Source organism: Papaver somniferum, chromosome 1, assembly GCF_003573695.1.
Source record: "Papaver somniferum cultivar HN1 chromosome 1, ASM357369v1, whole genome shotgun sequence".
NCBI classification, from domain to species: domain Eukaryota; kingdom Viridiplantae; phylum Streptophyta; class Magnoliopsida; order Ranunculales; family Papaveraceae; genus Papaver; species Papaver somniferum.
Genome location: NC_039358.1, coordinates 109,163,008 through 109,235,096, shown reverse-complemented (window position 1 = coordinate 109,235,096; position 72,089 = coordinate 109,163,008). Strand labels below are relative to the sequence as shown.

At 38.2% G+C, this 72,089-nt stretch overlaps 3 protein-coding genes across 7 annotated transcripts; 1 reads left to right on the top strand and 2 right to left on the bottom strand.

The window, feature by feature from the left end:
- The first annotated feature begins 28,860 nt into the window (after positions 1 to 28,860).
- Positions 28,861 to 33,876, top strand: LOC113296097 (BEL1-like homeodomain protein 4). 4 transcript variants are annotated; one of them, XM_026544450.1, is made up of 5 exons: positions 28,861 to 29,133; positions 29,414 to 31,028; positions 31,490 to 31,893; positions 32,438 to 32,498; positions 33,061 to 33,876. In XM_026544450.1, exons 2-5 carry the CDS (start codon positions 29,541 to 29,543, stop codon positions 33,700 to 33,702), a joined length of 2,595 nt encoding a protein of 864 aa, XP_026400235.1. In that variant the 5' UTR covers positions 28,861 to 29,133; positions 29,414 to 29,540; the 3' UTR covers positions 33,703 to 33,876. The 4 variants fall into 4 exon arrangements, with proteins under 4 accessions (XP_026400235.1, XP_026400224.1, XP_026400229.1 ...); XM_026544439.1 differs by having other exon boundaries at positions 28,861 to 29,192; XM_026544444.1 differs by having other exon boundaries at positions 28,861 to 29,192; positions 29,378 to 31,028.
- A 220-nt stretch (positions 33,877 to 34,096) lies between these two features.
- On the bottom strand, positions 34,097 to 38,184 carry LOC113331841 (type IV inositol polyphosphate 5-phosphatase 11). 2 transcript variants are annotated; one of them, XM_026578494.1, is made up of 7 exons: positions 37,951 to 38,184; positions 37,653 to 37,869; positions 37,319 to 37,538; positions 36,953 to 37,081; positions 35,179 to 35,366; positions 34,920 to 35,057; positions 34,097 to 34,813 (listed from the first exon to the last, which is right to left on the bottom strand). In XM_026578494.1, the coding sequence occupies exons 1-7, from the start codon at positions 38,001 to 38,003 to the stop codon at positions 34,640 to 34,642; spliced, it is 1,119 nt and encodes a 372-aa protein (XP_026434279.1). In that variant the 5' UTR covers positions 38,004 to 38,184; the 3' UTR covers positions 34,097 to 34,639. The 2 variants fall into 2 exon arrangements, with proteins under 2 accessions (XP_026434279.1, XP_026434281.1); XM_026578496.1 differs by having other exon boundaries at positions 34,661 to 34,808.
- Positions 38,185 to 39,920: 1,736 nt separating this feature from the next.
- On the bottom strand, positions 39,921 to 43,416 carry LOC113296091 (BTB/POZ domain-containing protein At3g50780-like). Its single transcript, XM_026544430.1, has 2 exons — positions 41,982 to 43,416; positions 39,921 to 41,215 (listed from the first exon to the last, which is right to left on the bottom strand). The coding sequence occupies exons 1-2, from the start codon at positions 42,618 to 42,620 to the stop codon at positions 40,238 to 40,240; spliced, it is 1,617 nt and encodes a 538-aa protein (XP_026400215.1). The 5' UTR covers positions 42,621 to 43,416; the 3' UTR covers positions 39,921 to 40,237.
- Between the last annotated feature and the right edge of the window lie 28,673 nt (positions 43,417 to 72,089).

The following is a 72,089-nucleotide window of genomic DNA, read 5'->3' as shown; positions in this document are numbered from 1 at the left end:
TAATCAAGGGGGAGGAGAGGAACCAACTGAAAAACAAGGAGGAAATGATGATGACAATGATGACGGTGAAGAAGATAGGGAAGATGGAGATAAGGATAGAGATAATGATGAATCATAGGATGACTTGGATGAAGAGGAAGACGAAGAGGAAGAGGAACAAGTAGAAATAGTGGGAAAGAGACTTAGAAAGACGCCTAAAAAGCCTTGTGCTAGATATTCATACATTCCGGATGACAATTTGTGTTTGCCGCCAAAGAATCCAACTTATGGTACTCCAAGAGATGGAGGGGCGGTATTGGTGGGCTACAAAAACTCATGGGCTGCCAACATCTTTGCGACAAAGGTATGGTTCAATCTTAACCATCAAGATTTCTCATTCATTTTATTATATTTTGACATATATTGTTCTTTTCTATATATATTAGTATATAAGATATGATGTTGTTTTTGTAGGATCATAATAATGTTGTTCGTGTTTTGAAACGTCAAAAGAACAAGATATGGAATATAGATAATGAGTGTGATGAGGTCCGCTTGGCGGTATTTGATTGTGTGCTATGGAACGGGATACAACATGCGCACCAAAAATTTGATGTTGTCACTGTTACTGCATTTGCCGAGAGGGCTTATCCAGAGACGGATACCTTTCATCTAACTTTTGGTGAGATGGAAATAACTCCGAATGATTGTTTTAGAATCACAGCCCTACCAATTACGGGAACAAGTGTTCGAGATGGCTACGATCCCTCGATGAGTTATGAACTTCTTGAAAAGCTAGTCGAAAAGTGTCTAGGATGCAGCGATAAAAAGGCACAATGTGAGTTTAGACGAGCTAACAAAGAGCCTAAGGAAGGTGATGAGTATAATGAGTTTGAGGAAGACCGCACGTACAAGAAGAAGTTGAAAAAGATCAAGCTCAAAACCTTGTATGATGAGTTTTCAGGGACGAAAGATTTGGTTGCTCAAGGAAAGTTGGTGATGACAAAGGAGAAGATTAAGCACCATGTGACTGCTTATTTGTTATATCAACTAGGAACCATTTTCTTCCCGGACAGTTCAGGTCATGTGGTAAATGCTCATTACCTCCAGCTATTGGACCCCCTGAATGAGGTGAACAACTACTGTTGGGGCGTTGTGGTTCTTTCATTCGTTAAAGCGGAACTCAGAAAAGATTCGAGGCTCAAGAGTCTATATTTTAGAGGCTTATACACCCTTGTTCAGGTAACCCGTTAAATTATTGTTTGTGTGTTTCAATATATAAGTGAATGAATGTGTATTGTTACTAATCATATTTTGCGAATGTATTATTTGTGGCTTCTTCTCATAGGTTTGGGTGTACGACCACTTTCCTAAACTGAAATTGTCTCATGCTCACACTCCTTGGCTTTATGGGAAGCCTACATCGGGTAACTATGAATTTTTGAACTCACAGGAAAAGGGTAAGGAGAAAAAGGTGTTGGAGTTGGGGGAGACATTAGATAAGTTAACAGTAGATAATACTCTTCTTCGGTGAGAGACCAAGTCAATGCCTCCCATTCCCCGGACAAGGCAACCCATTTAGCGTAATTTATGGTGTATTGTTTATCGAATTCCTCTTTTGCATCCGCTTGTTCATCTTCCGGTAGCGTACTAATCTCTTCCAATCCTTTCGTATTAGGTGGACAAAGTTGAGGCTTGTACCTATTCATCACATTGCACCATATATGAAATGTACAAAGCATATTATGTGACAATGGGAAGACTTTCTCTATTGCGTTCATCAATGCTACTTCATTGTCCGTCACGATAACCCCGGGGATATCATCATCTCGGTATATCGCCTTCATTTGTTGTAGCACCCAAGTGTAACTTGGTTCTTGCTCGTCCTTTAGAAAACAAAAAGCAACGGTAAACGGTGACTTCGTCGACGTACGACCAACAATGTTCAACAATGGCATCTCGTATTTGTTTGTCTTGTAAGTGCAATCCATTATGAGAACTTCATGGAATGATTGAGCCAATTGAACACTCTTCGGATGAGCAATGAAGAGATGAGTAATTTCTTCTTCCGGACCTACCTTCTTTTGAACCGCGTAGCCTTTCTCTTGATCCAAAAAAAAAACAATTGTTGCATTACTTGTCTATCCTTCCATTCATTCCTTTGAATTGTCTTAATTGAATTGTAAATGGTGGACAAAGATGATACGTTATCCGGGTTATCTTCCTTTAATAAGCGAAGCATAACGGTAAGTGGAATACTCATTTTCCTATACTTAGCAATTTTTTCCATTTCTTGAGGAGTGAGCCTTGCGGCCATTGCATGTCCTTCAAGATCTTCCGGGCGAGGGTGGTTATGACAACCTACAACCTTATCCATAGCTAGAAACCATTTACTCGTTAATTTTCTCTTGCTAAATACTAACTTGAACGGGAATTTAATTTTCTTTGAGAATGTTGTGTTCTTCCTCGTCGTCTTTCCTTTATACACATAACCCTTCCTCTTGTGACTAACATCGGGATCTCCACTTCTCTCACAAACCATTTCAAAACGAGTTTGGCTTTCTTGTCCATTCAAAACTAAGACACACTTGACTCTCTTAGCATGTTCTCTATCCCAATTCTTCGCATCAATAGGTAAGTCAAATACTAACTCATTAGCATAGTGATGAGATGTATCTTCGTACAACATACCAACCGGAGAAGGTTGATCATGCATTGGTATAGGTTGGCATTCCATCTACAAGAAATATAACAACATCAATTAGAATTGCATTAGAGTTCGGTTACATAAAAAATTTATCGCAAAAACCGAACTCTAAGTTCGGTTCATAAGGCAAAGTTGAAATGTAACCGAACTAAACACTGTAACTTTTGATTTTTTTTTTGAGTTCGGTTGTTTACGCTTTTGTTTCAAGTTTGCGAAACAACCGAACTTAATACATTTAGTATACTCTTATATTATGTCAAGTTCGGTTAGCTAGTTCGTAAACATGCAGTTTGCGAAACAACCGAACTTTGTACACAAATTTAACTCTTATTTGTACGTAAGTTCGGTTAGTAGAACCAACCGGACTTTGTACACCAAGTTAGATCTAATTTTTACGTAGAGTTCGGTTTGTTAATTTCTTACGAACCAACCGAACATAATGCTGGTAATCCTAGAAACTTCCATTAACGGTGAGTTCGGTAACCTGCGTGTTTGGACCAAGTAACCGAACTGCACTTTCAGCCGAGTTCGGTTGCTTGTTCATCACGCGATGGAACCGAACTACACATTCAGGAGAGTTCGGTTACATCTTCTTCACAGAAGGTAACCGAATCGTCCCAAATCCAGTTGAAAATTTTAGATTTTTAGGAAAGTTTTGAGCAATTCAACATACATTATCCAAGTTTGGAGCATACCTGGACACCCAAATACTCTTCCTCCGGTTGTGGTTGATGAAATCCATCATATTCATCTTGAGATTGAGTTTGGGGAAGAATAAAATCACCATCTAAGAAATAACTCATATCCGGATCATTGTGAAGATTAACAAATATTCTAGGAGAGGATGGAGATGAAGAATCGGATGAGTCTTCATCACTTGAATACCCAAAGTTAGTGAATTGGATTTTTTTTTTATTTTCCATATTTTTCTCCTTCATCTTCTCTAACTTTACTCTCTCAATAATTCTACTCATCTAATAAAACACCCATCTTTTAATTTAATCTCACTAATTAATTTTAACTAAATCATTTCACTAATCATTTCACTAATCATAACCTAAAATTAATTATGAGGGTAGTTTAGGTATTAATATAAATATCTAGATATGGGGTGACCTAGGTTTACTTCTAATGTCTTTACCCAAAATAAAACCATGGTCCCCCAAAAAAACCATGGTACCCAAAAAACTGTTCTTTCCATATGGGTTGATAACGGTATTGGCTACTAGCTCTTTATTTACTATGCCGAAAACAAACTCAAGTAATCATGCATACCTAGATTTTTTGTTGGCAAATTGTGGAACAAATTACTAGCACTGCTAGCCGATATCTCATTCCCCATTATATACATAGTTCGGTGTTTAAACTTCTATCCATAGAATTGAGAGATGATTTGTCTAAAATATTGAGCTAAGATTACGAGTGTCTATATGCTTTAAAGAACACAAAATTGGTTAAAAAGACCAAAATCAACAATTCCTGGGTGAAAAGGACATTTAGATTTTGATATTGTTTAAATGGACAAAAATATAAAAATAGGCAGGATGTAAACAGTTTCATCTTACCCATTTTCAAATACTTTTTCTTATTTTTAATTTACATCAGGATGCTAACAGTTTCATCCTTGCTATTTTTTAAGTTTAAGTCAGGATGAATCCAGTTTCATCCTTGCTATTTTTTTAGTGTCAATTTCATCCATAATAATTTTTACTCGTCCATTTGAACCATGTTTTAAAAATATTTGGACAAATGACCAATTTTCAGTTTAAAGAACACGGTGAGTTCGGCGATAATCAGATACACGAGGCTCTCTACCTGTTCCTCCGAGCATTTTCAGGCCTTTATCACAATTCTCATTTTATAGCCCAAAGAAGGATTGCTTGGTTCCATGTTGGTACCTCGTGAATCATTATCATTTACTGCACCTAATCTTACCCGAGTCGAGCAACTATCTTTCTCCTTTCTGAGATCGACTTACTACTGTATCGTGAGATCAAATGGGGAGTTCTTCGGGATCTGACCGCATGCAGCTAGCATTAAGTGCTTTCTTTCCTATTTCAAGTTTTTTCTTTTCTTTTTTTAACGGGAAAAACCACTTCAAAGATCCTATTATTAAACCATAAAAGTTAAGAATCGTTTAAATTTTTGGTTGACAACCTAGCAACCAGCTGGGCACCGTTTTTTTTTTGTTTTTTCTAAGTTCTTTGTTCCTATTTCAAGCTTAATTTTTTATATTTTCTTCTTTCCGTACGTGGCACCATTTATTTTTTTTGAAGCATGTGGCACCATTTTGAATAGGTAACGAGTTGTGCTAGGCGAATCGCACTTGATCCCATAATTCGGTTTTTTTTTCTCCATTCTTCTACTTCGTCCAATGCCTCTAGGTTCATTTTTGTACAGGTTTTAATAGAATTAGCGTAAAAGCATGTCAATGAAAACTATGGAAAAATATCTCCCTAGCTCTATCAATCTACAGTTAATTCGGTGTAGCGGCATAAAACCACACATTACATCCAATGGTATAGAAGATGAATTAAAACTAAGTAAATATGTTCAATAAACATAGACACAAAGATATACGTGATTCGGTATGATTACCTACGTCCACGGGGTGAAAGGGTGAATGTTATTATTTCTTTTCTTTGATTACAAGGTGTTCTCTCCTTCTCAAATGGTGTAACTCTCAAACTCTCAAATGTAGTGTCTTGTTTCTCTCTCTTTCAACCTGCCTCTCTCTCTCTCTCTCTCTCTCTCTCTCTCTCTCTCTCGACCAGCCCTTGTATTTATAGGCCAAGGTCGACATACAACAAAATTACAATGTTGATCACATTACATCAGTTTAGATGTTCCCTATCGGGCCTGTGTTGGTGCTCACCCATCTTTCTAGTATGGCCGATAGAGTCTTGGTTTTTGATAGTTCTTCACCCGAGGTCGAGTCTTGATCGTCTGGTTGACACGATGTCGCCCTTCTTTCTTATCGTCCTATCGTCCCATTGTCTGACCGAGTGCTTTCTGATCGTCCGTCCGACTTGTCAGAGGATAAGGGTCACGTCCCATCCGACAACTATAGAGCCGTCACGTCCGACCCACGTGACACCTCGCTCTTTGCGCTATTTGGTTCTATCATGTGCTTCGCCGCTCTTTTCTCTTCGGTGTATCATAGCTTAAGATCTCGCCACCTAACCCTGTGGATTATCTACACCTACATTTATGCCCCTTCTTTCGCTCGTGTGCTTGGCACGAGGGAAAGAAAATCGTTCCATCTTCCCACGTCCATGAGCATGCCGAGAATTCCTCCATGCAGTTCCCCACTAAACATCCCTTTATGACTTGTAACCGCTGCTGTCGGTCAAGACACTTTATCCTATAAATATCCCCCTTTATGTTCTCTTTCCTCTATTCGCCATTTTCAAAGAAACCAAGCGATGTTCTTTCTTCTTCTTCACCTTCCTTCCTTGCCGACGCCATTAACTCCGGTGACCCTTTTATCTTCTCAGTCTTCATCTTCGATGTTTCTGTTGGTGAGGTTTGCGACAGTCGTGGTTGGTTCTTCTTTTTACTTCTCTCTTCATCAAAGTTCATATCTCTCCGTTCGCTTTCTGCCATGGCTACTTCTTCTCCGTCAATGACTGAAAAAAGGTGCGTGAGTGATACCTTCTCCGAGGGCGATGTTGTTTCTCTTGATTCCTTATTTTGGCTTGAGAGTCCTTCCCATCACGATTATCGTGCTATAAATTCCCTTTTTCCTGATGATTCTCCCTCTTTTTCATGTAGGGCTGATAAGAGAGTCTCCAAAGACTTGTCTGATGATGAGTTTATTGAACAGTTGAAGGAAGAATTCGGTCTTCAAAACTATGAAGTGACCCTAGTCTCGGGCCAAACGGGTGTGTTGAAGAAGACCGATGTCGATAAGCATGAGAAGTCGTCCGAGGAGGTCATCGTCACTCGTGGGAAGTTGGAACTTAGCCTTCGCTTTCCTTTACACAACCCTGCCAGCCCTTTCTACTATGAGGTATTGTCGCAGCTTCGTCCGTATCGGTCCTTGACTCAGTAGAATGGCAACACTTTCCGTATGATGAATGAGTGGAGAGATCGAGGCGAGGGTCACGGATCTACGGCCGATTGGTCGACCTATAAGCCTGGAGGCGCTCCCGATTACACTTCTGCCAATTTTATCGTGAACTACCGGAGCGGGACAGCTACCAATGGCGACCTTGCTGGTTTTGCTACTAGCCCTCACTGTCAGAAATCTATGCCCGAGGGTGTTGACAGATTGATGCTAGATGCTGATCCCCTTGGTAAAGGTTCCAACAAGCGTGCTCGCCACACCAATGACCCATACTGGGACCGAGTTCCACTTCTTGTTCGCGGACAAATTTTGCATGGTAGCTTTCCTCCTCCTCAATTTCCTGCAGAGCCTTATCCATTCTGGGTGATTAACGATGATAAGGTATGTTGATTTCTTTCCACTTTCTTTGATTGCTACTGTATCGGCTTGGGGTACTGATTACTTTCTTGTCGTAGGTTAAGCCTCAGGGTGAGTCTACCAAATCGGCTTCTATTTCCAAGAAGAGGGGTGTTGGCACAAGGGTCGAGGAGGATCAGGGGAAGGTAACAAACATATAGCTTTTATTCTAAGTACATGTACTTGCCCCTGTTTTTTGCCTTCACATGTTATGACGCTGAACCTTGTGCAGAAATTCCCTCGACGCGAGGATGAAGATGTTGGAGGGTCCGATACTCGTGGTGGTGAAAGTTTGGTTCCAAGGCGTAATCCTTCTTGGGGGAAGGTGGCGGCAAAGGGAGTGGTGTTGAAAAGCTCGGACGTTGTGATCGATATCCCCGATCAAGATGATGAGGAAGATATATTCGGGGACGATCAGATGTTTGATGAGGATGCTGGTGGTCAGAAGGAAGCGGAGGATTGTGTGGAGACTGCTGTTGTGACTCCTGTCGTACAGTCTGGTGATCAGGGGCCGACCCAAACATCACTCCAAAAGTTGCCCCAGAAGGATGTTGGGTCTCCCTCGAGTGTTCAGACGTCCTTTACCATATCGGGCCCTATTGTGATTCACTTGGCGCATTGCACTCTGAGGAGTTCGGCTCCTATACTGATGAGCAGATGATTGCTCGTGCCCCTGTATCGTGATATGCGCCGGTCTTTGATAATTGGTAAGTGATTTGTTTGCACTTTTCCTTTGATGTTATCGGGCCACTAATCTCGTCTTGGGATGGAATTTGTAGGCGTTGAATCGGTCGAGGTTGGAGGCTGCTCTCCGCCGACAAGAGATTAGGAAGTTGGAGGCTGCTCTTCAGCAGGAGAAGGAACGATCTCGTGATCTGGAGATCAAACTCGCCGATGCGCAAGGTATATTTTTAATAGTTGTGTTGATTGAGTTCTTCGTACCAATGTCCTGAGTCAATTATTATTCTTCTAGCCGAAATATCTAGTATAGATCTAGACGCTTCTTCGGAGTATAGGCTTATGAAGAGAAATGGGATATCGAGAAAGATCTTGTGGAGAATCTTCGACAACGAATTTCCAATAAGGATGGGAAGATAGACCGACAGGAGGCCGAGATCCAGCAACTTCAAGAGGAATTGGACAGATATCGCCTGTTTGAGTATGTCCCCGAGAGATAGATAACTTACGGGCCGCTTGGGCATCTTTCAAAGACTTGCTGGTGATAAAACGTTACTAGCCGATAATCTGGAGAGTCAAAATGGTTCCCTTAGGCTTCAAAATCGAGATCTTCATGAAGATCGGCGACGAATTTTGAGGGAAAAAGTTGTGGCCGAGCAGTCCAACCGAGATCTTCTTGAAAGGACCAAGGGTTTCGATAAGCTGTCCAGTGACCTAGAGTGGACCCAAGCCCAGTTATCGATGCTACAATTGTCCTATAACCGTCAGGGGCCGAGTGGAGTGATCACAAGAAATATTGCCCTTCGAATGATTCAATGAACAATACTATAATGAGTTAACCTTGAAGCTTTCTAAGGCCGAGGATGAGTTGGCCAAGTCCGTGGAGTCGTTAGAATCTGTTTTCAATTCTGTCAGGTCTCTGGAGTGCATTGGGGCGACCTTAAGACCTAGTTAGTTTGTTGTTTTTACTCGTATTCTGCTATTCCGTGTTTAATATGCTTATAATGTTTTGTTGCAGCCGAGCAGGGTCGTGTCAAGGATCTGGAGCGAGATGTGCAAATCTCGGGCAGAGGTGGAGCAGTGGAAGAAGGCGAAGGTGAGGTGAAGGTTAAGCTCCAGCCGCCGAGCGAGGTCCGAGCAGCTTTCTCAGCAGATTGTGGACGAGAGAAACGCTCATCAGAGCGAGCTTGCTGAGGCGATCAAGGCCGGTGTGAACGAGTACATCGCGCAAAAGCGCCGCGAGGTTGCTCAGAAAGGGGGGGCCGGTGTTGTTCCACCCAGGAGTTGATCATGTCTTTTGTAGTGTGCGCCACTAATTTTCCCTTTGTGCGGGTTGTAATTCGTTTGAACACTTGACCCATGCTTCTTTGAACAACTTCTTTGAATGGGGTGCTGCGTCGCCAAGCTTTTTTTCTTTTTCTTTTCCTTGACAATTTCCGCCTTTTCATTGTGTTGACGTTGTTTAATTTTATGGTTGCTATCTTGTTGTTTGTGCTCCGTACCTGCATTTGATGTCACATGTTAGTATTAGTGCCTTTTCTGTCGAACACACTCAACAAGGAGGGTCATCGGGCCCGATGCCATGTCCCAGCCGAGGTATCTCATCACTATCTTTTAGATTCAGTGGAAGGGTTTAGTCGTCCTAGTTCTAGGCCCGATAATCCCGAGTGGTTATCGACCAACCAACTCGGGCAAGTGGTCACGGCCACCTGCGATGGGGGTAACCTTTCAGATGTAAGTAGGTTACCTAGCTGAGAAGAAATCGTATCTTAACAACCTTTGGTATCTGGCTTCCAACCACCAGTACCCTTAGGCTACCTCGGCACTTGCACACTGCCACTGCCCCGAGTATCGAATAGCCAGTCGACTGTAAGTCACCTCGGCACTTCCACACTGGCTTTGCCCCGAGTACGAATGACCATTCGAGTGTAAGTCACCTCGGCACTTCCTCACTGGCTTTGCCCCGAGTACGAATGACCATTCGAGTGTAAGTCACCTCGGCACTTCCTCACTGGCTTTGCCCCGAGTACGAATGACCATTGGTCGCTCATGTCATATTTCCTACCCCTCGCGGTTTTAAAAAATGAATGACAAGTATGTTTACCTGTTTCCCTCGAACCCCTCATGGGTAATAGAGTTTCAGATGTTGAGCGTTCCACGGTTTTAACTCGGGTTTGCCGTCTGGTTTGAGTAATCGATAAGCTCCCTCGCCAGCTTTAGACACGATTGTGTATGGTCCTCCCCACCTTGCCGCTAGTTTACCGCCCTTTTTGTCACGTTCCCAATCGGCTAGATATTTCAACACTAACTGCCCCGGTTGAAACTCTCTTGGTCGAACTCGTTTGTTGTATTCTCGTTGTATCTCCTTTGGTAATTCTCCATTTTTTGCAACGCCATCTCCCTTGTTTCCTCCAAGTCATCGAGCTTGGCCAATATTAGATCTGCCGATATGTTTCGCCTCCAGGCTTCAGTTCTTGTGGTGGGTATCATTGCTTCAGTTGGTAGTATCGCTTCGGTTCCATAGGTCAGCATGAAAGGTGATAGCCCTGTTGCTTCCCTTCGAGTGGTTCGATAGGCCCATAAAACATTGTAGAGTTCTTCGCACCAATCACCGTATTCTCCATCTAATTTTTCCTCATATTGTCGGCGATAGTTTTGTTTGTGATCTCGGCCTGCCCATTCCTTTGAGGGTATATGAGGGTAGCCTTGTTTATCCTGATGTTGTAGGTATTAAATAGTAGGTCGATGTTTTCTCCCTGGAGTTGTTTTCCATTATCCGAGACGATGGCCGTCGGTACTCCGAAACGACATATGATGTGCTCCCAAATGAACCTGAAGACGTCCTTGTCACGGATATGTCTCAGTGGTGCCGCCTCCACCCATTTAGTGAAGTAATTCGTCGCTACTATTAAGTATTTCGCTGCCCCGATCCCACATGTAATGGTCCCACGATATCGATCCCCCACTTTGTGAAGGGCCAGGGGCTTACTACCGAGTTTAGGGTTACTGACGGTGCATGTATCTTCTTACCAAACCTCTGGCATTCTTCGCAAGCTTGCGCCATTTTTTTTTGCATCATCGTTCATATACGGCCAGAAGTATCCCATCGGTTTCGCTCTCGCTGACAGACTTCGCCCGGAGCTGTGATTTCCGGATGCTCCATAGTATAGTTCATTCAAGATTGTCTGGCCTTCTTCCTTACTTAAGCATCTTAAGAGTGGTCCCAGGTATGATTTCCTGTATAGGATTCCGTCTCTTAGCTCGTAAGCGGCCGATTTGCTTTTCACTTTGTTGATCTCGGGTCACCCCTTGGGTAACTCGCATGTCTCCAAGTACGAATGAATCGGCTTTCTCCAATCTCCTTCCGGATATCTGTCGGCCGTGTTGATAGCCACGTCGACGTGCACCTCGGGTGTCTCTGGTATACACAGGGCGAGGAGTGTCATGACACGAATAACCTACACACTTGGGTCAGTGATTTTGGATGCAATATATGCCAATGCGTCCGAGTGTCGATTATCTTTTCTGCATATTTGGCGAAATTTGATGCTGGGGATCTGGTCGATATAGAATTGGGCGAGCTCCCAGTACTTCTGCAAAATCGGGTCGTGGATGGCGTATTTGCCTGTGATTTGTCGGATCACCTTCTGCGAGTCGCTAGTTAGTATTACATCTTGTAGGCCCATGTCGACGATTAATCTTAGGGCGCGAATCGCAGCTTCGTACTCGGTGACGTTGTTTGTCGCCTTAAATTCCAATCTAAACGAATGGACCATTTTTCGTCCCTTTGGTGTGGTAAAGACTATCCCAAGTCCCGATCCATCTTTATTCGACGCTCAATCGACGAATACTTCCCAACGTGATGGGATACTTGCTTCGAGTAAGTCGGCCGGGTCTTCTCGATATTCTTCCATTCCGGGTATGTCCTCGACCTCATCTTCGTCGCTTAGTGGAAAATCTGCCAAGAAATCTGCCACTACTTGTGCCTTCACTGTTGTCATCATTTCGTAGAAAACATTGAACTGATTAATTTGTTCCCTCCATTTGGAGATCCTTCCAGATCGGCCTGCATTGTCCAGTACCGCCTCAATAGGTGATTTTGTGAGCACGCGGATCTGATGGGCTTGGAAATACGTCCTTAGCTTCAGGGTGGCGAAAGCTAGCGCTAGAATCATCTGTTCCATCCTTGTATAATTTTTCTCGGCCGGACTTAATGTTTTGCTGATGAAGTAAACATGTTTTTCCTCGCTCCATTCATTTCGAACTAAGACTGCACTGATAACATATGAAGTTACCCCGAGGTATAATGTGAGGACCTCCGATGGCTTGGGTCTTTGTAATACTGTAAGACTTGCAAGATGTAGCTTAATATTCTGAAACGCCTCCTCACAGGCGTCCGTCCATTTGAATTTCTCTCCCTTTTTAAGAGTGCTAAAGAAATCCTTGCATTTTTCGGACGACCGAGATATGAATCGCCCCAATGCTGCTATACTTCCGTTCAGATTTTGTACGTCTTTTATTGTGGCTGGTGACGGCATCTCGAGGATGGCTCTGACTTTCTCGGGATCTGCTTCTATCCCCTTTGGAGTGATGATATATCCAAAAAATTTGCCCGATGTGACCCAGAAAACGCATTTGGTCGGGTTAACTTTCATTTTATATTCTTTTATCGTCCGAAAAATTTCCCGCAAGTCTCGGATGTGATCCTTGGCTAGGCGACTTTTACTAGCATATCGTCGACATAGACCTCAATGGTGTTGTGGATCTGGTCTTCAAACATGTCGCCCACCAACCTCTGATATGTGGCGCCTGCATTCTTCAGCCCAAACGGAATCTTGGTGTAGAAGTATAGGCCCCTTGGTGTGAAGAAGGAGGTGTGTTCTTGATCCTAGGGAGCCAGCGGGATCTGGTTATACCCCGCGTATCCGTCCATCAACGTTAGTGCCTCGTACCCCACTATAGATTCCACCAGTTGATCGATACTTGGGAGAGGGAAACTGTCCCTCGGACAAGCTTTGTTCAGGTCGCTGAAGTCGATGCAGATTCTGACTCCTCCGTTTATCTTTGGTACCTAGACCATGTTAGATATTCACTATGGGTAGTGCGATTTCCTAATTATTCCCGATTCCTGTAACTTCTTTAGCTCCTTCTCGACGGCCGTCTGTAATTCTGGCGCGACTCGCCTCATCTTTTGTCGGACCGGTTTGAAGCTTGGGTCGATCTTTAAATGGTGACATCATACCTCCGGGTATATGCCCTCCATATCGTGCACGCCTCATGCGAACGCATCCATGTTCTTCTTTAGCACCGCCACGAGCTGGTTTGTTTGCTCGTCTGATAGTAACAATCCGATCCTCACTATCTTTGGTTCTTCTACAGTTCCCAAATTAATCTCCCGAGTAGGTTCTACGGCCGAGAATCTTGGTTTTGGTTCCTTCATTGGTGTCGTCTCCTTTAATTGCTATGAAGGTTCGCTTCCTTGTGTTTCGTATGCCATGATCGCCTGCGAAATAACTTTTTCCAAGTCCTCTGTCGCTTTGGCTTCTTTAGCCTTGTTCTTCTCTCTCCTTTGTCGTGCTCGCCGCTCCTTATTTATTTTGGCATCGACCTGCATGCACTGTCGGGATGCCTGTGAATCTCCTACGACCTCAGTTATCCCCTTGTATATTGGGAATCGTATCCTCTGATAATAATCCGATGCCACTCCTTTGATTCCCGCGATCCACGGTCTCCCGATAATATCTTCATAGGGCGAGGCGACATCGACCACACAGAATATAATTAACGTATCTAGGTAACCACCTCCGTCCGATACTCTTAGGGTTACTTCGCCCTTTGGGATGGTCACGGTCCCATTAAAACCGTAGATACGATATGTCGATGGGACGAGTATATCATCTGACAACTCCATCCTCTTGAACATGTCGTAGAAGAGTACTTCGACTGAGCTCCCACTATCCACTAGTATCCTTCTTACCCCCCATTTCTCAATCAGAAGGGTGATAACCAAGGGATCACTGTGAGCTTGGACGTTCATTGGGACATCCTGAGCCGAGAAAAAGATGGGTCGCAGCATCCAGGGTTCCATCGGCAAAGCTTTTGCTACACTGAAAATTTATTTCCCATTATGATCCCTCTTGTGGATTCTAGACATGATTCCATGATTCAGATTGTACGCTTGAGTGGCCGAATGCAAAATCGTGTTGATAAACTGCGTGGAACTGTCGATCCTGACCTGGTGGACGGGTGCATCGGGCGCTGCGGTCGTCTGGGCCGGGTGTCGGACGAACTGTCTCAGGTAACCGTTTCGAATAAGATGTTGCATGATGTCTTTTACTTCTCGGCAGTTATTTGTAGAGTGGCCTCGATATTGATGATAATGGCAATACCCTGGGTGATACTTGGTCTCCTCGAACTGTATCCCTCTTGAAGCTGGGTATATGATGTCACTCCTTTTCTCGACCTCTTTGAAGATTTCTTCTAGTGGAGCATTCAAAGGGGTGTATGTTCTCGCCTCGTGCCTCGGCCTCTTTCCTTTAGCTAACCATTCCTTCTTCCCATTTCCTCGCGTAGGTGGGCTCGGCCTCTTCTCGGGCCGACGTTGAACATCGTCCGATGTCGACTCGGGCGCCGCACTAGCCTCTTGCATTCCCCTATATCTTGATTCCTCCTGAATTTCTTCTATGGCGATGAAATGATCTTGCATTTTCCTCATTTCTTTCAATGTCTGTGTTTTTTCAGTAAACATGGCTATCCAGATGGGGTCCGACCTCCCTAATGCGTTTTCGAACCCGAATATCTGCTGGTCGACTGGTACTTTCCCAATTTCTGTGCACAAATTTCTCCATCGATCGGTCAAAGACCTGAGTGACTCTCTAAACCGTCGGGCCAAGGTGAATAACTTGTTGACCCTGGGTCGAGCTCTGCTGTTGTGCATGTAAGTTTCGAGGAAGGATTCGACTAGAGTCTCATAACTGTCGACTATTCCTGGTGGAAGATTGTAGAACCACTTCCTTGCCTCGCCCTCCAGGCTTGTCGGGAAGAATTTACAAATTACCACCTCATGGTTCTTCCATTGGATTAGGGACATAGTGTACATATTCAAATGCTCTACTGCGTCTCCCGTACCGTCGAACCTAGATGGAAATATGGGAAGCGTGCACTTGGGTGGGAAGGCACTTAGTTCTAGCTCTTGGGAGAAAGGGGTCCTCTCGGCCTCGCTTATGACCTCGGCTAGCTTATCTTCTTCGCCACTTCCTGACAGCTTCCTTATCTTTTCTTCTAACTCCCTTAGCTTGGCTTCGGTTGCATTGTCGGCCCTTGTGCCTCTCTGTTGATGATTCCTCTCACGCCCTTCGTCTTCTTTTGATGAATCCTCGGGTGGACCGTACCCTCGGATAGGTGGTGTCGGGGGTTGTCCTGATCGGCCTTGGTGACCCGATATCCCCCGGCTGGAAGACCCTCTCGACCTCGACCTCAAGTTCCGCAGCTGATAGTTCTCAAACTCTAAAGCTAGGTTCCTCTGCTGAAGATCTCTTAAAGCCACCTCTTTCCTTCTATGACTTTCTAGAATTGCGAGTAGCGTTGGATCCGTACTCTCATGGCTAGAGTGACCATTTGGATTGCCTAAATGAGCAGGGGGTGGCGCCGTCATCATGGGTAGGGGAGGTGGTACTGTTGGGGGGTATCTGGGTCGATGCCGCTGGATCAACTCTGATAGTTGTTTCTCGTCCTAACTGTACTCTCCTAAGTCTTTCTTGCTCTCGTCCAAATGCTTCTTGATACTCAACTTGTCGCCTGGTGTTTCATCTCTGGGCATGCAGGATTAGCGCCTCCTCCTCATCTTCTGTGTCTGATGCGGTGAGTCCATCAATTTGATCATCCCTCCTCTGAGTTGAGACGATTCGCTCCAGAGGCGAGGGGTCATCGTCTCGTCCCAGATCGATTTCCTCATCCACAGTCGGCATACCCCTTACAGCTGCTCGTGATTCCTCAGATGGTGGATGCCCATCACTTCCCTGCCTCGGCACCGTTACTCCTCCTTGCATGCTACTGTCGGTGATCGTGCGGTTCCTCAGAGTTCTCCCCATCCCTGACGTACTAGCCATCGGACACAGTATGTTGTAAGTCCGAGAGTCGTTCCTACCTACGTCAGCAGAAACAGACAACACCTTACTTTGACCTGTTTTTGAAAAGTTTCTCTAGTACGTACGGTTTTAAAGGAAAAAGGTGACTGACACCAAAACTAAGTTTCAAAAGTACGATTCCCTCTACTCTATCATGCTGACCTCGCCAGTCTGACCTGTTTTGACTCTAAGTGTTTCTTTTAGACGGGTATCATGCTACGTTGCTTTCAAGGTTACACGACGTCGCTTTCAGTACCACGACTCTGCATTAACTACAATTTGTCCTACATTCCCTAGACTCCAAATCATTAACTCCTAGTTCTTTGCGAGTAAAAGATCCAAATTCGTACTTTTTATGAGGTCAGCACACCACATTGAAATTTGGATCAAAACTTATGAACTTCCTTGGAACTACACAGGGATGTCTTCTCTGAATTCCTTGGGTTCCTTCGCCGGCGACTGATAATCTCGTCGTGCTATTGTTTTGGAAATTTCACAAGCCAACATGGAACCTCAAGAAACTTCAACCACACATCGAAGATGTTATTTGGGAGTTTTAGAGGTATTCCGTTGTTGAACTCGTATGACGAAAACTAAGATTGAAATACGGAGATAAGTGCGAAAACTAATACGAAAACGAAGATTGAAACATGAAAACAGACTCGCCTCCGAGCATGGCTAGTCGATCTGTTATCAGAATCCTTCCCTTGCCTCGACCAAACGCTAACAACGTTATTTGGGAGCTCTTGAAGGATTCCCTATCAACCCGACTGCTCGGAATTGACCCAACTCAAAATACTTGCTAACGACACGACTTCAACAAAGAAAACTCAACCATATCAACAAACTTCCAAACTAAACAAACATAAACAGACCTCACCAAACAGAGTTCATCCGATAGCATCAACTAACACACAAGGTGTTCTTAGGAGCTTTTGGATCGTCTCTATTGGCACACACAACCAAGGTATCCGGAGAACTTAAATGTTCCCCTTAGTCGGCGCCAGAATGTAGCGGTATAAAACAACACAGTACATCCAATGGTATAGAAAATGAATGAAAACTAAGTAAAGATGTTTAATAAACATAGACACAAAGATATACGTGGTTCGGTATGATTACCTACGTCCACGGGGTGAAAGGATGAATGTTATTATTTCTTTTCTTTGATTACAAGGTGTTCTCTCCTTCTCAAATGGTGTAACTCTCAAACTCTCAAATGTAGTGTCTTGTTTCTCTCTCTTTCAACCTGCCTCTCTCTCTCTCGACCAGCCCTTGTATTTATAGGCCAAGGTCGACATACAACAGAATTACAATGTTGGTCACATTACATCAGTTTAGATGTTCCCTATCGGGCCTGTGTTGGCGCTCGCCCGTCTTTCTAGTATGGCCGATAGAGTCTTGGTCTTTGATAGTTCTTCACCCGAGGCCGAGTCCTGATCGTCTAGTTGACACGATGTCGCCCTTCTTTCTTATCGTCCCCTTGTTTGACCAGCTCTCTTTGTCTGACCGAGTGCTTTCTGATCGTCCGCCCGACTTGTCAGAGGATAAGGGTCACGTCCCATCCGGCAACTATAGGGCCGTCACGTCCGACCCACGTGACACCTCGCTCTTTGCGCTATTTGGTTCTATCCTGTGCTTCGCCGCTCTTTTCTCTTCGGTGTATCATAGCTTAAGATCTCGCCACCTAACCCTCTACACCTACATTCGGCAAAGAGATTACTTTCCAAATTGGTTTATAAAGTCAAGCTCGCGTGCAATCAAGATGAGATTAGAAAAGTAGTACAGTGAAAGAAAACAATGACGGCAGACAAAGTTTGACAAACAAAGAGAAGACTGAAGTTGACATGACAGTAACCAAAAGTTAATTAATGATCGAAAGGTAAAAAGGAAAAGAAGAAAGCAGCCCAAACCCATAATAGGCCCATCAAAAACACCTTTTATATACTGTACTCGCTCCATTTATCATCCGCAAAACACAGCTTGCTATGTCTATCTGGACCACAAATGTTCACGTGGCTATGAGTAAGGACCACCACACGTCATCTACTGTCCCATACTTCAAAAGTGTTATCCTCCATTAGTCATTTTATGTCCTCTGCACCATGTAAATAGCAAGCCATTTTTTCTTTTTAACATATTGATCGAAAATAAAATGAAAAAAAAAACCAAAAAATGGTTTTCATGTTGTCCATCGTTATCCCAGAGGAGACTCATGAACCCTACCTACATTTTCTTTCTCTTTAGTAATATATCTCAAATTGGAGTCATAGGACTGGTACTGAAAATTTGTTGAGAAATTTATGTAAATAAAGTACTTTTTTTTTTTCATGCAACCATAATCAAGAGATCCAGTAACAATTTGCAGTCTTGCATATTTTTTTCGACAGGTCGCAGTCTTGCATACGTATTGATCATAGCCGTTAGGTGTATTTGAATCTATTGTTATGAGTTTAAAGTTCATGTGCTCCTTAACCCATATGATCATCTGCTGATGACAAATGAAGAGAAGCTGAAAAGTAGGTAAATGTTTTTAGGGATTTTTAAAAAACTGCCACACTTGCAAATCCCGATTCAAGAAATTGCCACCGTTTTTTTCAACATTTATAAAGTGCCACCTCTGTTATGTATTCCGCCAGGTCCCACCAAACCAGTCCATAATGGTTGCACAATTCAAGAAAATGTGTCAACATTACTTATTTATCCTTGACAACCCTTAAAGGCTCAACCGTTAATAAAGAAGAAGAAGAAAATTAGATCTCATTCACCTTAAACTGAGCTATAGGTATTCACCTTAAACTGAGATGCGGCCATGTAAATAGAGGCGCATAGAGATAGATCTAGAGAGGATTTGCCTAGACTAAGGAGGAGATGAAATTGAAGCACATAATTAGAGAAGAGAAGAGAGAAATCGACGGAAGAATGATTGTTGGAGATTGAGATTTAAGTAAAGATGAAGATTTTTGTCTGTTTCTGTCAACAGAGAAGATGGAGAAGAAATTAACGGCGGTAAATCACAGAGCAGATTCCCCAGCCAAAAGATTCTATCGTTCATCCCCCACCCCTTAGAATCTCTACCAAGATCTGGTAGATTAGATTAGAGAAGAACAGACAACAATCTGTGGTAGATCATTCTGTCGTTCATCCCTCACCCCTTAGAATCTCTACCAAGTTCGTCTCTGCCATCTTGATGAGGCTAGATTAGAGAAATTTCAAATTGTAAGGTCGTCTGTGGAGGCTAATGAAATCAATACATCATCTGGGTAAAAGTTTAATTCTTCATTTGTGCTATTTGATTTACTGAAATTAGTATCCAACTTAAATTTTTTGATGGGCAGCAGCATTTTGGTATGTAATCTAGACTGACCCATAAGCTGTTGTAGCAAACCTCATATTCCCAAATCATATAATTGAAATTTTCTTCCTTCTTATGACACAATTAGATGCATTTTGAAGCAATTGAAATTCCTTTCTATGAGATCATACAAAATTTATTATCCACCGAATTTTCGGATAATAATTTCCTTAGCAGTGTTCCTGCAACGTGTTTGTGTAAGTTTTTTTTTCTTTTCTTACCTCAGTTAAGTGATACATGGAAGTTTGAATCATACAATTTAACTGCTTTGATTTTGTGTTTCCTTATTCCGTTTTCGTGTTACAGTCCTATGATAGAAGAACTTGAGATTAGTATATTCGAGCACGATCCTTCCTCAAACAGTGCTTTTGATTGATTGTTCACATGTTTTTAGGTACTTGGATGATCCAGGGGTTTTGCAGAAGTTGGTGTGGGCTACGGGTTTTGAACCAAATGTTGATACTGAGGATCAAATTGCCAACGAAAGTAATCCCGCAGCAAACATGAGTGGAAACAAACGAAAAAGAGGCACACAGAAAAGACCCTCAAAAAAACAAAGGATTAGAAGGCGAAGGAACTTGGATAATCCAGAGGTTTTGCAGAAGTTGGTGCGGGTTATGGTTTTAAACGGAAAAAAACTAAATGGCAGAGACGAACTTGATGTTGCTGCTGGATGAGCACAACGCGGTCTATTTGTTCGATGAAATGACCCAAAGAAGACATGAACTGTAGTGAGATGTTTCAAGGGCGTAAATGTCTTTTCCTAAGCTGGACCACTGCCACTTATGCACTAACGGATGTAAACTTTTGTTTGGAAAAAAACTGGATGGAAAAGGTCAAATGTGTGGCACTAAATAAATTCTGAAAAAAACGGTGGCACTTTCTTAAACATGAAATTGAAAGTGTGGCACTTTATTAAAATCCCCATGTTTTTAAATGGAATGGGAAATATGGTTCACATTTTAGATGCTTGCAAGTTGTGGGGGTTGTTTGCAGATTTGGTGTCTGCTGGGACTAACCTGCTATGATAAGTAAGTAAGTATGAAAGACAAGATTGAGGGCATGCAAGCTTCCCTGTTGACGAGGGAAGTAATAGGAATCTTGAAATGTAGTTGTTTCCTCAGTGTATTTGTCTCTCTGATTTTAATAGACATAGTAATCAAATAGATCATCTATCTCCTTCACCATAAATCACATATATATATATGCACTTGCAGTTCATCTATAAGAACCGGTTAAAAGAAAATAAAAACGATACAAGAAGGCCATTAAGAACTGGTAAGTAAAGCTAGAGTTGAATATCTGAAGGCAGCAAGGGCCACCACCACTACTGCAAAGACAAGGACCATCTCATCTCCATTTATATGGTCCTTTTCAATCACTTGGCTTATTTTCATTTTATTTTTCCTTCTCCTGGGTCCTGACCGTTACGTACGAATGTGCTGTTCATATTAGTCATTTTCAGCAGGTAGGGTCTAGGAGGTCCGGACTTACTATTATTCATCTGCCCTAGTTACTGTTCATACCATCGTCATCATCAGCTTCTTCTCCTTCTTCTTCTTCCTAAGGTGATAAATGGTGACATTTCCTTGTACGGCAAATTTCTGTACCTAATTGTTCTTTTACTTATATTTTAGCTACTCTTCTATAATTGTGTAGAGTTTGGTGGAAAAGAGGCCTTCTATTTTTACCCAGTACTTTTTCACCCTCTATATAACTTTGGCATATCCTAGTATTGGTACTGATTTTTATTAACGGTTCTTGTTCTCAATAGAATTTTTACACATAAGAGGTAGATTCTCATAATAGCGAAGGCTATTTACTACTGTATTTCTCGATTGGGTAATTCATATTGCGGATGATAATTTGTTTGAAATTAATTAGGAAATATCGGTTTACAAGGTGATGAAATTTGAAATTACACCAATGATACTGTAGTACAGTGGTAAAGTCACCATGTGATTTGAAAATTACAGTATCATGTAGAACGACGAACTTACAACCTGTCTTACATATACTGATCGGAGAAGATTGTATGTAAGGACACTGAATAGCCCATCCTAACTGAAAACATAACGCAACAATGTCCCATATAATATCACTATCGTCCTGTGATTTATGGTATCAATACAATAATTCTCACTAAATATGCTGCCGGGGATAATCTAAATATGGACCACCAAAGAGGTGGTCCAAGAAGGCCTTGCAGAAAACGCCACTCCGCACTCTCTTATCCGAGCCCTCCACCAACTACTCTTCCCTCTTGTTGTTGGCCCAAATCAATAAACAACGTTACACCATTAGTTATCAGTAGAAGAAGGTCTGTGAAGGATATATAATTTACAGGGTTGGTGCAATAGGGAAAGCTCGTGTGTTGAAGATTTAGTGATCTGATAAAGCCTATTTGATCAAAGTCGTACTTGCCTGGCAGAGATTTATTTCTGACGATGCATACAAAACGTACAAATTCATATAGCTTTAGTCAAAAAATAGGAAATGTTGAAGTCGACATTGAAATTGAAATGAAGAACGTACTGTATACAACAATATTGATGATATTGATGCAAGTAAAAGTGATGATGATTTGATTTGATATTTTAAATTGTGATGGGTCATTCAGGGGCGCAGAATACACCAGTACATAAACAGTTCACCCCCGAGCTACCTTTGCTGTTTGGTGATGATTTGAATTAGTACCAAACAGTTGTTATTATGTTTAGGCCTCTGTACTAACCCAGGTCTCTTCTTTGGTCCCATAAATAAGAAGAAGAAGAAGATTAAGCTTTTATTGGTGACCAAGACTATCGACGTTTCAAACAATTTAGCTAGCTAGCTAGCTAGGCACACTATTAGTAACAGTTATTACTTGTCCATCCATTAATCAGAAGCTATTTTGTTTATGCACCAAAATTCTTCATCTACACAGTCTATCTTTTGGTCTTGGACCACATAAAACTAAAGTTTCACTGTTCTTTAGGACCACCAAGTGCCTGTCTCCATATATATCATTTATGTGGGTCTAGTCTAGATATATATTTTAACCAAGTGGCCTGTTCTTTGGCAATTGATGCTAATGGTGCGCATTATTTTGATGCTAAAATAATATTGTCGATGATGACCGACTGATAATTATCTCTACTCTTTTAGTGCCGAGAAAAACGGGATAAAGCACGTGACGGTGTTAGCAGTGGGAAAACGATTGGAGGATGTAATGTGGAACAAGGTAAAAGAAAGCAATACTAGGAAACAGAAAGATAAGTTTTGTGTTTAATAATTTGATTGAGTAATAGATAGCTCTTACAAGACTTAATCTAGTCTTTATATAGGCTTGAAGAATAACTAAACTAGGAAACAGAAAACTAAAAGGAAATCTAAAAGAATCCTAAAAATAAGAAAGACTGAAACTAGGAAACCATGGAAGCCAAACCTCTAAGCGGAATCTTCTGGAATTGTAGTATGTCCTGCATCAGTCCCCCCTTCTAGAGTAAAGCTCGTCCTCGAGTTGTCCAAACAAACCAGAAGTTCATTGTCACCACGTAACGTAAAAATCTCTTGAACATTAAATGTGTTGGAGATATTCCAATCATTTGGTAGATCAATAACATAAGCATTATCATTGATCTTCTTTAAAACCTTGAAAGGACCATATTTCTTCATCTTGGTTTTGTTATAAGTACCCACTGAAAATCTCTCTTTTCTTAGATGTATCATCACGAGCTCCCCTTCCTTGAAGGTTTTAAACATCTTGTGTTTATCAACATCCTCTTTATATTTAGAATTAGACTTCTCCAGTTTAGATTTTACTTCATTATGTAATTCAGTTGCTTTGTCTACAAAAGAGTCGGCTGCAGTGCTTGTACTTTGTGTGGTGGGTAAGGCTACCAAATCAAGAGTATGATTAGGTACTTTAGAGTACACAATCTCAAATGGAGTTTTCCCAGTAGAACGATTCACAGAAGTGTTGAAAGCGAATTCCATATGTGGCAATAACACATCCCACTGCTTACTATTATCCAGGCACTTAGCTCTAATCAAATTCCCAAGTGATCTATTAACAACCTCAGTCTGTCCATCAGTTTGCGGATGTGAAGTTGTGCTGAATTGTAAAACTGTGCCTAAGCGCATCCATAAACTTTTCCAGAAATAACTCAAAAATTTGGTATCTCTGTCAGAAGTGATAGACTTTGGAACCCCATGCAATCTTACTACTTCTTTAAAGAACAAAGAAGCAACATTAGAAGCGTCAGTTGATTTCTTACAAGCTACGAAGTGAGCCATTTTAGAGTAACGATCAACTACGACCATAACAGAATCATTACCTCTAGCAGTACGAGGTAAACCAAGTATAAAATCCATACTTATATCAACCCAAGGTGCATCAGGAACTGGTAAATGAGTATACAACCCGGTATTTTGAATTGTACCCTTTGCTCTCTGACAGACCATGCATTTTTGTACGAACTTTTGTACATCACGTTTCAAAGATGGCCAGAAATATCTTTCTTCAATCAGGGCAATGGTTTTATCTCTCCCAAAATGACCACCAAGACCACTGCCATGTAATTCTCGCATAAGATGTAAACGTAAAGACCCTTGAGGAATACATAATCGATTCCCTTTAAAAAGAAAACCTTCTTGTATAAGAAAATCATCAACCCCATGAGTTTGAGAACTGCATTGATCCCATAGTTTGCCAAAATCTTCATCTTCTGGATAAATGTCTTTGATATAGTCAAATGCATAACTCTCATTACGAATTGTTGTTAATAGATGACTTCTTCTACTTAAGGCATCGGCAACTTGATTCAATTTTCCACTTTTATGTCTCACGGAGAAAGTGTATTTGTTGAGTGTGGAAAGCCATCGATCATGCATTCTGTTAACTTTAGCAGAAGTATTCAAAAACTTCAAAGCATGGTTGTCAGTGTTGACAACAAATTCCCTATGTATAAGATAAGTATACCACTGCTTAAGAGATTGAACAAGAGCCAATAACTCTAATTCATATGTAGACCATTTCTTTTGTGCATCTGAATTCTTCTCACTGTAATATGCAATTGGATGACCCTCCTGTGATAATACTGCACCAATACCAACAACAGATGCATCACAATCTATTTCAAAAGGCTTGTTGAAATTCGGAAGTGCAAGAATTGGTGCCGTACAAAGCTTTTCTTTAAGAAGAATAAAGCTTTTATCCATTGCTTCCGTCCACTCAAACTTCTCCTTCTTGAGACAGTCAGTCAAAGGTGCAGAAATAGAGCTAAAGTTCTTCACAAATCTTCGATAGAAAGAAGCCAAACCATGAAAACTACGAACATCACGAATAGAAGTAGGAACTGGCCAATCTTCAATTGCTTGAACTTTAGAAGGATCGACATGAATACCATCAGTAGAAATCACATATCCCAAAAATGTTACTGAAGAAGCCATGAAGGTACACTTCTTCAAATTAACATATAAAGAGTTGTCAGCAAGAACTTGAAACACTTGTGAAAGATGTTGGAGGTGTTCTGGCTCACTGCGACTAAAAATTAGTATGTCATCAAAATAGACAATAACAAATTTACTGAGAAAGGGTTGGAGAACCTGATTCATAAGTCGCATAAAAGTACTAGGTGCATTAGATAACCCAAATGGCATGACCAGCCATTCATATAAACCTTCACGTGTCTTGAATGCTGTTTTCCACTCATCTCCACCTCGAATGCGTATTTGGTGGTAACCACTGCGTAAATCCAACTTAGTAAAAATAATAGACCCGACAGTAAATCAATCATATCATCAATACGCGGGATCGGAAATCTATAAGGAATGGTGATGCGATTTAATGCTCTGCAATCGATACACATCCTCCATCCATTGTCTTTTTTACTAACCAAGAAGGCAGGACTGGCACAAGGACTGTTGCTAGGTCGTAAAACCCTTTGTAAGCAAATCATTTACCTGTCCCTGTAATATCTCATGCTCAGCAGGACTCAAGCGATAGTGTGCTTGGTTTGGTAAAGAGGCTCCAGGAATAAAATCGATGCAGTGTTGAATATTCCGTAAAGGAGGTAATGCAGTTGGTAGTTCATCTGGAAATAAAACATTATATTGAAATAATAAGGGCTTCACCTTTGCAGGCAACTCAATCATAGGCTTAGAATCTTCATGGGAATGTAAAGAATGTTGTGGGTGCAAAGAACGAATAACAGTGGCTACGACAGCATCAGTCTGCGCACAAGAGTTTGAAGTGGAATTGGATGGACTAAGAACCTTGGTTTTCCCATTATGAACAAAAGTGTAAGTATTCTCGAATCCATTGTGAACCGCGTGAAGATCGTATTGCCAAGGTCTGCCAAGAAGAAGATGGGTTGCCGTCATGTTAATGACATCATATAGAACTGTGTCTTCATAACCCTCAAAAGAGAATGACACATAACACTGAAGAGTAATCTTCTGTGTGCTAGAGGCATTAACCCATCCTACAGTGTAAGGTTCTGGATGAGAAGTTACTGGTAGTTCAAGCTTCTTAACTACGTGATAAGCAATATAATTATCCACACTGCCACTATGAATTATCATCTTGCAGATTTTACCCCCAATATAACATCTGGATTTAAAGATACTGTGTCTCTGAGACTTGCATTGTTGAGTAAGAAATAATGGACGAATCATCCCAACAAACTCATCGTCATCACCAGGTGAGGCTTCATCTTCGAACTCATTAAGCGCACCAGTGACTTCATTAATGAACTGAGGTTCACCAGTCAAAGCATTGAATTTCCGACAATCACTAGACGTGTGCCCTGATTGCTGGCATTTATTGCACTTATCTCCACAAAATTTTGCATAAGTATTAGTAGTTCTCTGTTGCGGTGGAAATTGTTGTTGCCTGTTATGAAACCGATTCCCTGTAGTAGGAGGAGTTGGTTGCAGAGAGTGAGACTGCTGACCCGGCTGAAGATCAACTGGATTGGCTAAGATAGGTGTAGCCAGAGGTGGAGTATAAGGCACAATATGGCTAGGTTGTCGATGTGAATGGATAACATCATCATAAGGAGGCCTGGGAATAGTCAAAACAGTATCTGGAGAAAAGTTTTGAGATGAATTGGTACCCCTGGAATTATTTTGATAATTCCCTTGTCTGGATGGATAAGTCCTAGAAGAACGAAGAAGGCGATTTTCTATCTTAATAGCTTGCTGCACCGCTTCGACCTTAGTAAAAACTGAATGAGTCATACCATTTTGTATTAATCTATTCAGCCCCTCAATGAATCTTGCAACTAACTGTTCTTCAGATTCTTTGAGTTGATTTCGTGCCACCAAATTATAAAAATCGGACACATATTCTTCAACAGTGCGTGCCCCCTGCTGAATGTTCTGCAATTTGATGAAAAGTTGTTGCATAAAGTCTCTAGGTAAGAACTTATCCCTGATCAAAGTTTTCATACGTGTCCAAGTACGTATTTTCGGTTTGTTAGCGTTTCTACGATCATCACAGATCTTATCCCACCAGGCTGCAGCTCCTCCTTTGAGCTTGTAAGTCACAAGTTTGACCTTAGAATCTTCAGGGACTTCCATAAATTCAAAAAAAGCTTCTACCTCAAAGAACCAATCAGTTAGTTCTTCAATACGAAAATTTCCAGAGAAGTTGGAAATATCAGCTTTTAGCTTATATTCGGGTAAAGAACTATAAGGGTTGTGACCAGTTTTTAAACGTCGTTCTTCAATCCAATTCTTCTCTAGATCGTTCTCATGTTCATCTTCATCATCACTGTCGAGTGTAGGAGAAACTAGATTCTTCTTTGAATGACCTATGAACCCTTCATACGGTTTCTTAATGTTTAAAGTACGCAATACATCTTTAGGTACTTCATCATTCTGTAAAAACTGAAGTGTATCGTTTTTAGTTTTGTCTTCTAAGTCTACAAGCTCAGGCATATCCAAATCTATATTTATGTGTTTTGCAACCTTGAAAAGCTGATTCTGCATTGCTTCAAGCTTGTTATCTCTTAACCCTAATTTTTCCTCCATGGACTTCTCAAGAGTTTCAGTAATGTTTTTTGCCAAAATCTCGGTATGAGATTTGATGAGAGCTTCGATTGCTGCTAGAGTAACTGGTTGAGCAGTCATTTTTTTTTTGTGTACTTAAAAGGAATGAAAAGGTGTTGCGGAAGCGAAGTAAAGGATCAAGTGATAGGATGAAAAACCTAAACTTAAGCTCTGATACCAACTAATGTGGAGCAAGGTAAAAGAAAGCAATACTAGATTGCTATAAGCAAGAAGAGAAGAGAATTCAAGCAAGAAGAGAAAGATAAGTTTTGTGTTTAATAATTTGATTGAGCAATAGATAGCTCTTACAAGACTTAATCTAGCCTTTATATAGGCTTGAAGAATAACTAAACTAGGAAACAGAAAACTAAAAGGAAATCTAAAAGAATCCTAAAAATAAAAAAGACTGAAATTAGGAAACCATGGAAGCCAAACCTCTAAACGGAATCTTCTGGAATTGTAGTATGCCCTGCATCAGGATGTCATGGATGGATAGTATTATCAATTGTGGTCCTGAATCCTCATCAATCAATCTTCTAGTATTCCCTTCCTTCTCATCTTCTTTTGGGAGTTTGGAGTTTGTATGAAGGAGGGAGGAGGAGAAGTGATGGTTCACGTGACATGAACAGAAAGGCTAGCTATATAGCTAGCTAAGACATAGTAGTAGTAGGGGTACATCAAAGACAAATAATAAGGTTAGTTTCTTGTCAACTATCAATCTCTTTTGCGGTTAAGAGTTGAGCTACCTATTTAATTTCCCTAAATTACACACCACAAAATCGCCATTTCTTTCTGTAATTCTTTACATATTTCCATCTAAGAGGGAATGGTAATCAAAACAGTTATGCGTTACTGTCTATCTGCTTTAGACGGAGGGAGTGGGGGGACCTTAATTTCTTTTGCCCAAAAGGAGTGCCTTGTGAAACCACCTTTAAAACTGTATAATTAGTGTGTTCTATGCAGTACGTATGCTGTTCCAAAATATCTACTGCTATGTGTAGTGACAAAATGTGAGATGTTTGCTTCAGTTTTATGATTGAAAAACAGAACAATTATCAACTAAGTTTTGGAAGGACCGTATCGTTCCATTAAAGATATCAATTACATCAAGAACAGAAGATGTGTAAAAATATCTAAATTTCCTATCGCCAAAGACAAATAACCTCACTCACATGTCATAAACAAAACGCATGCAAGTGCGTTTAACGTCCCCGAAATATTTAAGACCTAATGAATCTTTAATCCATTAATTAATTAATCATATGATTAGTCTTCAGATATGGCTTAGTTTATTATCAGGTCAACAAAAGTCTTTTATTTTAATACTTAAGAATCCACCTATGACCTCATAATTATTTCGAACAAGGGCAAGGGGGTAGTGTATAAACTGAAAAAGATTAGGTAACAGTGGAGCTGCAGCAATAGAAGAAAAAAGGGCTTTCTTTGTGGGGATGGAAATGAAATGACATTTTGTTTTGTTTTGTTTTTCCCTCCATCGTAATTTCATTTCTTTCCCTTCTCTTCTCTCTCTTGTTATCGTTTTCTCAGACTCAGAGAAAGAGATAGAGAGAAAGAAGAACAATCAGTCGCCGAATTCTCCATTTTCTTATTTTTATTTCTTTTCTTTTCTCTCCCTTTCAAAGAAAGACAGGCTATATCGTAGAGAAAAGGAAGAAGTGCAAGACAGAAACAAGTTATTAGAGAGAAAGAAAGAGAAGAAGTAATAAAAGAACCTTTTGAATCCCTCTCTCTCTCCTGATTGCAGATGGAAAACGATGGATGATCAGTAAGAGTTTTCGCTTACTACTCTTTCAAACTCTTCTGTTGCGCTACTTGTAGCTATAGGTGAGGTTAACATGAACAAAACACCACGCTTTCTTTGCTATATATTATATTTCCTCTCGCTTTCTCTCTAGAAATTTATTCCTTTGTTATTTAGTAGTAATATCAATTGTTTTTTCAAATGAAATTTTTTGTTATCTTAATTAATTCTGCAAATTTGGTGATGGGTTTTCTCCTAACTAGGTTAGACTGGCTGGTTCATGATCTACAACTGATGTTCGCAGATGAACAACATACAGCGAGAGTGGAGATGATGAGGAAAAAGTGACACGAGAGTTACATAAGATAGCAAGCGTATCATCAAAACAAGATATATAGCTAAGAGTATTACAGCCAGAATATAATTAATCTATGTCCCAAGGCTTTCATCAAGCTGGGATTCTCAATACTTCACCTTCGTCATCATCCTCATCGAATAATAATGGGTTTCTGACATCATCGACATCTGCCTTATTACAAGAAGATAGGATCAATAATCATGGTGGTCATCATCAGCAACATATAGCTCAGCAGAACCGAAGGGATAAACTTAGGGGACAAGGTTTTGAACCACCAGCAGTACCATTAGTTTCCATAGAAGAAGAGCCGGGCGGCTTGTCATCCGTGTTCGAGACAGGTACCGGTATGTGGTCAGAGTTATACAATTTCCCACCAGGAGGTGGTAGTAGTGGTGGAGGTGAAGTTACAACGTCTCAGATTCCTCCGGAATATCATCATCGTTTAGTATTGCAACCGACACCACCACAACCACCGTCGGAAGGGACCACTACAACCATAACCAATGAGTGGTATAGAAACATAAATGGATTAATGGTTGGTGGGTCGGGTCATCATCAATTAGAAGATCCAATTCTGAAGCACAACCATGGTGTTGATGAGGGTGCTGCTGGTCAGATATCTGATCAACAGTCTCATCATCATCAGATATCAAGTATAAATGCGGAGTCTGCAGCAGCCATGCAGCTTTTCCTTATGAAACCACAACAACCAAGATCACCTTCTTCTCCTCCATCTTCATCCCATACTCAGCATCAAACTCTTAATCTTCAAGGGTTTCATTCATCATCATCTGGTGGTTCAGGATATGGTATTGCAAACAATAATCCCACAATTGCGACACCGTCTCAGTACATGACATGGGTTTCGGCCACGGGTAATGTGGAAGATAACACCGGTGTAACTCTATTCAACGGCAGTGGTCCTAAAATCGGAATGGGTTCTAATAATATGGAAACCAACCAAGCTCTTTCTTTGTCACTATCCTCTTCACTAAGACAATTTGAAGTGGCCGCGAAAGCCGAAGAATTACGGATGATGGGAGACGATGGGGTTCTCTATTTTGATCAAGGTATTGGTGTCGGTGGGGGAATTGGTTCTTCTTCTAATTCAAAAGCAGCTTCATATCATCATCAACAACAACAAGTGAAGAATTTTGGGAGTCAAACACAACAGTTGCATTTGCAAGGAACTGTAGTGAGTCAAAACCAGCAGCAACAATATCATGATCATGTTGGTAACATGAGGTCATCATCAAGTTTGGGTGTAGTGAGTCTTTTGAGGAGTTCAAAATATGTCAAGGCAACGCAAGAGTTGCTCGAAGAATTTTGTAGTGTTGGGAGAGTAGGACAGTCTTTCAAGAGTAGTAAAAGGTCTGGAAATCATAAGAGTGTCGCAAACCCTACTACTACTGATCCTAATCAACAAGGTAGTAGTGGTGCTATTGGAACTGACCATGGTGGGTCTTCATCTTCTTCAAAAGATATTCTTCCTCCATTATCTGCTACAGATAGGATTGAACATCAGAGAAGAAAGTCTAAGCTAATATCTATGCTTGATGAGGTATGTACTCTTTAATTTTCTCCCTCTCTAGATACATATATAGATAGACATTGGGCATAGTACATGAACATCAAATCCAAATTTTATATATTTATTTATACAAATATGTTTCCATTTTGCAAGCATGATTATTTAAACTAGCTCATAATCTACATATATTTTAGTGCTGAAGTATTTAGCATTGTGAACAGAACTTTTCTACTAACCAACATTCCTGAATATGAAACTCATTGATAATTTAGCTAGTTATTATCAATGTCTCTCCTAATTGATGATAATATTTCATTTATAATTTAGCTAGTTATTAAAGTATCAGATATTAAAACGGTTGGCAGTTAGGAAAGGAAATTCAACCCTAGCAGTTAACAGTAATCACTAGTGTTTCTTAGTTGATTAGGCTGGAAAAAAATATATATATATATATATGAATGCTAAATATCCGATTAATGTTAAAACTACAGGTGGAACGAAGATATAGTCATTACTGTGAGCAAATGCGAACAATAGTGCATTCATTCGATTCAGTAATGGGTTTCGGAGCGGCAAATCCATATACAACTTTAGCTCAAAAGGCAATGTCGCGACATTTTCGTTGTTTGAAAGATGCAATAACATCAGAATTGAAACAAAGTTGTGAACTTCTTGGTGAGAAAGAAAGCGGTGCTGGAGCTAATACCACTTCATCAGGAGTCACAAAAGGTGAAACCCCAAGATTAAAATTACTAGAACAGAGTTTGAGGCAACAAAGGGCCTTTAATCAAATGGCTGGAATGTTAGACCAAGAAGCATGGAGACCTCAAAGAGGTTTACCCGAACGTTCTGTCAACATTTTAAGAGCTTGGCTTTTCGAGCATTTTCTTCATCCGTAAGTGGTTTCCCTTCATACCAAATATTTTCTTCTCTGTTGTCATTGTTATCTTATGTTTTACCTCCCATAGGGCTGCTTAGTACTCATATCAAAGAAAAATGTTATGCTGATGCGTGTCTAACAGGAAAATCAAATGAGAAGTAGCTTGAATGGCCTAGAGTTGCTATATATTGGGTTAGCCAAGCGGTCTCCCATGTAGAACGTGGCTAGTTTGACCAGAGATGATTAGTTAGTTTTTTCATTAATTTCGTCAAAGTGATTGATTGATTCTTAATCTGGCACATCATCATGATTCAGTTCATCTTTTTCTGATGTCTGTCTGAGTCATTATAATATATAGAGATAATGATCAGTGGGTGCAGTTGTCTTTCTTTGCTGCCGCTACTGTATAGCTGCTGTTTACTGCCATTGCTGCTATTTTTTTCTATTTCTGTTGCTTTGATTTTCACGCCGTTCAATCCCATCCATCGTACATGCATAAAGCTCTTGGGTTTTCTCTTTTCTCAGTTTTATTTTATGATCTTTGTTTTCTTTTTCTCAGGTACCCTAGTGATGCAGATAAACATTTGTTGTCTAGACAGACTGGTTTATCAAGAAATCAGGTATTACCTCTTTTTATCTTTACATGAAAATAAATAGTGAAAGAAAGAATATTTCTTTGAGAGGATAAAAGGAAAAAAGAGAAGACCCCTGAGACTCTTTGAGAGCATGCACATTGTTTGTATATTTCATAAGGTGGTGCATGTTTAGGTCATTGTAGTCGTGTAGATCAGTGCAGTGAATTGGACTTACATGAGCTTAGGTTTTAGTGGTTACTGCTTTTTTGCTTTGTTAGAGAAAGTGTACATTTTTGGTTTCTCCATCATTCATTGATTCATTGATGATAGAAAAAAGAAAAAATGTGCAGAGATTAAAACTCAAGTGGTACTCATACTTTTTTTTGAAAGGTATAATACTAATATATTTACGAAAAGCTGAATATATCATGAAAAAGTGGTTAACCCCATTAAAATCTGATTTATCAAAATGGAGTTTTATTTTTCTTTAATTGTATTAGATAGATAGAATAGATAGATAAGACAAGGAAAAATGAACCTTGATGCATCTCCTTTGTACATGCAAATGCAATAAATAGGTGGCATAATACTGGGGTATGTTTTGTAGGTATCGAACTGGTTTATTAATGCCAGGGTTAGATTGTGGAAACCAATGGTGGAAGAGATGTACCAACAAGAAGCCAGAGAAGAAGAAGAAGATGCAGCAACAACAGAAGAGAGAGACAACAACTGCTCTGCTGCACAAACACCAATGCCTTCATCCACAGCATCTCCAACAACTCCAACAACAACAGCAGCAGGGAAAAGATCTGAAATTTATACAACCGAAAAAGACCCATCATTCCATAGAACAGCAACAGCATCAATAATCAATAGGCAAAGTTATTCAGAAAACCAAGCACAAAATTTAGCTGCACCCATACCAATCTCTTCTTCTTCTGTAATGCCCACCACAGCCATTGCCACGCCACTTGATGATGTGTCGCCACAGCCTCCTCCGTTAACGTACTATTCGGCAACCCATGGTTCCGACATAAATCCGTCGGATATTGACATGGATGATATGTGTCATCGTGGTGGCATTGCCGCTGTCAATTATGGGACCACTGATAATATTAGGTCCTCATCAATGGTTAGGTTTGGGACCACAATGGGCGGCGATGTGTCGCTAACTCTAGGTTTACGGCATGCAGGGAATAGCTTACCGGAGAAGAGTCGGTTTTCAGTGAGGGATTTTGGCGGTTGTTGAGTTACTCTATAATAATGTTTTGGTTACTAGGTACGTTCTTAAAAAGTGTATAGAATTCATATATTGTTTCTTTTCATCTGTTCATAGTATAAACTACGTGTTTTGTTTGTTTGTTTGATCAAACAAAGGTAAAACTACGTTAAATATGCCAATTTTTGTTATTGAGATTGGAAACTTTAAGCAGGTTTAGTATGAGCTGAGCTAACCAGTGTGCCAGTGTCTCATTTGTAATGTATGTTGAAAAGACATGCTCACGTACTAAGACTCGACTAGAAGTGGCAAAGTTGGCCTTGGAAGCAAATATTAGGATGAGCAATGAAGTCACATGGAAAACACAATAAACCCCTAATTAAGCCTAAAAATATCGCAAAACCAGATCTGTTGATACTCCATATAAAACTTCCCTCCGTTCTTCTCTAGACTCCATGATTAACATCTGATTGTTGGTGACAAAAGATGATTTTCATTAAATATGCAATTTACCTTTACAAAAACTCAACAACAACCCATCAAAGCTGATTAAGGAGGTGCATGATGAACATACAAATAGTAACCTTCTTAGGAAGTGGCATATCCAAATATTTCTTCTTCAAATGGTTTCTTTGTCTCACTCTATACTGATAACAACCGGGCAAGAACTCATACCGTACCATTAACAACGGGATTAAATATGGATCGTCGTAAATGCTGGACCCACTAATTTGCCCATGAAATTATTGTCAGAGTAAAGTAAAGATTGGACGTATCGATATGTAGGGTTCCACTTGCGTTGCGACAAGATCTTCTACCGTAAGGTCCGTAACCTGTTTTTCTGTGCCAAATAAATATGGCCACACTATTAATTCAGTGGAACCGCATTCAAAATGGACCGATTTTCGGGTACGCTTATACTGTTTGATTTTTGTTGGGTCTATTTTGCATAGAGATTCAGAAAAGATTAAGATGTTTTTATCTCGTTGTTAGATTCCTTTAAGCACAAATGAGCTCTCACGGGCTTATGGTCAGAACTGTGTATACTATCTATCGACTCGTAAGCATGTAATGTTGCTTCGATGTTGCCGTACTTCTCGATCTTGAATAAAATCCTATCGGTCCAGGACGGTGTTCTTTCCTGACCAAATAGGTAGAAACAAAAATTAGGAGAAGTAATTCATATATATGGAATATGGTTCGTATGGATTTCACGAGAAGTATAATGATCACATGGCAAAATGTACCTTGTGGCTTGTATCATAATTATTAGTTCCTACATTGTATTTGTATGTAGGCTTGAAAGCCAGAGTTCCTTCACTGTATCCATTAAATATGTTTCCTCTTTCAGCTTCTCGTAATAGCTGATCTTTGCTTGTGAGTAGCTACATGATGTCAAAAAGAAAAAAAGAAAAAAAGTGTTAGTAGTATAAATTAGTAAGCATAGACAATCGATCGAAATAAAACAAAATCAAATCAATATTGGAAAATATAAAATATTCGTACTGCATGAAGGTTTCTCTGGATGATGTTTCGGACGGGGAAAGTATCGAGACCTTGAATTCTATAGTTGAGATCCCCCAGCCATACTGTAATTTGCATAGGTCTAGCATACAGATTTTTGTTCTTGGAGAAGAGAGATTTTGAAATTCGTTGTAGTTCTGAATTTCTTTCCTCCACATTTCCTTCATGAGCTGCACATACAATTTTCATTAACCATATAGAAACGAGTCATATCACCTTATTTGAATCCGGTTTTGAGGCATATTGATATTTTTTTTTTTTGAGGCATACCAAATGGTGACAAAATAGAGTCACTAGATGAAAAGTATCATCACCCCATTTTTAATAATGACAAGTATATCCTTATTTAATTATTATTAATGATAATGATTAGATGTTAATGATTACGATTAATTAGTATTGTTAAGGATTGATTAAAGTTAAGTAATTACTAATTAGTAGAAAAAAAATTACAAAATTGGTTAAAAAGAACAAAATCAACAATTCATGGGTGAAAAAGACATGTAAAATTTGATACTGTTAAAATGGACGAGAATGTAAAAATAGCCAGGATGTAAATAGTTTCATCTTACCCATTTTCAAATACTTTTTCTTATTTTTAATTTACATCAGGATGCATCCAATTTCATCCTCGCTCTTTTTTAAGTTTAAGCCATGATGAATCCAGTTTCATTCTTGTTATTTTTTGGTGTCCATTTCACCCATACTAAATCTTACTCGTCCATTAGAACCATGTTTTAAAAATATTTGGACAAATGATCCATTTTCCGAAAAAAATCTGTTTTTTGTGAGAGAGTTTGGGGCTTTAAGAGGAAGTGAAGAAAAAAAACCTAGGTTTTAAGGTTTATGAAAAATATAAGAATTTTGTGCTTCAAAATGGGTGACGAGGAACTTTATGCTAATAACACACAGGTATAGTTGCATAAGATGTTCAATATCCTTTCTTTAGGTTGAATTCATCAAAAATTTTGTTTTTCTTGGAGATCTATCGTGGGTTCGGCTGAAAACTAAAGGCCGAACTTTACGCGCGAAGAACCATTCGGCTTTTAAAATTTAAAGCCGAACCCAAGTATTTGAAATTTTGTTTATGGTTCGGCTCATTCGTACTTGTCTTGTAGTTAGCCGAACCTTAAGTAATTAGTTTTGATCTAAGTTTTTTTATTTAGTTAAAAATATTTAAATAATTTAATTAGTTTTAGACTAATTTCTTAATAAAATTAAGGGTGTTCAAGTAATTTAATCTAATTAAAGCGTAACCTAGTAATATCATCATGACCAGGACATCCTTATAAACATATCCTAGATGGTATCATCGTGCAGTATCCCTTGAAACATTTCAGTACGCTTCAAAATAGGATTCTCTTGTTTCCACGACTTGGTCTTGGCAACGGCAAGCAGCCAAGCATAACAATTTACACCCAAAAATGATCACTTATTAAAGTGTGCTTCAGCCACATGGGCTTCTGTTTTACATTTGGGCCTTCATTTGTGCTGAAAGACCCAGAAAGTGTGAACATATGGAGTTTTGGTCAACAACTCATGTATGTCAACGCTGTTGTAGATATTAGATGGTTAAGATCATTAATGAGAAACTTTAGAAAGTCAGCTCAGCAATAATCTACGATGGGACGCATTTAGCACCCGATCCGGTCCATTTCAGCAATTAAATTAGCTGACTAATTAGTTAAGCAATAAATAACCAGATTAAATTAGGAGTAATATACTACTAGTAATACGGATTGCTAATGAATTGTACCTGAGAGATGGCAGGAAATGAAAAGCAAGTGGATTCCTTTGAATTTTAAACTGATGGCAACAGCTCCTTTTTTTGTTCTCACTAATGTCCCTCCGAATCCTCCAACACTAAGCTTATCCACTTTTACTTCTAAACCAAGGAAAGGCCGAAAGGGCACATATTAGCAACTTACAAAATTAAGCAAGAACGCATACGAACATAACAAATGAAATAAGCCATGAAACTCTGTAATGTGTCGGCTCTCCCCGCGAAACCAACGTGTTCAGGATGGTTCCCCACCATTAGCTTGTTCAAAAGAGCGGTTGGTAACTGAGAGCAATGTTTCACCAAACAAAAAAAAGTAAAGAAAAAAGAAAATGAGATCACCTGTAATGAAGAGCATATAATCTTTTGGGACAAAGACAAATAGCTGTAGAGATTGCATGATGGATTTCTCTACAAGGATGTGGGTTTCAGCAAGAGCTTCCTTCAAAGTTCGAGTAATGTTGCATCTTGGTACTTCTTGCAAACCAAGTACAAGTAAATCCAATTTCCTATCTCCATCACTCCCCGTTAATAGTTTCGTTAAATCTTGTAGAGAAGAGGCCTAGCTAATACATAAATTCAAAAAGAAGAAAAACTGTTTAGAAGACCAGTTATTTTAAAGATGGCAAGAGTAGCAAGAGTACCAAGTCTGGCAGTGACAGACTCATATATATACCTTGCCGTTCATATTCCAAGTAAAAATGGACATGCAGAGAACGGATGAACCAGCAGTCGTTGTACTGGATAAGTTGCAATACTCCTCCATATCAACTGTTGTTATACCTTCATGACTACGAACATGGTCAATATTGGTTACAAGATTATCGACAGTATCCATGACTTCGTTGCTGCTATTGTGTAACCCCTGCTGCTGCTTCTGTTTGGATTTTCTTCTGCCAAAAGCAAAAAACCAAATGATTCCATAAAATGAAAGCATATAATGACAAGACGGATATTAAGATATTTAAGCATACCTTATACTTGTACAGAAAGAATGAAGAATTCTGATGAGCTTTCTCATTTTCATGCGCGTACGTAACTGTACAGCTCTTAATTCCTTAAGTTGGAGATAAAATATCGATGTCTGGCCAAGCAAAACTACGAGTCTTTTGAATAAGAAGATAAGATATATAGAGAGGAAAACTCAAGCTTGAGATAATGAAACTGGTAGCAATTAATGGATGAAAAGTCAAATACTCTTACTTTCTTTCTCATTATTACACACTCATTCCAAATTACACACACATGAACACATGTATGTTTGATTTAATTTTCAGGATATTAATATTTCGTTTCCTTGTTAGGTGAATCTATTGACATTTCCTACAAAGAAATATTGCTTGAAAATGACCAATCCCATAAGTTTTAGTTTAGTTTGGTTATAGATGGCTTTATAAGTGCTCATAATTCTGTTCAATAAACGAATTATTCAAAATAGATCGGCTTCAGCTAGATCATTCACAAAGTCACCGTGGATAGGTACAGAGTTAGCTAGTCGTATGGGAAGCGTGGTCCCTGACCCTATCGACTAGTCATTCGAAATCTAGCTTATTTAGCATTCTAGCTTAAATTTTTTTGATTAAAGACGCTTGATTAAAAGAAGAACAACGTGTTGTGCGCCTGGAACAGACGCTAAATGAAGAGCAGGTGACGTACTTGGAACAGGAAACCGGAAAATTCAACCTTTGAAGCTGGAGATCCCTACTATGTTCCAGTTGACGTGATATGTTTCGTAAAAAGTTAGAACTGATGGTTGGCATTTTGTGTTTGAATATCTGAATTGGAAAGATCTAGCTAGTTGATAATTTCACGTATTTTAGACAAGGAAAATTAAAGGCAAGTGTTGGAGGTTTCTGGATTGGGACTATACCTTCATTATCTTGTCCAATAGATCTCGAACACGTAGCATATTATTCGTCTTCTACTTGTGAATAATACATTTTCGTCTGCTACCTGTATATACATTGCTGCTATGACTGCGTTTAATTTTCTTGTTCATGGTCAAGGTTCAAACACCGACTCCAAATCAATAAGGATGTCGATGTAAACATGCTAATATGCTATCATCAGCTAGTCACGAGATATAATCAGCTGGTGACGGTTTCTATGATGTAATTGTACAAGGCATCATAGATTCATGAATCCGTACATAATATAGGTAATTAGTCCTTTTCTCGTTCCTTGTCTAGCTGAGATAGTAAATTCACCCAGAGACTAGCACGTGATTTCGGTTCTTCTACTGTAGCTCGACATTTCAGCGGAAAGGCAAGCAAGCGGCAGAGGAGTTTGCATTGGTGAAGGTGTAGGCTACTCAACTAGAGTTGGCAGCCTTCCACTTCAATCTGGCAGATTATCTCCAAACAGTCTCAAAACTCAAGCTTGTCTATATTTCCCTAGCTTAAATTGGACTGCAGCTTTTCTTAGAACATTTAAGACACCTGGGGATGCAACAAAGGACTTGATGGCGGAAAAAAAAAAAAAAAAAAAAAAAAAAAAGAAGACTTGGTGGCGAAAAGGTCAAGTTAATTACATCTCATTTTCAGTAGGATGACAGACTTGCTAATTTAGACAGGAAACCATTCAATCCAACTCTGGGAGCAGGAGGGTTTCTTGTCCACGTGGTTTTACAGTTCAATATAGTGTGTACTGCGTAGTACGTCCGGTTGGTACTTGGTACATGGATATCTGAATTAGAAAGATCTTGCAAGCATCATTCAGTATTTATGAAGGAAAAAAGGCAACTGTTGGAGGGTTGTGTTGAGATTACCTTCATTATCCTCTCCACCAGATCTTGAACACATGGTTTGTTGTATGCCTTCTACTTGTACACTGATTTCTACTTCCAGCTGTATACAGATTGCTACTGGGACTGCAAACATTTTCTTCTTCATGGTCAAGGTTCAGACTTCAAACACCGACCCCAATCTAATGAAACACATTGATCTAGCTTTGTAACCAGCCTGCAATATGAGCTATCATGACAGTAATGACAGACGATGCAACGAAATCCCACACCATCAGTCCACACAATTACACAATACATATATATCCAAGCAGTTCTGTTGTTTTACATTCAAAGAAACTACTTGGAAAAACTGTTACAAACTCACTCTCTCTTTGTTTTTCACAAATTTGGATCTCCCAAGCAAACTCTTAATCACTGATATAAGAATGAACTTTTACAACATTATCAATGGCTACCGTCGCTACTGTCAGTAGACTCGTTACTGATGTGTAATGAGTTCATGTCCTACAAGTTTGCTAAGTTGATGGCGTAGTCGACGAAGCCTCACCTACCTGCAGTAGATCTTCTTCATGCTGTTCCACATAAGACCTTAGGAAAGTTCTTCTCCACCAGACTTCAAAGGCTTTTTGAAGATTCGGACAGTTATCACCGGCCTTCAAGAAACATCCTAACCATGCCATCAAAATACTTTGTTGATCTTCTAGCGGAAGTGTTAGTATTGTCCTCCCAATACCTTCTTCCACCACTTTTCGGTCAAATGATCTACAGCTATATTGTAACCAAAAGTAGTCATCGATCAATGGCTGAAACCATGTCTGTAACAATAGCTGCCGTGTGTCCTTTGATGGAAGCAGTTCCCCTTTTCCTATACCAACAAACAGTCGCGCTGTTATGCAACTAATGAGATGGCGAGATACTGTTGGTAACTTTGAATGAAGGGTTGCCAGTTCTACTTGGGTAGCCCACATCAGTGCAAACTCTTCTGCCGCTTGCCTATCAGCCAAAATGTCAAGCAACCATAGAAGGTTATCAGCTTCTAGAGATATTTGCTTCGCCACTGGACCTTTGCTTTCCATGGATGTATCAACAAATCCTGGTTCTGCAGCTTGCTTAAATAGATTCAACAGTGAATTTAAGCAGCTTTGACATGAGTTGTATATATTTTTACTGCATATTTCTGCGGAATTCACATCACTAAGAAGATTGTTGTTTTCTCTTAGAAGTCTCAACACTAAGGTTTTCATCTCACGTCGACCTTTCTCTTCATTGCTCTTAAGAACCAGCTCCATTATGTGGGTAAGTGTGTCGTTAGGGGGACGTGATGCATCCGAGGCTACTCGCTTTAACACTGGATTCACTCTCAAATTATCACTTTTGAGATGTCTGACTGAAGAAACCACTTTTTCTTCTTCCTCTTCTCCAACCCAGGGGACAGCCTCCAAATACTCTAAACATGAATGTATGCATGTCTGGAAACCAAGCAATTCAGCAACCTGCAAGTCATTGCAACTAATGTAAGGGGAAGTCGAGGAATTCACTTGGCGTTGAAAAGAAACACTACGCTCTCAAAAAAATCCCGATAATCATCTGAGAAAATAGATTTGCAGCAAATAAGTGATCAGTGAACATGTCTTAGCAAGAGGGTGATACTGTTAAGAGTCTTAAAACTTGTTTCCACATGCTTTAGAAGTAAATGTACAGATTACATGAAATGGTGGTTAATACTAACACATTGGCCAGAGATCCATCTACTAATACAAAACTTGGTCTGGTAGAGCACCTAGTTTTATAGTTAATCAATTACTAGACAAAATAAAGGCAGCAGTTGCCTTTTAACTAAAATTACTCTGTATCCGAAAAACCAAAGGCCAGAGACGCCATCTACTAATAAGAAACTTACATAACGCAGCAAATAAAGCAAAATAGAACAGTGTTTGAATGAAGATAGCTATTAACTGGCTTTAAAAGGAGACTCTGCTAAAGGTTGGAAAAGAAACGGTTTGTCCTTTGTTGTAGAAGTACATTTCAGATCTATAGATATCATAATGCATTGTCCTAATACCATTCTAAACCAGCACATAGCAATTACAGATTTACGGTAACAATCCTAACTTGTATAAACTACCAGAATCAAATTTGGCATAAAAAGGAAAGATAAATAGAATTGTCAGGCTCATGACTTGATAAGACTCGCCAGTTAACCTTTGAGCTCAGTACAGAAAAATAACTGAAGGAAAACAATGATGGTCCTAAAAATACCTTGAGGAGGCGTAATACTCGCGCAACATTTTGCTTGATCAGGCGCTGCTTCATTTCTTTGCAATACATCAATCCAACAGTCTCTACATAAATCTCAACATCATCACAATCACCAATTTCAAGACAAGATAAAGGAGACTGGTTCTGCGAGAGTTGTTCTGCAAAGAAACTGCTATTTTCCACTAGCACACTCCTATGTACACTCATCTTTACAGAAAATCCCTGCTTCCCAAACAAAACAACCTTCAAATCACTTGTTCCAGGATCACCAAACTCAATAGCAACTTTTCGCCGTGAATTATCATTGTTGGGTTTCGCAGGTCTCTCAACTACCATAGTTGTTGTATTCAGACTGACAGCATCAGAGCTTAAAGCTTTTTGATCGTCGGAAAGAACCCTTGCTCTAGACGGCGTTGGAGCTGTTCTCTTATCGTTTTGTGGGCTTTGCTTCTTCTGAGTAGAAGTATTCTGTGGTGATGCTGGAGGTTTGGGTTTGTTTTGAAGATTATGAGATTTGAGGGTCTTTTGAAATATAACAGGAGATGGACAACACCAAAACCCTTCTGGGGTTACAGCAATAGGAACACTTCTGATCTTAGTGTGTCCTTGCTCCACCTTTGGAACTCTAAATTCAGCCATTATCTAATTTGATGAAGTATCAAACCAAATTTCAAAGCAATCAAGAAGAAAAATCTTACTTCAATCTATAAAATGACTTCAAAAATTCTTAACACCTGGGAAATAGATCTATAACTGAACTAGAAACCAAATACTCAAACAGTGAAACCAAAAGGGTGATTCATTTTAGTGTTTCTTGATCAAACTAATGTATAGTAACACCATCAAACACATGATTATCTCTAATTTTCCTTCAGTCTTCACTTAAAAATTGGGTTTTACAGAAGAAAATCCCCAAATGAATCAGAAACTCTAACAAACCCAGACTTTGAAACACTACACAACAGTGCAAATGGATCTTTTAAATACCACTCAGAAAAAAATTACTTACTTGCTTCAAAATGAAACTTCTGAATCATGATTGAAAACCCATTTCTTATTTTTTGCACATGAAGCTCCACTAATGATTTAATGAGCTAAGCTGATAAGTATCAAGGGAACCAAGAACGAAGATGAAATGATGAATGCCTCTCTCTCTCTCTCTCTATTTGAGTAGAAATTTCATCTGTAGAGAAAAAATGGTCCAAGGAAGATGGTTTATGTTTTCTTTTTTGCTTTAACTTTACCAGCTTGGAATGTTTGTGCTTTACGAGATTTCTCACAGAGGCATGTCTTAAGTTTCTCTTCTCACTCTCTTCAAAGATTCTCTCTGTACTCTCTGCTGCGCTTCTGCTTATTTATCATTTTTCTTTTTCTTTTCAAATGACCAAAATACCGTCAGCAGCATGCTAAATTAGGATAAGAAGCCTGCAAGTATATGGTTAGTTACTGGTGGGGGAATTTAGTAAGCGAAATAGTTATTTCAGCAGGTGTAACTATGAGTTGAGAATTGTCTTTTAATGTTGTATTTATGTCAACAGACTATCAGAATATAACCACTCAATAATAAATACGGATTTGCCGTGACGATCTATTCACGCATTCTTTTGCACATGGAGGGGCAAACCGAAACAATTCAACGCACTCTCGTTTACAGAATCCAAAGATTCAAATAAGTTCGAGCACATGATATTCGCACTCCGTGGCATTGACTTCCCACTAGGTGAAATACTTGAGATACAAAGTCTCGAGGCTTCTGAGCTATTTGGGCAGAAAAGTTGCGACTTGGCTCCAAATATATTTTATCCGAAAAACCAATACTTTTACTTTTTCATTTGCCCCAAATGAAGGTAGTATTGTAGATAAGCCGAGTACATTGAGAAGCGTCCGGCTTGCCATTTATGTATGTGTTAAAGTAGATTAAGTTGTGGGTCATGGCTGTAATCTCATCCAAACGTTAACTTTATCATCGTGATATTATTCCTTAGATTATGATTGACATTTCTCTAATTATAATTAACTTGTTGTTTCTTATATCGAATAAAGCTAATCAATGATGACAGTTCTAGTAAACTAACACCAAACAATTAAAAAATTGTAGTCCCACTTAATTGATTATTCTGTTCATTCATGATTTTAATTTTTTTTGCAACAGTACATGAGCTGTTTAGCGTTCCTTTCATCTTTAAAAGGATAATGGCATTGGAGAGCATTTGATGCTCTCCTGCTACTTTTATGGCATGGCTTTTAAAGTTTCAATGGACCATTTTTCTAGAATGGGGTCACAGAACTCAGGGAAAAGAATCAAAGGTAGTTGTATTTCGACAACCAAAAAGAAAAGAGAACAAGAAAAATATTAGAAGCATCGTCTATGGAGAATAGAGAATCAGTGCTCTTCCAATGTAGGGTTTCTCTATTCATAGGCCATATATGGCATGCCTTGTATTGCCTTCTCTTTTCTCTCTATGTGCAATAGTTATGATTTGTGGCTTTGAAATTGTTTTCTTGACTTCACTCTTCTTCTTTTTTGAACTTTAGTTCAACATGTCGATCAGAGATCTCAATAATAGAGCTTGGAAATGATACCTTGGTATGGAGAAAAAGATAAAAAGGATAGAACGGTTTCGTGAATAATTGTGTTGAAACAAGAAGTGCAGGTGACAAAGCAGGTAAACTGTCTCACAGTTTGTCTTCAAACTGTCCACTACTTGTGAGTACATGACAAATTTTAGCACGAACTTATTCACTCACCTTCCTGAAAAAAATGCCAAAAATTCAAATTTCAAATATTGGATCCTCCTATCAGCCGAACATAACTTTTACACGTCTCTTTTTTTTTCAATCCTGTTAAAGGGGCGGTGGTTTCATTGGAGGGGCGGCAAATCTAATAAAACAAAAAGGGTCATTAGATGTTAATTCAAGTGCCTCTTATAAAAAAAATATGGAAATGACCAATTAACCCTTATTATTAATAATCAAGATTAGTGATGATAATCAAGTTTAGTGTTGTTAATTAATTTTCACTTATAATAACTCTAAAATCAGATTTTTAGACTTATAAAAAAAATTAGAGGAGAAGAAAAAGAAAACTTATGTGATATTTGTGAAATCCTAGATTTTGATTCCCTCAACCAAAATGAGTGATTCTAGTGGCAAACTTGAGATGGGTGAATCTCTATACGATAGAGAAAACAAATACTACATACCCCTTGATGGAGATCCTGATATGGAGTATTTCTTAGATGGTAGAGATGTTTTAACCCATAGTGAAGGTCAATCTCAACCAATTGAAGAAATTAACCAACAAAGTGAAGAACCAGCAACTGAAAATGACCAGGTATACTTCTAAACTAGTTCTCATTAGCTTTTTGTTGCTTAAAATTCTCTAAAGTACGTAAAAAAATCAAATTTTAAAAACTTTCAGAAGAACTTACGGTTGGTAATTAGCTAGTTATCAACCGTAATTGCATGTTACGGTTCGTAAAGTTTCCAATACCAACCGTAACTGGTTCAATTTGGGGAAAAACTCAATCGTAATACCAGTTACGGTTAGTATAAAACTTTCGAGTCGAACCGTAATTTCAGTATGGTTGGTTATGTTCTTCAGTAGTGATAGACACATTTATGTGTCTAATATGTCTCAATTGTATGTATTGTTAGTGCTCGATTTTGTATTTATTGTGTTATTTTATGTCTTTGTAGGAAATTTTAGAGAAATAAGCCCTTGCAGCGAAATGGGCTTAAAAAGTGGTGTTTTACACCCCATGATAAAGTGTTAAAGGCACCCCAGAAATACGCTAAGTACCCGGAGGAGTTGTTAAAAACACCCAGAAAAATTACTATTTCCGCCCCAGTTGCTAAAGGGACCCCAGGAATGGATAAAGGGGAGGTCCCTTTCTTCCAAAATTTGAAATCAGAAAAAGGCGGGAAAAATGATGCATGCAACTGCAGAAGTTTGATCGGACATTTGGACGTGATTTTGTGCGATTCAATCGCTGAAACTTTGTGGAAAAATGTGATATATCATAATAAAGATGGTATGGGTGTTTGGTTCGACCATAATTGGTTTGAATTGGCTAGGAAATCCACGAGCTGGAAAAAGGGGAATACGTGCAGGGAAGAGTTGTTCACGGGATTCAGCGTGTTTGTACGTGTTTGGATGGAGTTGGGATGCTGTAGAAACTTGTTTGGAGTGTGTTCCACATCAACAGAAGCGCGGAAGAGGAATTAAAGGAAAGAAAATCACGTATTTCTTTGAAAAAGGAAAGAAAATATCCCGAGTAAAAGAAGATTATTTGGGATTAATGGAGGAGATTCAACTCGTGTTTTTGGTTTAAATAGGTTCCCTGGGAGTCCTAGAGGGGGTGTCGAGAGTTTGGGGTCGAGAGAAGGTCCAGAGAAGCAGAAATCAAGAGTTGATGAAACTCTGTTTCTGCTGCTGCTGATGATGAAGAACACCAAGAACACGAAGAACAACTCGCAAGGACAGTGGTTTATTAACAGTGTCTAAGACGCACAGCCGTGGGTCGCAGTGCAGTCTAAACATCAGCAGCACTTGTGTTTTATCGTTCATTCTGTGACGCTTTTTGTGCGTCGCAGATTACAGTTTTACACCATTTTCTACTTTTCTCTTCATTGTAAACACCATTTGAGCAATAAATAAATATTTTGAGCGTGTTTTTATCATGATGAGCTAAACCCAACACTGGAACGACGGAGGAGGGTGAATTTCATACACGGGTAAATTTATTTTATTCTTTTTTATGACTTTTGCATTAATTTAAAATTGAAATATGATTTGAATTAATTGGTTTTTATTTAATTTGATGATGTATGCTTAGCTTAGGTGTTTTGATACATCATGCTTAGGACTTAGAATCGATGTTTTGAGAATCTATCTTGGCAAAATCAGAGTCCATGTTAATTTTATTGAGTTTTAAATTGTCAAAGAATATATGAATGAACCCTGTGTAGTGAATTCGGCCAAATCCTTTGTCCCTGTACCTCTCTCCCATTGTTAATATTTTTGTATATATATTTTTATTAAATCTAAAAATTTCATTTCCTTCACAAGTCTGAAACGAATCCTATTTACTACAACCCCATCAAAAATCTTTAATCATTTTGGCGCCGCCGACGCGTATTTGTGCTTAGGTAGAATTTTTAGGTTTTTATTATTTTTTTTATTATTCCATTTGTTCTTTTTACGTCTCTTTGGTTGTGTCTTTGTATTACAGGTTTGAAGTTGGATACTAAAGTCCTTGGAATCAAAGCTTAAAGCTAAAAGAGAAGGAAAAAAAACAAAGCAAAAAAATAAAGAAAAAAAAGAGAGAAAAAAAAAAGAGAGAGAATTATTTATTTTTATTTTTTAAGAGACTTTCCATTTTTTATTTTATTTTTTTTTTGTAATTATTATTATTATTATTTGTATTTCTTTTCATTGGACTGGACTTTGGACAATTTATTTTAATTTTAAACCCTACGGAAGGATTATATAAAAAAAAATTAAATATAAATTGTTTGCAGGGAAGGACGACGATTACAATATCGTCTCGGACCCTCGGGTTCGTACATGACATAGGAGTCGTGGCCCGAGTCAACTTCAACGGTTCACCCCCCGTCTGGTACGGGAGGTAAGTCCATCGAAACACTCGCGAATCTCCTGTAAGCGAGTTACTGTATTCCTTAAGGTGATTCATTGTTTGGGGACGAATTTGGACTGTTTTTAAATTCCTAGTAAAGGGTAAGGCCTGGCCAATACAAGATAAGGGTTCGGATTTCATCACTGCTCACTTCTTTCCCACCTTAGGTAAACGAAACCTAACGCGAACCCAAGCTTAAAATTTGATTAGAACGAGACCGATAGGGTAACGAGCTTGGTAGGAAAATCTTTCGAAAAATATTGGTTACTCTTTTAAGCATACTTCAAAGTTCTTGATGGTTTCTGTAAGTTGAATGCGTGACTGCGCCGCCTTGTAATACCGGTGAGGCTTTGGGTATCAAAGCTCCACTGAGCTTCCCTCGCCTCGATTCAACTTACATTAGCTAGGATTGATTCCAGAAGGGTGTGCTCAAATTGTAACGAATTCCTTTTCGAAGGAATAGAAGCTGGTCTAGAAAACAATCTAAGTGGAGCCATCATGCTTTTTGTTTTCTAGATTCTATAGGTTTGATTTGGTCGAGTCAGCCTTGTTTGTGATTGTGTAGAATTCCCTTGCAATTAAGAATGTCGAATTGGTATGATAGAAGCCAATACAATGAGTATCGACCTGAATTTGAATATGGACATCATCCTTTTTATGACCATGGTGGGAATAGTAGTTGGGAACGCCAACCTTTTCAAGGTTATGGTTCATAACATGGTGAGCCCAATTACTATCCACACGCGAATTGGTCTTACGAGCAAGAAAATCAGGAACACTGTAGTACTGGTTACTCGTTTTTGGAAACTAGTCCTGATTATGATATTTCTGAACATGTTCCATCTCTAGAAGAGACCCAACGACGGATTGAAAGGACGTATAAACGTTTAGTTGCAATGAATAGTTCAAAAGAAGAGTGTACACGATATTCTGAGATGATAAACGAGAGTAGTGAATGTATAAGTGTTATGCTCAGTGAAATTCAGGCACGTCTAGAGGCAGAAAATGAACAGTTAGCTAATGCTGCTCGAAATGATCTAAATTTCCAAAATAGTGTTTCTAATTCTACCCTTGATATCAATAGTGAATATTTGCCTAATTTAGAGGACGAGGTTAGAATAAAATACACTACTTATTTAGATAAGGTTCAATCATCTTCGTACTATTATGATGAGGATAGTAGTAATGAAGAATCTGAAATGTGTAGGCATAGTGATCAGGAATCTATTAATCCAATTAAGCTTTATAATGATTCTAGTTCAAATCCAAATAATTTTTATGATTATTCACCTATTCAAAAGGACGAGGATTTGATTAGGGATACCACCGTTTTAGACGATGTAGTTTTTTCTTTTGATTGCGAAGCCGATAATGCTTTAGAGGAACGGGTTTATTCCGAAAATGTTGTTTTAGAGTCTAGCGACTTAGAAACAATAGTCTTAGACGAAGAAAATGAACTCGTAGAGATATTAAATATGAGTGAGGATGCGTCACTTGAGTATAACCTCGAAGAAGCAATTGACTATTTTCAGGATTCCAATGATCTAGAAATTAAGGAAATTGTAGCTAGTCTATCTAGAGATACCCAAAAATCTAAGTTTGGGGGTGATTATCATTCTCCTTGTGCCATACCTTTATCTCTTGCAGAGATCCCTCATTTTGGACTTGATATCTTTGCCTCGACCATTTTACAAGATTACCTTCATACTCTTTTTCCCGAACCTAATGATGTCCAGAAGAAATTCAGTCGTTAGAAACCCATCCTCTGGTTGATATGGTTTTCCCAGGCTATGATCCCCAGATTGACTTTGTTTTCCTACCAAATAGTTTTCTTCCAACTGTGGGAACGTTTATATTCCAAATATGTCGAATATTAAGTTGTGAGACTAAACCTAAATGCTTTAGGAAATTAGAATCGACACATTTGCTTAAGAGTGACCACTACTCTCATTGTGGTCAATTATGTAAGTCAAATCTTATTGGATCCTCAGTTATTTAGGTTATTATTGTGCGCTTCTAAGATCATATTTGAGTTTTTCCAGACTCCGGGACCTAATGATTCGGATCCCACCTATGAAGAAACGCAGCCAATGAAAATTTTCTATTTAGACCCTTTCATAGAACTTGAACCTGAACCACAATTAGATATAAATTTCTTAATCAGGAAACTAAGTAAGGGCATGCTAGTCTTGTTCACTTTCTTGGTTCATTGCAGTTTCCTTTGGTCAGCTCTATTTAGTTTTGAAGACCCACAGTTATTTCAACTGTTACTTTATGGTTCGAGTTGACTAATCCTTTCCTAAGTCTGGCTGAAGACTTTAAACTTAGAACTTCTTTGGAGGTATCCCATGCTCATGCAACACGGTAATATCTTTCCTTAACTCTTTCGCTTCAAATGGTAACAGTTTCTCCTTGTTCATGCTTTTAGTTTCATCTTTAGAACATTGAGGACAATGTTAGATTTAAGTTTGGGGGTATGGGAGAAACTTTTTAGTTGCAATTAATAAACTCCATAGCCTAGAAATTTATGCGTATTCAGGATGGCACTAACTAATCTAAGTGGATGGAAGCATCTTGGTTGTAGGAGTTGAGGAACCAATCTGATTAGATGGAAACATCTATAGAGTCTATTCATAAAAGCACAGAGCTCAGATGTTAGAAATAACATGATAGTTGCACCATAACTCGTTGATTTTTTTTTTTTTTTTTTTTTTTTTAAACTATGTTTCTCTAAGTGATTAGGTGGGGCACACGATTCAAGTTGTTACCACTGCTACGGTGAATTAGAGTGACTGAGTTACTAAAAAAAAAAAGACCGGACCAGTTAGACCAATCGGAATAAGTATTAACACTTGGATAGCAATATGCGTGTGTTCTCCCTGTTTCCGTCACCTAAGCAAGCGTGGAATGCAGGACCCGTGGGAACTATCGTGTAATCTGCTGACAAGAAGCATGCGCTTGGATCAAAAAGATCTATTCATGCCGTTAAGTTAAAAAAAAATGGTTATTGTTCTGTGTAGTCAACTGCTGGTTCTCTTGTATTTGCCAGTTTGTTGATCTAGATTTAAGTTATTGACCACTGGTTCCCTTGTATATGCCAGTTGTGTTGATATTAGTCAGACCGGTATCTCAGTCCATTAGGATAGGTTCATTCTGGAAGTGGCCTTCAGACAGATATGTGAAACATCGATCATTTGGTTAACATCAAAACCATCTACATTTTTCTATTTCCATCTCCTTTTTCTATCCATATGATTAGTTTGACTCCGAATATGATGTCCATAGTGCAACTATCTGAGTAGAGCTCTGTCACTTTATATGAATTTTAGTATGCTTGAGTGCAAACTCGTGTACAACAATTGGAATTTCGCATCAGGGTACTTCCTCCTATAGTCAATGATTGTATGCCAACCAAGGAGATTCTTTAGTGCCTTCCAAGGTTCTGCGTAGATAGCTAGGGTCTGGAGTATTGGTTTTGTGGGTACACCTCTGGTAAACCCTCCCGAGATTAACTCGGTCACTAGGGACACCTAGTGAGTTAGGATTTTATTTTCCATATTAGTTTTGCTCGAGGACTAGTAAATAATAATTTTGGGGGGGGTTGATAGACACATTTATGTGTCTAATATGTCTCAATTGTATGTATTGTTAGTGCTCGATTTTGTATTTATTGTGTTATTTTATGTCTTTGTAGGAAATTTTAGAGAAATAAGCCCTTGCGGCGAAATGGGCTTAAAAAGTGGTGTTTTACACCCCAGGATAAAGTGTTAAAGGCACCCCAGAAATACGCTAAAAGCACCCGGAGGAGTTGTTAAAAACACCCAGAAAAATTACTATTTCCGCCCCAATTGCTAAAGGGACCCCAGGAATGGATAAAGGGGAGGTCCCTTTCTTCCAAAATTTGAAATCAGAAAAAGGCGGGAAAAATGATTCATGCAACTGGCAGAAGTTTGATCGGACATTTGGACGTGATTTTGTGCGATTCAATCGCTGAAACTTTGTGGAAAGATGTGATATATCATAATAAAGATGGTATGGGTGTTTGGTTCGACCATAATTGGCTTGAATTGTCTAGGCAATCCACGAGCTGGAAAAAGGGGAATACGTGCAGGGAAGAGTTGTTCACGGGATTCAGCGTGTTTTTACGTTTTTGGATGGAGTTGGGATGCTGTAGAAACTTGTTTGGAGTGTGTTCCACATCAACAGAAGCGCGGAAGAGGAATTAAAGGAAAGAAAATCCCGTATTTCTTTGAAAAAAGGAAAGAAAATATCCTGAGTAAAAGAAGATTATTTGGGATTAATGGAGGAGATTCAACGCGTGTTTTTGGTTTGAATAGGTTCCCTGGGAGTCCTAGAGGGGGTGTCGAGAGTTTGGGGTCGATAGAAGGTCCAGAGAAGCAGAAATCAAGAGTTGATGAAACTCTGTTTCTGCTGATGCTGTTGATGAAGAACACCAAGAACACGAAGACCAGACTCGCAAGGACAGTGGTTTATCAACAGTATCTAAGACGCACAGCCGTGGGTCGCAGCGCAGTCTAAACATCAGCAGCACTTGTGTTTTATCGTTCATTCTGTGACGCTTTTTGTGCGTCGCAGATTACAGTTTTGCACCATTTTCTCCTTTTCTCTTCATTGTAAACACCATTTGAGCAATAAATAAATATTCTGAGCGTGTTTTTATCATGATGAGCTAAACCCAACACTGGGATGACGGAGGAGGGTGAATTTCATACACGGGTAAATTTATTTTATTCTTTTTTATGACTTTTGCATTAATTTAAAATTGAAATATGATTTGAATTAATTGGTTGTTATTTAATTTGATGATGTATGCTTAGCTTAGGTGTTTTGATACATCATGCTTAGGACTTACAATCGATGTTTTGAGAATCTATCTTGGCAAAATCAGAGTCCATGTTAATTTTATTGAGGTTTAAATTGTCAAAGAATATATGAATGAACCCTGTATAGTGAATTCGGCCAAATCCTTAGTCCCAGTACCTCTCGCCCATTGTTAATATTTTTGTATATATATTTTTATTAAATCTAAAAATTCCATTTCCTTCACAATTCTGAAACGAATCCTATTTACTACAACCCCATCAAAAATCTTTAATCAAGTAGTTACCAACCGTAACTCATCATGTGCATGGCAGTATTTACTGCACTTCTTACGGTTGGTAATATGTAAATAGCTACCAGCCGTAATTGTGTTACGGTTTGTGATCTGTGTTTTTTACCGATCGTATAATGATTTGTATGTTTTCATTTTCATTTCACCCTATTTACGGTTTGTTACGAGAGGACCACTACCAACCGTAGTTGTGTTACGTTTTTTAAGTGATTGTAATTACGAACCGTATCTCTGTTACGGTTTGTATTTCCTTGTCGTGTCCAACCGTAACTTTATATATATTTTTTCGTTTTGTTCTTGTTTAGACTAATGTGGGTGTATTGTTGTCCAGATCGTGAGTGTACCTCCCTTAATGGATGAACAACCTTTAGCAAATCAACTTCTCACCCAAGATTCTAGCTCTCACTATTTAACCGAGGAGACATGGGAGGAAAAAGATGATGCAAAGCATTGGGATAGAGAACGAGGCAAGTTGATTATGTATATCATAGTTTGTAATGGTACCACTAGTGAAAGTGCCTTTCAAATGGTTTGCGAGTGTAGTGGACAACATAGAAGTCATGCAAAAAAGGGTACCGTGCAAGTATCAAAGGCAAAGAGGAAGCAAACTACGTTCACTAAGAAGACCCGATTCCCCTTCAAGCTTCAATTTAAAAGAAACGCGGTAAAAAGGTGGTTTTTGGAGAAAGTTGTATGCGGTAGTCATAACCACCCTATACCGGAGAGTTTGCTATCACATTCGTATGCTGGATGCCTTACCGAAGAACAAGAGAAGATCGTAGAGTCACTGACACAAATTCGTATGAAGCCCGTTGATATCCTCGCTCACTTAAAGGAAAGAAACCCATAAAATGCTTCTACTTTGGCTAACATCTACAACGCAAGAACAAAATTGAAGGCTAAGAAATGGGAACAAAGGAATGAAATGCAACAATTAAGGCATTTGGGGGAGGCGAATAATTACTCGGTTTTCCACGATGATGATGAGAAAGGACGAATAAGACATCTTTTGTTGGCTAATCCTGAGTTTGTGAAGTTGGCACGGCGCTCTCATCAAATCCTTCTAATGGATTGCACATACAAAACCAACAAGTTTGAGATGTCGTTGTTGAACTTTGTCGGGCAAACTTCTACCAATGCTCCTTTTAGTGTTGGTTTTTGCTTCTTAAAAGATGAGCTCGAAGAGAGCTATGTGTGGGCATTAAACCAAGTGAAGCTATTCTACGTAGAGGGATATACTCCAAAGGTGATTATTACCGACAAGGAACAAGCTTTGTTGAATGCAATAAGGATGGTTTTCCCGGAAGCTCATAACCTTATTTGAACGTTCCACTTGTGGAAAAGTATTGAAACTAAGTGCATGTGCCTTGTCCGTACAAGCAAAAAAAGCGAAATGGATAGAATAAAGAAACTACCGTTACATCAACAAAAGGATGCCAAAGACAAATTTAAGAAGGATGACAAGTTGGTGGAACTAAAATGGGAAAGTTTCAAAACGGAGTGGAGAGCCTTGACCTATTCTATCACCGTGGATGAATATGAGGATAGAGCTCGTATGTTAGTGGCTCACTGGAAAATAGGTTATCCAAGTGTTGTGAAGTATTTGTTGGATAATTGGTTGGATCCGCACAAAGAGAAGTTCGTATCGGCGTTCACTAACCAATATAGGCACTATGACAACCAAGCTACAAGTACGGCGGAGTCATCTCACAACCGGTTGAAGAAGAAACTTCATAGTTGTAATGGTGGGTTAGTTACGCTATTCGAAGCCATGGATTCGTATTTCCGCCGTGATCACGATAGAGTTACAGAGTCTTTTGAAAAAAGCCGAAGTAAACAACACACCAAATGGATAGACAATGAGTGGCTAAGGGTAATTACACATCAAGTTTCGCACCGCACTATTGATAAGATAATGTATGAAGTACAACATTATGAATTGGGGGATTATGAAAAAGAGTGTGTTTGTCCAAACATGACAAGTTTGGGACTCCCATGTCGGCATGTTATAGCCACATACCAAGACAAAGTGATCCCGATTCAAGATGTTGATCCCTTTTGGAAACAATTATCATTCCATGAAACAATTTTTGATCAACAATTTGGAGGAACGTGTGCCGATACCGAGATTGGTCAAGCTCTAGCCGAGAAATATGCTACACTAAGCCAAGGCCAAAGGCAAATATGGTTGAGTAACTTGAGAGATTTCGTATATCCACAATTTAGGTATGATATCAAGGAACCACCAAAGGGGAAGAGTAAGGGGAGGCCTCCTACCAAAAAAAAAGAGGTACGTAGGAAATAAAAAAGTAAGGGAATTGGCGGAAGAATCAAAGAAAAGAGATCCTTCGGGTTATGAATGGTTGAGAAAGGAATATGAAGCAGAGGATGAGATGGAAGAAGATGATGTTCAAGGTAAAAACAAACGGAAAAGAGGTCAATATGATAAAGGAGAACCAAGCCGTCGAAATGTACAACAAAAATGTATCGAGATTCCTACTCAAGAAAGTGCAACAAGCAAAATTGATGTTAAAGGAAAAGGTCCGGTATTTCGCTCTAAACAACAACAAAGTGGGAAAACAAATGATGGAGTTAAAGGTAAAGGTTCCTATGTCGGTCCCGAGGTTTCAAAGGGAGTGGTTGTTAAATAAAATGGTTGTAAATAAAGTGGGAAAAAAAATGATGGAGTTAAAGGTAAAGGTTCCTATGTCGGTCCTGAGGTTTCCTCCCAAGATAGTTCAATAAAAAGACTTGTTGGTAAAGTTGGTGTTAAACAATTATCAAGGAACAATGGAAAGAGTCTGATGGTTGAAAAAAATCGGTCAAGTGGTGAGAAGGAGACGATATATATAAAAGGAGTGCCTAAACCACCACCTGGAGATGAGAATGTCCGATATAGACGGAACTATCACATTCGCTATGAATATTACCTTCGTTTTTTCCCCGACTTTATTCGTGATCATATCAAGGCCACGGAGGATGTTCATGGTGATGGGAATTGTGGTTACCACGTCTTCGTGGAGCAACTTGGACCCTTTCAAGACGCGATAGGATGGGGTTGTGACCAAGTTACTTGCGTAAGGCAAAAACGCTTAATGGAACTACGTGGTTACCGCGACTTCTATAAGCCGATGATGAGAGTTGAAAGAGACGAAACTGATGAGGTGTTAAATGAGAGCTTCGCAAAAATGGAAAGGAGGTTAACTGTGGATGTACGCCTAACTGTTGTTTCATCCATCACCTGACCTTCCCTTTCCTTTGTTGTTGTTCCTTCAAACTTGGTCCTCAGATTCTTCAACAATAGCTTTTTGATGATTTTTGGTTTATGTGGTTCAGCAGGGTCATAACCACCAGCCAACTGAAACTCCATCTCAGTTTCATCTTTCTCCCACCCAAGTGTTTCTTGAACAAGGATATAAAGGTCAGTCCAAGACATGTTGTTGTCGAAACCTTCAAACACAGATTGTCCTTCAACTTCAAGGTCAGTAATTTGCTTACATCGTCCGGTGTTATTTTCATCTCTCCAAATGGAAGATGAAACGTATCGGTTTCAATCCAATATCGTTCCCTGAAGGCAGAGACCACAACACTATCATACTCTGATTGAAGGTGAAGAATTACAGGCCCTGGTCCTGTACTCGCCACTAGATTGCGAACCAAAGCACATTCTTGACTTAATGGCCAATGTTTACCCCTTTTACGCTTGAGCAATTTAATGCATCTTGCGTGGTCCTAAGAAAACAAATATACAAAAATATAAGCATATTATGGTGAACTGAAATAAACAAACAAAATGTATCAAAATAATGAATATTTTAAGAAAATTAACAAAACACATACCCTTGTCTGACAGACTTTTGCGGACAGGAACCGGTATAACCAAATAAGATTGAAGACTTATCTGGGGCCTCGCCCCAAGGTCTTTTATTCTTCTTTGCTGGCAACAACAAATCTTTTCCTTTAGGAATATGCATCCCTTTCGGTACAAGCTCTTTTCTCGGCTTCTTTTCTTTCTTTTGCCTTGGAGGTGCAGCTACAACTACCTCTTTTCTCTTGGTATTTTGAAACATATAGAAGAATGTACGGTTCGTAACTAATGTTTCGTTACTAACCGAACATTAACAAATTTCTCAAAAAAAATAATGTACGGTTCGTATTTGGGTAGTTACCAACCGTAAGTTCTTCAAATTATGCAGGTACGGTTGGTATCTGGGTTATTTGCAACCGTAACTCACATGCAAAAATCATTTTCCAGTTTCAATTTCGATCCAAAACCCTAATTTTTCATACATAACTAACTTAAATCAAACAATAGACTAAACCCTAACTGGATTTTCGAAACATACCTCAAATAAGTCATTGTGCTTGATTTTGACGGTTAAGGAGTTTCAAAATTGATGTTCTTGACCTAATGGAGGATTTGGTTCATTAGAACGGCTACAATCTTCGTCAACCTTCTTCTTCGACATCTCTAATATAGTTTCAAATCAACGATTATCAATTTATCAACTCGCCGATTAATCGAAGAGGACGATGAAAAATCAGTTTTAATGGTGGTGGAGAGGAGGAGAAGAGAAGATGAAGGAAAGTTGAAAAAAAAAACTGTTTTGATTTTCAGTTTCAATTGGGTTAATAATGGGAAGGACAATTCAGTCTTTTCAACCACAAAAACAAGGGTAAATTAGTCCATTTGAGGTGAAAAGGGTAATCTAGTCAATTAATAACCCCTATAGGACACCCCCTAACCAATAATAGGGATATTGCTATCACCCTTGCCGCCCCTCCAATGGAACCACCCGCCCCTTTAACAAGATTGTTTTTTTTCGTTGTCATTTTATATTGTGTGTTTGTCTGAGATATCAACTCCAAAATAATTAGTCCTATGTTGGGCATTTTTAACCGGGCTGATTTGAGTCCTATTACTACTAAAGGATAAAATATGGTCGTTTTGAAGTAAATTTAAAAATCCATGGACCAACTATTTTTGTTAATGACTAATTTATCCTGATTAATTACTTTGATTATGTCAATTAATTGATATTACATTTAACTTGCAAGTGTAGTAAACTACTTTTTTTATCTTTTTTTTTATCTTTTTTTTGCAAGTGTAGTAAATTTTTTTTTTATTTGAAGAAAGCCACCTGGGAAATTTATTAAAAATAAACATAAGTGTATTTACACAGAATTGGTTGGTAGTCTAGGAACGAGCTGAGCACCAACGCCTTTTTGGATTGCAATACCTATTCTATGAAATAAAAACCTGTTTGAGCCACAATTGCGTCTATGTATAGACAGTTCTTGAGTCGCTTTAAAAAGGCCACAATGTCTTCAGCCAACTTGCCTAATGTAGTGAAGGCGAGAACAACAAATCCATAACCATGAGATTCACAGGTAGCTAAGTACTTGTTGCGTTTGCGAAGGAAGAAAGAAATGGTTGAAATTTAAGCAACAAGTTGTGCCCCGGCGTCTTTCTGGATAGCCAACCCTACCCTTTGAAAAATAGAACTACCTATTTTGCTATTTGCATCATAATTAGCTAAGCAATTCTTCAATCTCTTCAAAAAGATAATCATATCATCACCTAGTTCATCCAATGTTGTAAAAGCCAAAACACTAAACCCATAACACTATGTTGTGCTTTGTCTAGATATTTATTGTTTTTACGAGTAACAACGCGACCTGGAGTGAAGCTTCAAATCCTACTCCCGGTAAACGGTGAGATCCAGTGACGTCGAAATATGTATCACAGCCATTCTCCCAATTGTACACCATTATGTCTGCGGGTTTCAAAGGAGCATTCTGATCTGACAAAAATCCCATTGGTACTTCCTTCCTAGCGGCAACTCCTGCTTTGTAGCAGATATCCATCACCACATCACGTGCTAAATCATGACGGAATTTAAGTCCAACTTCACTTGGGCAGTGAATAGCGTGATCACCGAATATGTTCATGTGCCTCTTACAGATTGTGCATATGCTTTCCTCAGGGAAGAGTAGTATACCTAGTCTGTATTGAGTTACATCACGGAAATGTCTCGGCCCAAGAGTTTAATTTAGCCCAGTAATTTGTACTGCCTTCAAATAGTCCATAGCATGCTCAGTCTTGTCGCTCTGCCATAAGACGACATCCCTCTCGGACATAGTAAACTTAGTAGGCAACTCCCTCTTAATAACATCAAAATAACAAACTTCCAATGCTTTCATGGGATGAGGGGCTCTGCTATTGATATTAAAAGTGTAGGGAGTAAGACCACAAGTCTGCATGAACTTGTTGAGGGAAAACTGGAAGTTGGGGTTTGGCTCTATCGTATCATTAGACCTCAAAATGGTGTGATGTAAGTTTTGAGTCTGAATGTACGAAGCAAGAAACAGTGATGACCTATATCAGCCATTGTATATACCCATAAACCACCATCCTTCATCGGTAAAGTTGCTAGCCTTTGTTGAAGAAGACTGAAACCAGCACCATCCCCTGTGATCAAAAGACGTAGTTACTAAAATAAATATTGATCAAAGTGGCTTGTTGATGCTTGGAGAACCTAAGGATTTGTAGTGTGTAAGGTGAAATATAACCTTAAAACGCATGTGCAACTGCACAGAAGCAAGAGCTCGCTCTGTGGGTCTTTCAACTTCTTAACATTGTTCATGAGACGTATAGTTTTGTCAGCCCTGTACATCACCATATCATTACAGAACTGGGTGTCCAAACTGACTGGCCCACCGAGTAATTTCACGATGTTAGCTGGCGTACCTATATTATCAGGACACAATCCAACTTCAAGGCTTCTAGGGTCCGTAGAAGGCCAAAAAATTTCAGTCTTCTTAATGTTTAAATGCAGTCCTCTTGAAGAACCTTCATGTTGTATGATGTTGAGTGCTTTCTAAACTTCCATGGTATCTCCAATGATGGTACCATCATCAAGATACCATGCATGAAGATCCAGTGAGCATTGAGAAGTAATTTGGAAAATAATAGGATGAAGTGTTAGTGCAAACAACAAGGGACCGAGTAGGTCACCTTGTTGGACACCTTGAGATGAAGAAAGGATGGACTCATTATAGTATAATTTTGTAGGTTTACCATAACAGAGTTCAACACATCTGGATATGATAGGACATTTGGCATTGGCTTCCTTAATAAGGGTTGTTCTGTCAACTAGGTTAAATGCATTTGTAAAACCTATGAGCATCATAGTTAAACTATTCTTTGCACCTTTCAACTCAAGCAATCTGTTAGGAGAATGCAATATACTTTCACCTCCACATGGGATGCCTACTCCAAATTGATGGTCACCCAAATAACATGCCATTTCCGTGCATACAGTACTTGCAACTAGTTTCGAACATAATCTTCTCCATATTGTCCCAACATCTATTGGTCTCAGGCCACCAGCAGGCTTGGGTAATGGAGTAAGAGGTGCGCTTACAATGAATTCGCCTAGGACTGCAGGGCATTGACCAGAAAGCCACAAGTTTACTACACCTGCAATGGCTGAGAGTAGCTCTTCAGAAACAGCAGCTACGGGTCCACTAAGGGCATCTAACAGATATTGGGCTCTAAGACCATCTCAGCCACATGAGGTGCCTTTTGGGAAGCCTTTAATTGCCACAAAGACAGCTCTACTGTCAACAGAAACTGGTGCAGACTCTATGTTATCTGAAGGTATTAAAGGAGGAGGAACATATGGATGCTTTTGTTGTAACTCATATAAGATATATTCATTATATGGTGACACACCATTAGAAGACAAGATTCTGATGGCAGTTGTGTAGTTCCCATAGATGAGTTTCTTCCTACAAGCCTCAACGTTAGTTTTTGGTTTTTTTTTAGCATGTTGTTGCCTGTTTCGTTGGTTCTCCTTGTGAACCTCCAATATCTGTTGAAGTAGAATGCTACATATATTTGGCTCTTTCCATGTGACCAAAGCTTGATTAACAGTTGCAGTTTGTAGTCTCTTTCTGTTGCCAGATCTCTCCTCCCGCGAACGTTTTGGTTTGTACAGATTTAGGGTGCAAATGGGTAACAAGAGCAAATGTAGCCATGAAGAAATATCACTGGGATTGGCCAACACTTTATCTAGGGTATATTTTAAAGTTCAAATATTATTTTTAAAACGAAGAATTTACATAAAAGATTATAGTTATATTTTAATTATAATTTGTACTGTGATAAAGAAAAAATCGGTAAACCAGGACGCACTAGAATTTAGGAGTCCATTTTTGTGCACACTCCTTTAAAGAATGTACACACCAATCATATTGGTTGTTCAAAAGAAACTGTTAACTACTAAATAAAATTAGTTTTGTTCTTTTTGATTTATTTGTAATAATCTGTAAAAGGAAAGATGTATATAATTCATATCTAATCTAGCCTAAAATATATTATTTCCGTTTCTAAAAAAGAGATACTATCACTTTTTTATTTTAACCTATTTTTAGGTCAAATAAAAAGCTATCTCTTTTCCAAATACGGCAAAAGTAGTATTTAAATAAAGAAATAGATAATTAGTTTCAACGTTTAATGAAATTAGCTAAATTAACTTATTTTTAATAAAAACGGGAAATCAAGTAGCATTATGACAATATTGCTATCAATTTCAACTGAATAATTACTTTGTATATTTTGTTTAGACAAAATTTATGATTAAAAAGGGGATGATACCAAGTACATCACTAAGTTTTTCGTTCGAAAACCTGTATGGACAAAACCTAATACAAGCGCAAGTATACCAACTTAATGATCATTGACAATATATACATAGAGACAGAGTTTATATCTCAATTTCTTCTCAATCAGAAGTTATATATTATGGAGTCCGTGAACCAGATTGTTAAGAAGAGTACTTGGACGATCTCAAAAATCAATATCCAAGACCAATCTAGTGGTATCCACATATTCTAACCGAAATTCTGCCAAGTAATTAAACTTGTTATCTATATTTCAAGATACGAATTCTGCAAGAAACTAGTCTCGTAATCGATCACAATTATATGGACGTATCTACTAGGATTGTATACGTACAACTTTTGTAACTCTTATTATAAAGATAAACAATATAATACAAAAAAAAGGAAAACACAAGATACCGTAAGTTCTGTTAATGAGGAAACGACAATAGCAGAAAAACCCGGGGAGCTCGTCCAGATTTGAACACCAAACTGTATTAAGCGGCTACAAACACTAGCCTACTATAAGACTTCGGAATATAGTTCAGACCGATTTCAAGCGATTTAGTTACAGTCGCGCTCTTTACGTGTATTGAACCTCGCAAGGCTTTACGCAACTGATTCCCTTAGCTGACATCCTTTGCAACCTAAGAGTTGCTTCAACATAAGTGAAGACTATTGATACCAACCCGCCTCTAACAGATAAGCCTATTTGATTTCCCTTTAGATCAAAAATCAATACTTGGAAATCTGTTTGCAATAGACAAAGCTAGCAAACCTCATAAATCCGGAACACTTACATTCACTTAGATGAAAAACCTAGATTCTTTACCACATCTCAAGAACAATCTTCAACTTATCAAATAAGAATACGTTTCATATATCTATCTTGAGGAATCACAAAGTCTGAGATGAAGAGAACTTCGCGATTTCGATCTATCTTTCCTGAAAGAGATTACAAGAATCTCGATAACAGAAAAGCAAGATCAGGATACAAGAACTATCAAGATAAAGATAGTCGTACTTGGATTCACGAATTCACAAAGTGAAGTCTTTTATCCGTAGACCTAATTATGTTTCTCATAGGAAAACTAAGTCAGTAGAGGAAGACTCTAGCAATCAACTAGGATATAATTTGTCAGGGATTGAATTTCCCAGTTGAAGAGCATCTGTATTATAGATTTTCAAGACTGAGGATTGTTTGGAGTTCAAGCTAAGACAACTTGAGAATCAACCAAACACTTCCTCTGTTAGATGAATCTCTAATTAGGGTTTAAAGTAAGCATGTGAGAATCAGTCTTGAAATCACATTCGAAGAATATACACAGTGGTGCAGTTATGGAACCGTGTATAATGATTGTTCTTTAGCAAATATGCCTTATAAACTATAAGCAATTTGATGTTCATTTAAAAACTCAAGAATTTAATCGTGATACACATACACAAGTGTTTTAGTGATCAATGATGTCTTAGAAGTGTTTAAGAGAGTCATAGCAATGTTAAACATATTTAAAAAAAAAAGTATTTGAGCATCTGCTAAAATCTACTGGGACAGTTGGTGAAATGGTTCGTCAACCATAAGGCAAGTTCACAAGTCAGGGTACTACGGTTCGTGAACCGGGTTCCCCAACCTTAATCGTCTCGAGAACTTAGATGGACTCGGTTCGTGAATCGGGTTCGCCAACTGCTAGCCTTTTACACCAATAACTTGGAAAATTTAGCTCACCGCAATTTGTGAACCGGGTTCGTGAACTATCCCATACTGAAATTATGGTTTGCGATTCGTTAACCTTCCATGTATTTCCGAAACTCAGATATCTATGGTTTGTGAAGTGGTTCGCCAACCTACCCTAAGATGAAATATCAGAAGTTATGAATTTCTCTCTTTTGATGTTGAAAAATTCTCAAATGATAAAATCATTTGCATGGGTAATTTTCAATTGATTCACAAATTATTTCTCGAACAATAAATTATTTTGAACTGATATTGTTAAGAACCTTTGAACATCTATGCTTGAGTCATATTTCGATAAGTTTAACAAGACAAGCTTGACTTGAAATTTCTTCTTTGCGATAAATCTATTGTAAGCTATACGACATAGTCTCATACGATAGAATGGTAAGATAGTGAGTAAAGTAGAATGGTTCAGTCTTCACATACCTGAATAACGAAGTTCTCCAAATGTCTTCATCGATCTTCGGTATTCGAGGGTGATGTCTGATACTCGACTACCAAATTATAACCTAGTTCGAGACTTGACTTAGTAGACTAAAAATCAATATATAATTTTGATCAACTAATATTTACAACAATCTTGAGATAGCAAAACTTGTGGGTTCAGCCGAGCATTTCTCTAACAATCTCCCACTTTGTCAATTTTAGTGAAAAACTATTCAATAATATGGATTCAAATTAAATAAACTTTTAGCTCAAAATCCACTATGCTTGATTTCCTTAGTTATTCAACAATCGTCTTGCATTCTTCGTACTTCAAGTTCTTCTAGGTTCTGCATGTGTTCGTTCAGAACCTTTGTTGTTGAAGATCCATAGGGATAAAAACTTACGAGAATAATCAAAAGGAGCTTTAATAGAATGAGAAATCACTTTACTCAATAGTTGTTATACAGAAGCATAATATTTTTATCTTCCTCAAAGTTCAATTGCATCACAACTTTGAAGCAATACTACGGCGATATGTTCTCCCCCTTAGTCAATACTTACATCTTTTTCAAAATAGGTAACACCTATAGAACATAATCTGCTCCCCCTTAATTACATAATGCTCCAAAAAGTCATATGTTGTAGTAAGATACTACTTAATAATTCTCCCCCTTTTTGTCAACCAAATTAGCAAAGGACAAAAATGGGGATTATAATGAATTAAACAAAAGATTGTCAAGACTAGAGAACAAATATTAGTTTAGAAGATTTTACCAAGAAGACTTGGTGTTTTCATCAAGGAGATATATAGGTACAAGCATCTCCTACCATTCCACATCCACTCTTCCCACAAAGATATGACGTTTAAGCACAAGTTCAAAAGAACTCTCCCCATTTAATGTCATTCCCGAAATTACAACATGAGCGATCTTTACTCTAATCACAAGAGGAGAATTTTCTTGGACATTAACAAATTTACTCGCCAGTTGCGAACAAAGTAGATTTGTATCCGATACTTTTCTCTCTTCTCGGTAGTTACGAACAAAGAAGTTAAAAATAACGATCTTAATGTTAGAGGCACTAAGATACAAGATTTTTGTGAGAAACATAATCACCGACAAAAACCATTCTCCAGGCCAGTTACGAAAAAAGAGAGCAATTAGTGCGATATGACTCAACATAAGAATTATATCTTCCCTAGCCATATACGGACCTAGAGATTAAAGTTCACCACTTATTCCCTGACGGTTATGCAACTATGGAGGAAAACAGATTCCTAGAGAACATCTTACGGAATCCTATAGCAGTATATTCACAAAAGTGTAACCGTGGAGAGACCAATACTGAAATTCTCTTAATAGTTTACTTCCCTTTTTCAGGAGTTAAGAGCTTAACCTATGAGAAAATATGAGATATATGTTCTAATCACTAGAAATACGATAACAAATAATAAATCTCACACAATTAGCAATACAGATATATATAATCCATGAAGATTAGGTACTGCAAGTCATCTTCCAAAATAAAGTTTAATTTAATAAACTTTAAACATGCAACATGATAGTATTTGGAATAAATAACGTAACACATAAAAACTACTCCAAAAGTTAGTGTTCCTCCTTAAACAATAAGAATAAAAATTCCTACAAGGAGTTAACTAGTAAAAATACGGAGAAAGTAACTAATTAGATATAGTAATTCACCAGAGATTTTAGGGAAGCAAGATCGTAAGAAACCTTTTCCAAGTGATTTCAGGATATCAATATTCTTCTTAGTAGCAGATAGTTGATCAATATTGTTAAGGACCTTTGAACATCTATGCTTGAGTCATATTTCGAGATGTTTAATAAGACAAGCTTGGCTCGAAATTTCTTCTTTGTGATAAATCTATTGTAAGTCATACGACATAATATCATATGATAGAATGGTAAGATAGTGAATAAATTGAATGATTCAGTCTTCACATACCTGAATAATGAAGTCCAAATGTCTTCGTCGATATTCGGTCTTCGAGGGTGATGTCTGACACTCAAATACCAAATTCTAACCTAGTCAGAGACTTGACTTAGTAGACTAGAAATCAAGATATAGTTTTGATCAACTAACATTAACAACAAGCTTGAGACATTAAAACTTGTGGGTTCAACCGAGCATTGCTAACAGTGATGATCATCGATGGATAAGAATTGATATCAAAAGAATCTCAACAAATTAAGAAAACTCCTTTGTATTAATTTTTCTATTTTTGTTTGGCGTTTACTTTGAATCTTGGAGCGATTGTTTTAAATTTTGTTGTTGTCTCCCATCAAATGATGGGAAGATTGTCGATTTTAAATTTTGTAGGGTTGTTTCTGCATTAAATAAACCTGATAAACGACCCCGTAGAGAAATTAAACATTCTCAACAAAAAAATTACACCAAGGTATGGTTCTACAAAAGTACATGATAACTTATACGGATAACTTTTGAGCAACATCTTAAATTATGCCATTTTTACATCTTAGATAAATTATGCAATATGTACATACTATTTATGAGCAACATCTTAAATTATGCCATTTTTACATCTTCAAGCGTTTTTCTTCATTGTCTCCAATTTTGATTCACTAATCGGTTTCTTTTACCTAACTTAGTAACTTATACGGATTACTATATTTCTAGAAGTTTTTATATACGATATGATCATGTACGTAGTTTTCTAACAATTGAATGTAAATATACATCCAGTTCATCGGAAAAAAAAATCTCAATATAATATAATGGAAATGCGGATATCAATTATAAACTAATTTGGTTTTAATTCAATTTTTTTTAAGCCTACGTCTATTTCCATTTTTAAAAACACTCTATTTTAGGTTAAATTAGATATGACATGTATAAAAATCTTGCGTTATCTAAATTACAATTAGATTAAAATAAAAATAAAATAATTTTGTTAGGTACTTTACTGCTTATTTTGAACAACCAATAAGATTTGTTTGTTACGTGCACACTCATTAAACGAGTGTGCACAAAATTAGACTTCGACCCAAAATCTGCTAATATGGATCAAAATTGATATGTAATTGTGGTTGTACATGATACGGTTCGACTCGTTTTTATAGCGAACCAAAATTGTGATACTCGGTTTTTGTTTTCGAGAACCAAAACCAAACCATCTGTAAATCGTTTTGATTATGACCCGAACGGACTCAGTTCCGGTTTTATCTAGTCGGGTTTGGTAAACGGACAACTCCGAGAGTTCCATTCTGAACAGTATACCAAAAATTGTTATAAAATTTAAGTCTGCAATTCTTCAATGTCCAACACAACAAATGTTTTTATCCAACAAACACATTATACATTGAATCAAGTATTCAAACACAGAGTTTAATTTATCTTTAAGATCATCCACAAAAAATGTAGCTTTTGAGAATGAAAGAAGAAAAATAGAGAGATAACCTTGTGTTCCCACTTCCTATTGTTTAACTTGGGTTACCGATATAACCAACCGCATTCAACGAAATAAACCGCACACATTATATCTATGTAAAACAAAAGCCTCATTCATTCCATAATGAAACAAATACTGATTTAGAATCAGTCCACCTTGTTTAAGAGTTTTCTCGGTCATGGATCTGGAACCTAACCTAGAATCAAGTCAGGGTTGCGAAATTAGCCAGTTCAGGGATGGCAAGGTGATTATTCTTTCCCTAAATCAAATACATTTTGATCTTACTTCACCTACTAAGATAATAGGCATAATCCAGGACAAATAGTATATGTTTAATCTGTCAACAACAATATACATACAATATTAGCAGTAAGGGTGAGAAATGTTGGCACCACAAATCCTTTCAATCTCTCTATATTATATTTTCATTTGCTGTGGATTCTGCGACAATAAAACACTGGAAAATAATGTTAAATTTTTTTTTTTGGAAAATGAAATGAACCACTAAATCGCAAACAACATACAGAGGATTTGTAGTGACCAAAAGTCTGCACTCTAACTCAAAATGTTTTATTGTAACCCAAATTTTGTATGGTAACCCTTAACCTAGATCATGACATACGACGTGACCATATATCTACCACTAAGATCTAAAATATGCCACGTGAAACAAACCTCCTTCTTTACAACTTAAAATGCATCCCTTGCAGAAAAATGTATATTATTATCAAAAGTTTGCAAGTGATCATGCATCTCGTTTATCAAAATTTGCCTCATGATCCAACATCTAAGATGCACCAAAATCTTCCATATAACTCAACACAGACTATTTGGACATATAATATACATTCATAGGCTTTTGGATCTCAAATAATTTTTTTTGTGTTAATTCAATCATTTTTTTTGTTGAAACTAATGGAATATTAAGGGTGTAAATGGAAAATAGTTATAGAATATTTCCCTTTTTTTTTTCGAGTTCTCTAAGTTCAAATTCATCACTTTTCTTCTTCGACCATAACATTATCTTTAGATGCACCCATTGAAAGAAACAATAATATGGCTCAAATTAGGTTATGCGGTTATCCCTATGTACTATAAGAAAGATAATGAAGACAATGTTTAGACAAGGAGACATGACCTACATTTGCGGTGGAAGGAATTCTTTGAAAACCAAACTTTGAAATTTTGTTTGATTTTATTCCAACTTGAATTCCAATTACAATAATAATTCTTGATAACTAGGTCAGTGGAACACTTAGTTCGGTTATATTCAACTAGGATTAATCATTGTCCTTACTTTTACTCGTGTCAATGGGAAATAGGAAGAAAACAAGATACAAGCGAAGTTAGATAAGGAACTATCAAATGTTGATTGGTTGACCATATACTAGTATTAGGTTATGACTGTTCACTTATTTTCATATAGCAACTCCAGTGGGAGTGGGAAAACGAACATTTGATGATAAAAGCTAGGGGAGTAGAACTATATAATTACTTCATGGGTTTATTATTAGAGGTCTGTTCTTCTTATCAATCTAATCAACCAATTGATGGTGATATTGAATTAGGTTTAGCTTAGCAAGTGAATAAGGAAAAACTTGAATCATATATTGTTGCAAAAGCTATTGATGCTAGTTTGATTGATCTTGAATCTAATGAAAATTCTATTATTATTGTTGATAAGAAGAAAATTAAACTTCTTATTTTGGATCCTAATTTTGTTAAGTGGAGGTTCTAGTAAGGTGGAAAATGAGGTATTTAAGTCTTGGGGAGTGTAGAAAATGGCATGTGTGAAATACACATGCACCATGTAACTCTGATTTTGGATGGGAAAAGATAGTTTTGGACCGGAAATAAATTTTATTATATATACGGGATTGGGTTGAATTTGAATTATACTATTGGAGGGCGCAGGAAAAAAAGGTCATCAAGATTCGATGAAAATATGGGACTTATACTGTAAAATAGTCAAAGTAGTAGTTTGAAGGAAATTTTTTTTTTTTTCTTTTTAACTTTTAGGGTTTTAAGAAAAGTGCAATGATGAATACATAGTAACCCTAGAATGAAAATGAGAGAGAGAAGATATTTTTTTTGTTTTTGTTTTCTATCATAAATCATGTCAAAGAGACCTGGAGAAAACAAGAATCTATCTATTCTACACTCCACACGTTTACTCTTCCAAGTGAATCGACCATTTGCTAATGAAGAGTTATGCAAATTACGTCGGGAAATGAAATCAATGAACCACAGACGGTTTGGGTTGCGATTCTCGAGATAGATAGTGGCATTATAATCACCACCGACGCACCACATAACTTCAGAAACCCCATCGACCTCATGCCAAATAACATAATGTATTGACAATCCTGAGTCCAACCCAATTAACTGCTCAACTTTTCTGGGTTTGCCAATCCCACAGGCATTCCAAGACATGAACTTAAAAGGTGTAATGACATGTTCCATCAATCGGCCAAGTTCATTAATAAGTTCTTCTATATGTCCGCCAACATCTAAGTTCAACACTCGACAAACTTCCTGAATTGACCTCACAAATGAATGTCTCTCTGTAATTCCTAACTTGGCATACTTCTAAGTATCCACATTATGTTGCCTTAAACTTTTCCCTAGGGTGTGAATAATAGTATTCCGTCTTCTTCGATGAACTTTACAATTTAGGGATAAAACCCGAAAACATAAATATTATGAAGAAAAAAAACCCGATTGTTATGTTGGATTATCAAAATTATCCTAACAACAATAAAACTTGATTTGCAACTTTTTCTTTACATGCTTCCTTTTGGCTACAACTTTGAACACAATAGACAGATCATTGACCAACTTCCTTTCATGCACGTAAACTATTCATAACCACCTTGGTCACCTTGGTGGCTACCATACACCATATATGTCTAATACCCTCCTCAAGTTGGACACGAAGATGATCAAAATATTCAGTTTGAATTTTTGCCGAAGAAGATGACTGCAAAAAAAAAATCTATGTTATCTTATTCTCTTCATCTCAATTAATATTCCTCACTATCAGTTTAAACTTTAATATCCAATTACTTAATCGTTGATCGCATCGACACTTCACTTGAAAAAAAGATAGTAACGAAAAGAAAAAACTTCACAACCATATGAATATATAGTTTGGTGTTGAAATATTAACGTGATTTGAGAGAATTATTATCGATCTCGAGAAACAATGATGGACGTCTAAAAAAGTTTTCATGAATGAAAACTAATTTCAGAAATAAAATTGAAAAAGATGATGATCTTTCAGAAAGATGAGAAACTAATTTTGATTTTGATGAAGAAACCCTTATTCAGATACAATATAAAGACTGGGCCAAAAAGAAAATACATCTTTAATAAAGAATGATAAAGATGCAGCGAACAAGGGCTGATTTAACATTAAAATTCTCTTTGAAGAATATAAGGACCCTGTAACTAGAAAATCAATCATAAAGAAGATTAATAAGACTAAAACTTAGTAGATCTTCATGTTATTTACTATCATTAAACCAGTGACTATTTTGCAACTGCAAGGACTCAATATGGTTGAATTGTTTTCTTATACTGGCATGGGTATCATAAAAACTTATATTTCTAACATAAGACTTGATAAAGACTACTTTGTACTTCTGAGTATAAAAGACCTCTTGTACTTTATGCCTATGGTCTATCTCTAGTTCAATATGTTTGGTATTTTCTATATTCTGGTTTACAATGTCTTGAAAATTCAGAGTATATAATTGTTCACCTAAATCCTTAAGTATTTGATCAATATTGACAAAATGAGTAAAGTTCCATTTTCTATGTTCACGCTTAACAGTTCTAAGCTTATTAATAATCTAAAATTCTGAAGAACCTCGCATACTACAATTATTATAAACATCAATAGTTATATCTTTAAAAGATGGATCTCTACTCCAAAATTCAAAATACGTGTAAGGTTTTTTCCCATCGATGAGTCTGCAAAACATTGTTATTTCCACAGTAATATGAGCTAGGAATTAGTACCCATAACCATATACAGTTTATCTTTGGTAATATTATCATTGGATTGTCTGTAAGTCCACATATATGGCTTACCAAAGTAACCTAAATAATTAGATTAGAGCTATGAATAATATCTTTTATAGCAATAATTTCAACAGTTGTGGGATAGAGTTAGTGGATCTTTCATAGGGGTCAGGAGATACAATGACATTATTGCATTCTTTTATTAAAGTATGTCGAAACATAAAGAAAGGTATCCAAAAACTCACGTTTGCTAGGGGTTAGGAGATACAATGACATTCATTATTCTATGTGTATTTTGGACTACTTCATATTGGAAGCTTCCAAAGTAAAGCAATCTCGCCCGGCAAACCCATATACGGGTGACACCAACTGTTCAATTTTTTTTTGAGATACTGAGTCATTTTTATATTATCATTTTAGTTTCGTAAAGGAAAACAATGTCAGGATTTTGGGACCTTATTAAGTTCTACAGAGAGGATCTGGTGGTAGGATTCCCAATGCCTTGATATTTCAAAGATATCATTCTCATTCTCAGATAATGCAAGTAATCTAGATACGAAGATAGTATGCAAACTAGTGCAATTCACATAAAAAATGATGGATAATACAATGCAGGTTTAAACGTAGAAAAATCCTATCCTATAACTACAGTGAGCCATAATTGTAGTAAAATTAACACATATGAAACCAACCAAAAAGTAAGTGCAATTGAACAAATAGTTTAATTAGCAAATAAGGTGCAAATTACAGTAAGTAGTAGTAGGAATTAAATAATTCGGTAAGGTTTGAGTGTTCTTGTGTTAATTTTTCTATTCTTGATCGATTGTCATTGAGGGTTTTGTCATGTTTGGATAAAATATAAAAAAGAATCTATTGGATCATCCATACCTACCAGTCTATTTGTACATTCATTAGATAAAAATCCGTTGGATGTTGGAGTGGATGTAGGTGCCGAACTAAATATTCATCATGCATTGGATGTTGATGAGGTCAAAACCGGTCGGACAATGCTCACTCGCCTAAAGGTCCTAAATCATAACTGGGCTTG

Coding starts and splice junctions, on each gene's coding strand:
- LOC113296097 (XM_026544450.1), top strand. CDS start 29,541: ATGTCCCAAGGCTTTCATCAAGCTGGGATTCTCAATACTTCACCTTCG. Junction 31,894..32,437: donor TTCGAGCATTTTCTTCATCC/GTAAGTGGTTTC, acceptor TCTTTTTCTCAG/GTACCCTAGTGATGCAGATA. Junction 32,499..33,060: donor CTGGTTTATCAAGAAATCAG/GTATTACCTCTT, acceptor TATGTTTTGTAG/GTATCGAACTGGTTTATTAA.
- LOC113331841 (XM_026578494.1), bottom strand. CDS start 38,003: ATGAAAATGAGAAAGCTCATCAGAATTCTTCATTCTTTCTGTACAAGT. Junction 35,367..36,952: donor CATTTCCTGCCATCTCTCAG/GTACAATTCATT, acceptor TTGTATGTGCAG/CTCATGAAGGAAATGTGGAG. Junction 34,814..34,919: donor ATTATGATACAAGCCACAAG/GTACATTTTGCC, acceptor CTATTTGGTCAG/GAAAGAACACCGTCCTGGAC.
- LOC113296091 (XM_026544430.1), bottom strand. CDS start 42,620: ATGGCTGAATTTAGAGTTCCAAAGGTGGAGCAAGGACACACTAAGATC. Junction 41,216..41,981: donor GAGTATTACGCCTCCTCAAG/GTATTTTTAGGA, acceptor AATGACTTGCAG/GTTGCTGAATTGCTTGGTTT.